Source organism: Rhinopithecus roxellana, chromosome 6, assembly GCF_007565055.1.
Source record: "Rhinopithecus roxellana isolate Shanxi Qingling chromosome 6, ASM756505v1, whole genome shotgun sequence".
Lineage (NCBI taxonomy): Eukaryota > Metazoa > Chordata > Mammalia > Primates > Cercopithecidae > Rhinopithecus > Rhinopithecus roxellana.
Genome location: NC_044554.1, coordinates 124217664 through 124280844, shown reverse-complemented (window position 1 = coordinate 124280844; position 63181 = coordinate 124217664). Strand labels below are relative to the sequence as shown.

Sequence of the window (63181 nt, the reverse complement as noted above, 5' to 3'; positions counted from 1 at the left end):
ATAGATATTTTAACAATATATCAGGGAAGCACAGAAAGATTAGGAATGTACGAACACTCAGAAAGGACTGCCTAGGGCAATTTTCTATAGATTTTTGTATGTATATTTATATAATCCACATCTAGACAGAACCTTTTTTTCTTGACAAGTGTATTTTAACATTCAGTTCAATATAAGGAGGCTGTCTCCGTGTTCTGTTCAATAGTCCCTAATAACAACTGCTTTACCAAGGGAGATGAATAAAATTTTGTTGATTGAAGCATCCTGCGTCATAATGTGTTCTCATGTTTCTGTAATGTTTAGCGGTAATTTAACCAAATGCTTGTTCTTTTGAATGAGGAATTGTACATCAAAACTATATATTGTTCTACATGTAGCCTGCATTTGTAACACAATAAAGCTTAGTTTTAAATATACCATCTATGTTTTGTGAATGCTAATTAAAAATAATCCTACTTTCTTCTGATAATGAAAGTAATATATGGTTTTCTTTTGAAAAATGCAGAGAGATTAAAGAAAAAAACAGGGCAATATGCATCACATCACTAGAGATAATGGCTATTAATATTTTTACATCCTTTCTGCATTTTTATGCATATCTATAAAAAATAACAATTTTAAAGCAAACTTGAACTTATATTGTATGTAATGATTTACATGGATAATCACTACACAGATTAACTTAGATGAATTTTACTCTGTGTGTATGTGAGAGAAACAGTTACTTAATTAAATTTTTTAAATTCCTCTTCATTTAGCTCATGAATATATGCTTTGGAATAAGCATGAGATGAGGGATAGGAATTTGCTTTTTTCTTAGTCAATTTCAGTTTCTGTGTGTCTCACATGGTGTGTGAAACTCGCTACAGTGACTATGATTCTGATGGTAAAAATACATATTTTTCTTATAACATGGGCTATACTCAAGCCAACAACTTTGATGCGCAATCACAAAAACAGCCATTACTATTCTAATACTAAAAGGAAAACTGTGTGGAAGTTATGGTATTTGATCTCCAACCTAGAGATTTTCAAGGGTAATGTTGATTATGCAGAACTTTTTCTCCATTATGTGCTGGTTTCAAAACCTAACTTCCTGCATGGGATGCAACTACCCTGTAATCTACTTCTTTATTTTAGCAATAGTTATTAATTTTTTTCTATAAGTATATTTTGAGAACATTTAAAATACTGGATTGCAATCCATCAAATGGATGCACCATATCTACTTAAACCAATCCACTATTCTTAGACATTTGGTTAATTTCCAATGTTTTGTTATAAATAAAGCCATGACAACTGTTGTGCCTGAGATATGATATGAGGGTCAGTCATTATATTTGCACATGGACTTAATGCTGTTGTAGTGTCTTTCTTTCAGGCACTTTTACCACTCCCATGGTAAGATACAGGAAGAAGGGGGATGTGACTTCCCAATAACCAGCTAGGGGTTGCTTTCATTGGAAGAGAAGGCAATAAAACATGATTTTAGAAATAAAATCTTTTGTGTTTTTTGCAGACTCCTTTCCATGACACCTGTTTAGAGGGTTGGATTTGCACATAGTCATGTGAACCAGTTCAAAGAGTGTATTTGCGTGGCTTTTTGAGAGCTGCAGTGTTCTAGTTCCTTCTGTCAGCTTTGCACTGCAAATAGCCATGGCATTTCCCAAAGTTAGAAGACTTCTGTGATTCACGTGCTTGTTCTTCAGACCCACACAGCGCTCCCTCCAAGTTTAGGTTGCCCCGGACAGCTGCATTGGGGGACAGCTATGTGCTGTTCTGATTTGTGCAGTGGAGAGAAAACTTGAGTCTCACAGCTTTATGAGAACCCTTCATACGGACTCTACTGGGTCAAAGTCTTTAGAAAAATCTAATATTAATTTATTAGCATTATTCCTTGTCCAAAATATAAACATTTTAAAGGCTTTTGATACATACTGATAAATTTCTCTCCAGAAATTTTGTACGAATTTATACCACATCGACTGTAGATGAGAGTGATCTTCTGTCTAAACCCTTATCAACCTATTATTTTTAAAAGAAACATAGCCAGAGATGAAGTGAACTTTTTAACTTCGTGTTTCTTTAATTTCTAAAGGAATTGAACATCCTTTGTGCATTTTAATGACCTTTTGTTTTTTGTTATTCATGTTCTTTGTCACCCCCACCCCCTCTTTTTTTCTGTACAAGCATTAAAAAAATGGATATCTAAGAACTCTTTATATTTTAAGTCTTTATCTAAAAGCAAAATGCTCAAATTGTATGAAGAAGCATATATATATATATATATTTTTCCCTTTCTTTTCTTTTCTTTTCTTTTTTTGAGATGGAGTCTCACTCTGTCACCCTGGCTGAGATGCAGTGGCATGATCACTGCAGCCTCTACCTCCTGAGCTCAAGCAATCCTCCTGCCTCATCCTCTGTAGTATCTGTGAGTACAGGTGCACACCTGGTTAATTTTTTAATTTGTGTAGAGGCAGGGTCTCACTATGTTGCCCAGGCTGGTCTCAAGCTCCTGGGCTTAAGTGATCCTTCTGCTTCGGCCTCCCAAAGTGCTGGGATTATATGTGTGAGCCACCAGGCCTGATCAACATATATATTTTCAAGGAGAAAGTAGTGCTAGGAAGAGTGTGAGATGGGTAGATAGGAAGCAGGCATTCAAATACAAAGTATTTGAATTAAATTAAGTTTCTGTTTTATCTAGAACATTACAACTTTTGTGATGCAGTTTGTAATAGAGATGTTATTTATGGTCTTTCATGCCCTTGCCTCCTTTAAAAATTGCCCACACAGAGCTTCTGATGTCTAGGTGGCTATGTTTTATATCACATGACTCTCATTATGGGATACCTACCCAAACGTCAGTACTTACTAGGCTGTCTAGAGATTTATGAACAATATCAGAATCTCTCTCTTAGAAATCAGAATGACAAATAATAATAATAATAATGAAAGCCAATTAATAGCAGATATGAAGAAGACATGCAGAATGTGAATGAACCAGATTAGTGGTGAAGCTGTAGAAGACAGAGTTGAAAAAGTCAACAAACTCCTGCTCCTGAGATCTCTGAAGCCGCCTGAAATAGAGAGCCATGCCTGTCATGGTGGTGTGAGCCTATAGTCTCAGCCACTTGGGAGGCTGAGGCAGTAGGATTGTTTGAGCCCAGGAATTTGAGACCACAGTGTGCTATGATGGCACCATGAACAACCACTGTATTCCAGCCTGGGCAACATAGCAAGACCCTGTCTCTAAAAAAATAAATAAATAGAGAGGCAGCCATGTTGCAGCTCCAATTTCAGTAGGCTGTTACCTTTCTTGCTCTTATTTCTCTATGTACGTCCCTGTCACTTGAGCTTCCTTGAGTGGATCTCTGTTAGTTTTGCTTAAATAAACCTGAAGATACAAGATGCTCATAAGGTAAAGTACCTATGATACAGATTTTGGACTATCTTAGTTACTACAACTCTATACATATTCCAGCAATCTTTTTTATAGTTTCCTTTTTTGTTTAACAATTGTTCAACATAATGAGATAGCCAGGTGGGAGGGGGTCCCTGGAAAAACTCCAACCAGCCTGCACACTAGGAGGAATGCACATTGGGGTGGAGACACAGAAGTTCGTGCTGTTTGCATGGGGGAGTAGCCTGGCCCCTCCTCTTCCTATGTGGAAACTGGAATTCAAATGGCCAGGCGAGAAGCACTCTAGCAGGGATTCTGGCCTAGGAAAGAGTCCCTGTTTCCCCTTTTCTTCTTTTTTCACCCAATAAATCCCTGTCTTACTAACTATTCAAACTGTCTACAAGCCTGAATTTTTGTGGCCATGGAACAAAGAACCCTGTCATTAGCTAAACTAAAGAAAAATCCTGCAACAATAAAATCACTAAGTCTAGAGTCTGTATTGTTGGACTAGGTGATAGAGATACAGAGATGACTCAGACAATCTGCCATCTAGAAGCATGTAGTTCAATTACACTTTTCTATATAGCGTGGTCGTTCATTACTTCAGGTTGTCAGATCAATGGTGACCAACTAGTTGCTAGGCAACTTGAAAGACAAGAACACAGAACGGATGCAGCTTCATTCTGTTATAAATTCTTCTTTGAAATGTTTGTCAAGAACTCTGAAGGATCTGGAATTTTCTCTACTTTAAAGCTAAGATGTTAGCCGGCCGCAGTTTGATAGATGCTGGCAGAAGGCATGCAGCTTCTGGGTCACAGAGACAAAAGACTTTGTTCCAGCAAGGCAAAGAACTAAAAGCTTTATATTTGCTTCAGGCCCCCTTTCCCCAAGTCCCTTGGGGAAAATGCTGAGCAATCCAAATGGATGTGTTGCAATTGAGAAACACCAGCATATGGAACCCAAAACTACAATGGGCTGGGAGCAAACCTGCCTGACATTTGCCCTGCAGGGAGCTATTATCTTGATTATAGTGGACAGCAACCTCTCCTCTGAAGGAGACATTAACTCTCTCTTCCAAGGTTGCACACTATCATTATACAAACATCCTTGAACAGATATTTCAGAACGAAGGTCATCAGCGTCTCTGCTTGCAAAACATGCAGAAATGCCAAACATCCATGAACTGTGTTCCAACAATGTTCTTTCTCTGGGTACTTTTTAAGACCATTCAAAATTGTGACTCTTGTTTCTACTTTAAGTTGGTCCTGTATTCCTCCATTTTTGCCATATCCTGTTTACTAGGTATATTAGTTAAAACTGTTTTTGTTTTATATAACAGAAATTAACTTTCTCTAACTTAAGCAGGAAGGAAAGTTAGTAGAAGGATACTGGATTATTTCATAATTGAAAGAACAACCAAAAATCTAGTACTGTTTTGTGACCTCGTCTGCAAAAGTTCACAGTCATCTGTAGAGTGCTGTCATTATCATGCCTCCATTATTCTTTGCCATTCTCCCCTGCAACTTTTAAATTTTCAAAAGAGAGTAGTTGAGTGGCTCAGCTTGGCTAAGGCTCTTCCTTTAGCTTTTCAGTTAATTCCCAGAGGGGAAGGGCCATAAAAGCACCTAGTAAATCTTGGCTGTTCCTATAGAAAGAGAGATGATTTCTTTGGAACTTTGGCATCCTTCCCGATTGCTTTCTATTATATCTGGATTCATTTTGATTGATAGTCCATTGGTCATAAGAGAAATGCTGTTATTGTTTGGAGTATTATTTCATTTCACTTTTTAAATCAATTCAGTACAGTTTTGCTTTGTGTGTCATTTTCTTGGCCATCTTTTACCATTTTCTCATTTTTTTTTTGAGCCATCTTTTGAAGTGATCTGAACTAATTTAGTAATTCAAGAGTTTTTGGTAAATATAAGTAGTCTGTGGTGATTGAAGATAGATAGGACTGTATGTCTTTCCCCATCAATCTTGCTACCAAGTGGTATGTCACAAATAGAGCAAGATTTAGCCTAAGTTTCATTATGTCAAATATTTATTAGTTCTCCATATATCTTCAAGACCATATTTCAACTATGAAAAATTATTATTGACATCTTTTATGCTAATTAACACACCCTCTGGTGTAGATTTTAATAATGGTGTTTGAAATGCCAGAGCAGCCAATTCTAAAGCTATGGATTTTCCTAATTAGGATATGTCCAAGATTACTCAATCAGTCCTGGAGTATGGATTAATGTTACTTTATAGCCCTCATGCACATATATGCATAAAACCTCCTGTGGAAGTATTTTTAAAGTAAATTACCTGACAGACAAAATAATAGGTCAGATTTTAGGCATTTAGTCATGCACTCATGCTAATTTCCACACTCCTTTGTAATTAACATTCTTCCTGACTGGATTAATTGGGTTAGCAATAAGTAATCACATTTGTAATATTGCAACTGTTCCCAAATTAATTGCTCACATGTTCAATGAGCCATTACATGTTCTTTTCAAAACAGCTTAAAGAGCCCACTATTTGAGAGCTGTAGTCCTCAACATTTTGCAGAGAGGGATATAGAATCACCTAAAAATATGATGATGTTAATAAACCAGTGGTTCTCAAACTCTGAGAGTATATGAGAACTACCTTGGTGTACTAATTAAATATAGAAATATCTTGGGTCCACCCCTAGCAATTCTGGTTTGGTAAATATTGTGTGGGGTCTGGAAAAACTTAGAGAAGTACAATATACTCTGTCTTCCTAGAAAAAGGCACATAGGCACAGACTTCCCACTTTGCCAGGACTTTAAGGGAGGGTTTCAGAACCTTGTGGCTTTAGTTTCATACAGTTTTTCTCAAGACTTCCTGCAAATTACAATCAACAAGAGAGTTTTAAATAATATTTCAGACCAATTAGACAAAAACATGAGTGGTATAAGATGACTAAACAGTCTGCATGATTTTCTTCCCAACCCAGAATGCAGACTAGAGATTTTTCCTCAATGTATCAATCTATTTTACTGAATTAGACTTACTTGGCAGATACCTCACAAAAGTGATAACAAAAAGACCAATAACCCTATACATCTTACAAAATACACAGTTGAATTTGTGTATTGGTGAGAAGGTACATCATTTTTGTCATTGATTTGTCTTTCTCTCTTCAAAGGTTCAAAGGATTTAGTGGACTTTGTTCTGTTTTTGATACACAGCCCTCCCAAGTTTGAGAGAAGGAAAGCAAAGCTCTTTTTATAATTTATGGTGTCAAGGTGACCATTTATTGTGATATTTTAGTGGAAGAAAGTCTAAGAAAACATGTGGAGGTTAAAAATGACCATAAATTCACTATATTTTTAAAAGCATGCCCAGTTATAAATAAAAGCACATATTTGTTGTGAATAACTCAGAGAAATGGTTAAATGGGCAATTTTCCAGATGTTATCTAAGGAAGCTTTTTTTTAAAAAACATTATTTTGATAAGGCACAAACCTTACCATGATGAACAAAGTAGCAGTTAGAAACTCCAGTTATATTGATAAAGTTTTAGAAATGATTTCAAACTTCTGTATTATAAGGGAAAGTAGATCTATAATCAGTGTTAGAAAAACCATTTTGAAAATATCTATAATCAAAGCTTCTTCCATGTTTCTTTGAAGTGGATCCATTTATAATATGACTCACATAAACATTCAAAGCACTGGTGATAATAGGTGATTTAATATGTTTAAAGCTCTTTAGTAAATTCATGTAGGGCAAGAAATTTCTCTGAGGACATTAATAATTATGATTATTTCTTATGCTGGTAAACTCTTGAGTTAGAATTTTTACAGCACAAAGTTTTAGAAAATCAAATTGTAAAAATTAAGCGTCAGAGGTTTGCAAATTTAACATGTATGAGTTATTGTCGATTTGTGTAGAAGAACTGACTTCCAAGTAAGCAAAGGAGCCATTTCTAAGCTTAGAAATCTTTTTTTTTCCTCCAAAATTGGACACCTAAGGCATAGGGCAGAGACCAGTTAAATATTAAATGCAAATTTGTTCTTTTTGTCAGCAATTTTATTTTATGACTGTGAAGGTGGAATTGTGAGATTACTTTTGCAAAAAATTGGAGAGATTTTTATACTCTAAATAAAAACTGGATGCTTTTCTATTGGGTTGTGGAGAAGGACTCACCAAAATTGTGAGTATTTGAGACTTTGCTGGAAGCTATCTGTGGTAAGGGAAATTGCAGGATAATTGAATTGTAGATGCACTAGCATCTTAGGCTACTGTTGTTAGAGAAGATAGTACTTCTGAAAAAGTGGTTACTTTTCTTGGCGATGGAATTAAAGGCTTTTAGGGAGGATTCAGGCTTGAGGGGATAATGGTAGTGATGGTTCTAATGCTCCTGAGTGCTTACCTCCCGCCAACCTTGCAAGCTGCTATGCATTCATATCTCTGATCCTGACAGTCCCGTGGATAGTGTTTTTATTAACCCCATTTAACAGATTAGGAAATGGTTGACAGCATACAAATCCAGATAGCTCTGGATTCCTAAACACTGGTTCTTTGCTACCACACCCTCTTGTCTCTGTTCCATATAGTCGACCCACCCTTTGCTTAAATCCTCAAAGGTGCCTCACTTTATCTTGGGGCAATATTTGTAGCATTGGACAGCTCTACTCATCCAAAAGTTCATTCTTTGTTTGAGCTTATGTTTGTCTCTTTGTGGCTTCCATTTATTGGCTCCATGGGAGTGATTATTAAAGATAGATCAAAGAGGGAAAGTAAAATAGGGAGTATTGAGAACATGAAGGTAGACCCCTATGGAAGTTGAGGAGAAGTCTGTGTGTCTGGATTTAACAGGATATAAACACAGGAAGCTATTCTATTTTCTCCTCCTAAATTGGAATTTTCATTCTCCAATGGTATGCCCGTGGTACTGTTAAAAGGACTGAGGTGTTCTGTTATCCAGCCAGCAGGGGGAGCATTGAACTCGAATTGACATTCCGTAGAGATAGAAAGGTCCATCCACTTGGCAGTAGGTGTTCTTACTCTGCCTAGCATTAATAGATTCCATTTTTAAGATATTGTTTATCTTTTCTTTCATCATTATTGTGGTTAATTAAGCCATGGGACACCAAGAGCAATGCCGCACTACAAAAATACGTTCACTTTGATGGTAAAATGCATTGTGTGCTTTGCTTATAAATTTCTTTAAATTTATGGTGAATCTCAATTTTAAGGATACCTTTCTAGATTCTAGTAGGATTGTTAATTTTGGCCAAAATCACTCCTGTGTCTGGAGCTCAGAATAAGAGGTTTGCTTTGGAGTAATCAGATGAAAAAATTTGGTTCTACGAGGTGACTTGAGGATCCCTGGAAAACAATTGCAGTATTGTCCTCAAGACACTTTACAGTGCCAGGAATTGCAATAAATTTTAGGTTAAACTCTGTCACTTTTAAAAATTAAAAAACAAATACATGCACTTTTACCTAAAAGACATAGTTCAATTAATTGTCCCCCATTACTGAGTTTGTTTGCTCTTCTTTAAAAAGGTTCTGAAGATTGGTGCATTTTTATGTTGCAAAGTACAAGAACAGGTCATAAGGTATATGTCAAGCTTTGTTAAAGCATAGGACAGAGGACTCATATCAGAAAAGTGGAAGAATAAAAGACAAACCGTTATTTAAATTTGGACTGGTTCTGGCTGGTTCTCTCAGGTCTTAGGATACTCCTATCCTAAGTAGCATGTTCTGAGTAAGACACCTAAGATGAGATATGAAAGTCATAGTTCAGGCCGGGTGTGGTGGCTCACACCTGTAATCCCAGCACTTTGGGAGGCCGAGATGGGCGGATCACCTGAGGTCAGGAGTTCGAGACCAGCCTGACCAACATGGCACAATCTGTCTCTACTAAAAATATCAAATCGGTTAGGTGTGGTGCATGCCTGTAATCCCAGCTACTAGGGAGGAAGAGGTAGTAGAATAGCTTGAATCTGGGAGGCGGAGGCTGTAGTGAACCAAGATCGCACCACTGCTCTCTAGCCTGTGCAACAGGAGTGTAACTTCGTCTCAAAAAAAAAAAAAAAAAAAAAAAAAAATAGTCATAGTTCAGAAAAGTCCAGGGTTTAATGATGTGGATAAAGCTTCTTTTTTTTTTTTTTGAGACGGAGTCTCGCTCTGTCGCCCAGGCTGGAGTGCAGTGGCCGGATCTCAGCTCACTGCAAGCTCCGCCTCCCGGGTTTACGCTGTTCTCCTGCCTCAGCCTCCCGAGTAGCTGGGACTACAGGCGCCCGCCACCTCGCCCGGCTAGTTTTTTGTATTTTTTAGTAGAGACGGGGTTTCACCGTGTTAGCCAGGATGGTCTCGATTTCCTGACCTCGTGATCCGCCCGTCTCGGCCTCCCAAAGTGCTGGGAACGGGATTACAGGCTTGAGCCACCGCGCCCGGCCGGATAAAGCTTCTTTTGTGCAGTGGCTTATAGCATCTTATTGGGACATGAACCCTTAGGAGTATCAGATGAAATTTGTGTACTTTTCTTCCAAGAAAAATGCACATACCCACCGAATGTATGTGACATGTGATTTCAGGAGTTCATTGATGCTCCTCCTCCCCTGAAGACCATCCTTGTTTAGTGCAATACTCTCTAAAATGGAAGGAGGGTGGTGCATGCATCCCAGGGGCATGTAGAATGATCCACTGGACTATGGACCCTTCTATGCATATTTATTTTCTGTCTTTACAAATTTTTTTTCTGTAGAGGTTTTATATTGCATATACTAGCATCATAATATGTGCATAACATTTATATATACGTAAGTAAATTTGTTGTAAGAACTCAAATTTTTACTAATAAGGAGGCATAATTCAAAATTGATAGACTACCACTTTAGAGAGTGGTGCTAATTAAGTGTAAATTCTACACTCTCTTCCTCTTAAATTAGAGGGCCAGTGATCAGAAAATAAATCAAGAGGTTACCATCGGTGGCCTGGAAATTTTGGACCTAGTGATGACAAGTCTATTTGCCCATACTTTACTCAGCACTTTCACACATGCCTGGTTTGGTCCGCCGAGCAGTTCTGTGAGATGATGGGTACGGTAATAGAAATCTCTAAGAGCAGGCACGTTAACTAAATTCTCAAAAAACTTAAGAGACTTTCCCAAGGGCCCTGGGCTAGTCAATGGTAGAGCTAGTACTCCTAACCTTGGCTGCTGACCACAAATTATGTGCTCATTTCACTGAACAACAGGAATAAGTCAATCATTATGGGTTGTCTATGGCCCCATTGCTGCAGTTACTAGTGCTCCCTGAGGAAACGGAGTTGTCCAATCCACGGCTGATCCAGGCACAAGGATAGAAAACATATTTTAGCTACTTGATCAGAGAGTTAGGAAGCTGAGCTAACAATTCAGCATTAGCTCTCTCCTGTTGGTACTATAATACCAACATATTTCAAAACAGATAGAGGACTCTGGAAGGGTTTAGATACATCTATGTACAAAAAAGATTTACAATGGGTTATTAAATGGGAGTTCTGAGGCTGGCTTCATGAGAAGTGCCAACCGCTCTTTCTCCCAAATTTCCCCTGGTGCCACTGTCAAAGACAAAGTACTCATCTAGATGGATTGTTGTTCTGACCCAGAATGACATTTCCAACTTTTCTTATATATAATCCAATTTCTGAACTTCCTTTTCAGTGATATTAAGTGGAATAGCATAAAAAAGTCTTTTGGCATTAAAGATAATAAATGTGTTCAGCATTGCTCAGGTATCTTTGCTCTTTGCCAGTGCATTAGCTGTATTGATTTTAGAATTTTAAATGACCCTTTTTACTAGACTTGATTAATGTCCCCTCCCCAGATCTTGACTACTTGCTTCTTCTCTCTTTCACGTGCAATTTTCTTCCTTTTCACACTCCTACAAGTTAGAGGTGGCTAACCTTCACTCGACCAAGGGTCAAGAAATGTTGTGAGGAGTGTGCTTTGGGCCTGGTGATCAGCCTGTGAAGAGTGGGCTGGTCGTGGAAGGGCCAAGTCTTCAGTCCATTGTTCTATGTCCACATTTGAGCCCAGGCCCTGGGAACACTCACAGTGGACCTCCTGACTTGGTAAGTACCAGCCTGTTCTAATATGTGACTTCCAGAGAAGAAGCATTGAGCCAGACAGAGAGCTTGAAGGTGAAATGAGATCTCTATCAAGAGAGGCTAGTTCAATCCAAATATCAGTTACTGTGTGAGACAAAGGTTAATTTCCCAAGACTTCCTCTAATTAATTAATAGTGTCTTCTGTTATCCTCAGAGGATATATCATTTAAAATTCTGTTCACACATTATTTTATTCTGCCTCTGGAACTGAACTATAAGCTCCCTGAGCTCCCTGAGGATGCTGTGGCCTGATAGAGCTTTGTACACCCTCCCAAGCTTCTCTCAGGGTGGCTGGTCCATGGTGGATGATGACCCTTAGGCCAGACTTGTCCTTCTCTTTAGGAAACAGGTGGATGGGAGGTTGACCACTCCTTCCCTGGAGATGGCTACTCCTGAACCAGATTATTTTCACTTTTGACTGCTTATCTTCTTTCATAATATTTTAAGAGTAAATTTGTTGTAAATAATAATGTAATATAGCTACATTGTTACAAATTTGAAAATTTTAGGCCTAAAAATCATCCTTAAACTTCTACACAAATGCGCCTACTCTCAGTATTTTTTTACATATATGTTTAACATATCTAATTATAATGACAGCGTTCTTGAATATTAGATTTTCAAGATTGAAAATTCTATTCTAGGCCGGGCGCGGTGGCTCAAGCCTGTAATCCCAGCACTTTGGGAGGCCGAGACGGGCGGATCACGAGGTCAGGAGATTGAGACCATCCTGGCTAACACGGTGAAACCCCGTCTCTACTAAAAAATACAAAAAACTAGCCGGGCGAGGTGGCGGGCACCTATAGTCCCAGCTACTCGGGAGGCTGAGGCAGGAGAATGGCGTAAACCCGGGAGGCGGAGCTTGCAGTGAGCTGAGATCCGGCCACTGCACTCCAGCCCGGGGGACAGAGGGAGACTCCGTCTCAAAAAAAAAAAAAAGAAAATTCTATTCTAGGAAGTTTCTCTTTTGTTCAGTCATCATCATAAATGTTATTGGGACACCAACATTTATTTCACTCTTCAGCCTATCATTATCTATTAGATATACTGTAAGTTATTTCCTCATTGTTGTTTACTGGATATACCATGTTTTGTTTCCTCATTGTAATCCATTAGGTGTACGATTATTTATTTGACTATTTTCAGTTGTCTCACACTGATGATGATTAAGTGATTATTAAGTGAGCATTGGCTTAGGAAATCTGCTAATTCAGATTCAGTTTGACAAAGGTCATTATTATTATTTAGCATGGTTTTTGCCTCTAGCTGGTACTCAATAAATGCTATTTTATTTCTTTTGCTATACGCCGGAGGGCATAGTTCATATTTGATCCAGAGATTTCTAACTGTTTTATCACATAAGTTTGCATGGTCATTTTAATTACTAATTTACAGGGAATACCAGCATTCTGATCCCAGGAGTTTTCTTTATATGGTTTGGTCAGGTATATATATTCCTTCTTGTCAGACACAGAATATTAGAACTACAAAGGACTATGGCAGTAACCTCATCAGGTGGTTCTCCAATTGGTGCACAACAGAATTTCACAGGATGCATAAGAATACCAATTTCTTACTAAATCTGAATTTGGCAGATGAGGACCAGGAATCTGCATTTTGGTTAGGAGACTTTGCTAACTTTTTAGGGTTAATATTACATTTTTACCATGTTCAGTCTTTTACCTGTAAAACTAACTGAGTCTTGAGATGACTTATAACACGAGGCAAATATTACAATCACAATTATATTCTGCAACAGGAAATAAGCTCTAAATGAATCTTAACATTTTACTTGACACATTACTATGTTTAAGTGTATTAAAGATGTCATTGAAAGGTGCAGGGGAGGAAAATGAACTTGATTTGGCAGGTAGGTGTTCATGGTACTATTATCCACAACTGTCTATCCTGATTGACAGCACACACATTACCTCTTAACAGGCATTGTATTCAGTTGCCTCAGATTTAAGTGTATGGCATTTTTACTGAATATTTGAAACTGTTTTAGTTAATAGTATTAATTGCTCATAGACCAACTTTCAGCCACTGTTACAAAGTGTTTAATACATAATAAACCAAAAGTTTCTATGGACCTTTTGTTATAGTAAAATTAGGTCAAAAATGCCATGTTGCTTAAGTATTACATATTTTGAGTAGGGCAAATGCTTAATAGTGCTGAAAAGGAATTTTTTCATATTATAGCTATGGAAACTGAAATGCAGAGGCTCAGAGTTTCAGGTCACTCAGCCACAAGGAACAGAGCCAGAATTGGAGTTCAGCTCTCCTGGGTCCTCGTTCTCTGCTCTTTCTACCACACCAAACTGTCCTTTTTGCATAATTTCTATCTCATCAGAGGCACTTGGTCTAATGGCTGGTAGAGATGCATATTTATATTGCAAAGAGCATTGAAGCAAGGAATTTTACTCAATATGTTCTTTTGGAAAACCAAACATGCTTTATTTCATTTTTTTCACAATTTATTTAAACATCTCACATATACAAAATAGGTACAATTTAATTTTTCTGCTTGCCCAAGAAACAAAGCTTCCATGGAACCATGGAAGATGAAAATGAGACTGGCAAAGAACAAACGCTGAATTTGAAGAAGAGGACAACTTTGGGCAAATAATCTGTATACTTTTAATTGGGAATAAGATGGAAAATATGAATGCTAAATCAAATTTTTAAAAAAATACACCACACGATACAACTCAATACAGGAGTATTTCTTCTGAAATTCTTCGAGCACCATCAACATTCTTCAAGTATCTGAAATACTATTAATTAGCACCTTTGTATCATGAACGAAACAAAACAAGGACCTCAGTTCATCTCTGCCTAGGTCAGCACCTAACAATGTGGATCACACTCACGGGAAAGTGTTTTGAGGTAGTTTAAACCTTTGGAAGTTTGGGTTTTAAACTTCCCTCTGTGGAAGATATTCAAAAGCCACAAGTGGTGCAAATGTTCATGGTTTTTATTTTTCAATTTTTATTTTGGTTTTCTTACAAAGGTTGACATTTTCCATAACAGGTGTAAGAGTGTTGAAAAAAAATTTCGAATTTTGGGGGGAGCGGGGGAGGGAGTTAATGAAATCGTATTGCACAATGCTCTGATCAATCCTTCTTTTTCTCTTTTGCCCACAATTTAAGCAAGTAGATGTGCAGAAGAAATGGAAGGATTCAGCTTTCAGCTAAAAAAAGAAGAAGAAGAAATGGCAAAGAGAAAGTTTTTTTCAAATTTCTTTCTTTTTTAATTTAGGTTGAGTTCATTTATTTGAAACAGACTGGGCCAATGTCCACAAAGAATTCCTGGTTGGCACCACCGATGTCCAAAGGTGCAATATCAAGGAAGGGCAGGCGAGATGGCTTATTTGTTTTGTATTCAATGATTGTCTTTCCCCATTCATTTGTCTTTTTCTGTTTAAAGAGAAGAAAATAGATACACAAAGCATCACTATTTCTGAATCTGGTAACATCTGAACCTTTGATTTCATAAGAAAAACTGTTTGGCATGTGTCCTTCTGAAGATGTCTGTCCCAGATCAACTAGTTCATCTTTGAAATAACAGTATCAAGGGTGTCTTCAGTGGGAGGGGCTCTCTATCAGTCTAACAAAAAACAAACAAACAAACAAACCAAAAAACCCACAACATTTCAACACACGTTCCAAGTGACTTATCTCTACAAAGTCATTTTTAGGATTGTTGTGTGTATGTCCGTCTATGTGTGTCTTTGAGAGCAGGACCTGGGTGGGTATGTAGTATTGCTGTTAGTGAATTTTAATTTTTCTTATATTTATAGCATATTGTAGAGAAAGCATTAAAAGTTAAATGTAGGCCATACTAATAAGTAAAATAAAATACACATAACTATAAATTATAGTTTAGGCCACTGGAGTCTCAAGAAATTTTAAGTTCTGGGCATACATTACCATTTAAAAAACTTATGCTAAAGGAAAAACAATGCATGAACATAGCATACATTTCAGTATTTCAGAAGGCACTATCTGATTAGAATACTCTCAATTTATCATCTGAATTTAAATATGAAATTAATATGTATAAATAAATAAATACAAAATACATACAAAAACTGAATTTACTTATGAAATAAGATAGTTCTCTCATTCTTCTGTTAATTTAACCCCCCCTTTAGACCCCTCCTTGGTGGGGGTTTAAGTTAGAACCCCCCCATCCCCCTTCCCAAAGCTATTCCCATATTTCACTATTACTTACAGAGCAGCCATCTACGAGAACAGTGTAAGTGAACCTGCTGTTGCCCTCAGCAACAAGTTCAACATCATTAGAGCCCTGTAGAATGACAGCCTTTTTCAGGTTGCCAGTCTCCTCATCCATGTATGCAATGCTGTTCTTGCAGTGGTAGGTGATGTTCTGAGAGGCATAGTTGGCCAGCAAGCGCATGAAGGCAAGTTGGGTAGCCATTTCCTTGGAAGTCACTCCTTCTACATTATATTCAAACTACAGAAAATAAGATGAAATTCCAGTTAATTGGAGAAGGACTCAGATACTAAGAGTCAAACTGAAAAAAAAAAAAAAGATCTCAGGAAGAGTGGACTCAGAACCAAACTTAGGAAAAGGGTACTTTCAAAGAAAACTCAATTAACTTGTCTTTGAAATATCAGTTACCTAGATGAACATAAGACCTAGTAGGCTGAGGCAAGGTCATCTAAAAACGTTATCTGTTCCAATTAATCTTTTTTGCATATGCTTCTTCTTTAGAATAAGAGAATGAGGAGGTAGAAATTCTGACATTTTTCTTTTTCTGTAATTTTGTAATTTATGGAATTCCAGTAGGCATTCAGTAAAGTTGGTGCAAAGGTTTGATTAAAAATTCAGAAAAGCTGCTCACATTCTGAAAATGCATATGCATGAGTGTGGGGTATATGCTGGCCAGTGCTCCTTCACATTAAATGACATTAGTCAGTTTTTTCAATGACTACCAATTAAGTCAAATTTGAATAATAACTTTGAATTACATGGATGTGTCCAATCAATCCATCTTCTAATGTGCAATTTAGCACAAAATTGGAACCCAGAAAGGAACAGGTTTTTTTTTTTTTAATAAGCCCATTTTTGTCAGAGATTAAAATGCAGATAATTAACAAACAGTTCTACCAAAATATTATTTAGCAGAAGGAGAGGTGTTTGTGGGGATTCCTCACCTGGCTGCCAGCATTGATAGTTTCTCCTAGCCAGACGTGTTTCTTGTCCTTAGAGCTCCTATACCAGTTCTTGGCTGGGATGTTTTCAGGTTGGGCCCGGATACAGGTTTCGCCAGTAGAGAAATCGCAGTATACTTTGATAGCATCCATAGTGCATCCTTGGTTAGGGTCAATCCAGTAGTAACCTTTTAAGAAAATAACATTCAGATCATGAAGCTTCTCATTGAGCAGAACATAGATTCTAATAATAACTAATGAAAGATAGTGACTCTCGTAAGTAACATTTTTTATTGTCTACCCCACATTTAAGAAGAAGAGAGTGGCTATTTTTAAGATTAGACAGTTCCTTCCCTCCCCTCCTCCATGAAAAATCAAATCAGGGTACTTATTACTATGAAAAGTGCAAAAATACATTTTAAGAGAAATGAGGTCGGGTGCTGGTTGGGAGAAGATGACGCTTCATTAATTGTGTGTGATTTCACATAATGTAATGTTTACCCAAATGCATTTTCACTCTAAATGTCAATGGAAACTAATTTTGAAAAGCTCAACTTGTGAGAAGGGTCAGTCTGGTCTGGACATCTTGACCTACCGCTGCTCCACTCTGGGTGGCTGAGTCTCAAGTCACGGCATGTGCGAGCTGGGTTCTTTCTAGAGCCTTCAGGAGTAAGAAGGGTCTCAATCTGGTTGTTGAGAGACTTCAGAGTAGCATCAACTTCATAATCCTTGGGTCTGAGAGAAGGTGCTGAGCGAGGCTGGTCAGCCCTGTAGAAGTCTCCATCGTAACCAAAGTCATAACCACCACCGCTTACGCCTGGAGGTCCAGGTGGGCCAGGGGGACCAGGGGGGCCCTGCAAAGGTGAAAGTGAGAGAGGAGAGGCTTTATATTTTGTTACAGTGAGAGACATCCATGGCAGATTTTCGTTGAGCTTCACACGGAAGCATGTTCTAATAAGTAAAAAATAATCAAATTCAAGTAAATAAATAACGTGCTCCCAGGCACATTTGCAGGGATGGGCTTAACGAGCCCATTGCATATAGACAATTTCCAAATATTTTAGAGGATATATTGAAATGGGGCTAACTTTAATGGGTTGTCATAGTTGTCTTGGTTTAGTCTGAAGAAAATATTTCTTAGGTCAGTGATCTTCTTTATTATTTCCCCAGATCACACTTACAGCAGGACCTTGGTGACCCTGAGGGCCTCGAATGCCAGCAGGTCCAACTGTACCAGGATGTCCAGTGCGACCATCTTTTCCAGCAGGGCCAGAAGGACCGGCAGGGCCCTAAGGAAGACAGACACCAAGTGCATGTGAGCTGGTGAATCCCACCAAGGGAGCAGCAGCCTGGGGCTCACTGCTCGCTTTAGCCTCTATTTCAGAGATGAACTGTCTTCTCTTGAGTCTACCTACCCTAGGACCAGCAGGACCCACGGAGCCAGGAGCACCTTGATCACCATGGTGACCCTTTAAAGAGAGAATAGGAAAATCACATTTTCAGAGCACATTTCAAGAGACAGATTTTTTTTTTTTTTTTTTCCCAAATTGAATGGGAAACTTGAGTTTAAATGGACTCCGGATTGAGAAAATTGAAAATGTAAAGTGGGGCTCTTTTCTCCCATTATGTCTATTATATTCAATTATTTTTTTCACAACCCATTTCAGCAGTGCAATATTAGTCATTCCTCCAATTATGTTTATTTTAAGTGGGGTTGAAGGACATTGTTGCCAGGAGATTTTAATGTATGTATATTTCTATCTCCCTTAATCCTCACCTTTCATGTTGGGATGAAATAGCATTATCTCCAAGAGTGAGATGGAGTTAGCCAGAGAATGGGAAATGGATATTACATAGGCTATATTGGAACAATAGCAGTGAAAATATGAAAATCCTTCTGAGCTGAAGGCCTTCAGGGTCAGTTTATGTGCGAGATGGTTACAGTTTACTTACAGCGAGACCGGGCAGACCTTGCAATCCATTGTGTCCCTTTAAGCCAGGAAGACCTCTGGGCCCCTTATCACCGGGCTCTCCCTTATCACCACGAATGCCTTGTGGGCCCTATAAAAAAAAGAGAAGCGTGGATAAGACTTACCGTTTTAAAAAAATGATACTCACTTCACCACAAATACTACTTAATTCGTTTACAGAGGTAACTCAGGACATGTAAAGGTCTAGCTAAGCTCTCACCTCTGCTAGTAATCTGCTTTAGTTGTGCTATCTGTAAAGTGGCTAGATCCTTGTAATCGTTGAATACAAACAAGCAGAAGAAATTTAAAACAGCTCAAGTTATTTGTATCAATTCTCAGCATGGACTGAAATGTTTTAAAAATATTAAGTCTAGCTGAAATATTGTTTATTTTCTTAATGAATGTTTTGGACTGATTCTCTCTAAATGTTAATTTTGTAAAGAAATCTTCAGCATGTACATACACTAGGACCTCTTGGACCAACAGCACCAGCAGGACCAATAGGACCAGAAGGACCCTGTGAAATGGAAAAGAAAAACACAACTTAGCCAGGCCCAAGATTCCTCTCCCCACTCTCCCACCATCCCCAGGTGTGAGGAAGTCAGAAGTGAAGCCCACGAGAATGCTGCACTGAGGGACTGATATTCACAAACTTACAGTTTCACCACGGTTTCCATGTTTGCCAGCAGGACCCACGGGGCCATGAGGACCAGGTGCACCTGCAGCACCAACGGGACCATTGTTGCCAGGGTAACCACGCTCTCCCTATCAAAGACAAAATGAAGCTTAGCATCAATCTGGGTTGTATTTTAATCACTATAGAATTAAAGAAAGATGAAAAGTGTACTGACCTTGTGTCCGGGTTGACCGTCGCGACCTGGGGGACCATCGTTCCCAGGGTTCCCCTGTGAAGACACCACACAAATTAAGGTTGTTGGCGAGGCTCTGCTGCCTACCAGCCCCTATGTTGTGGCTACTCTGTCTTCATCACTTCCAGTGCTCAGTAGTAATGAACCCTCTTTCAGACTGTTAAAACTAGGGATAAAAACCTGCCAACCTAGATATAAGGTTTCGCACAATGAAATCCTGCTCGGTTTTATTTTACAAACCAAGTATTGGACTCACATCACGACCAGCTTCACCAGGAGCACCATTGACTCCAGGACTACCCACAGCACCAGGAGGACCACGGGCCCCAGGAGGGCCGGCAATGCCAAGAGGACCAGGTTCACCCTAAATAGGCAGAGAAGATAAAATGACATTCCTCTCATTTGACAGAATGCTAACCTTCCCCTCCAAAACAACCCTATTCAGGAGATTCTAGTTGAAGAAAGAAGGTAAATTGAATGTGAATGGGTCACACAGTGGTAAAAAGTATCATTAGTATCATCCCTGCCCTCCTTCTCCACGTGTAGATGGCCAGCTTTATGTAATCACGGGATGTTGCTCTGTAAAAAGTGAGCCTCATGTCATTTAGTATCCCAAATGAAATGAATTCATAAAGTTGATAGAGTTTATGGAGATGAGATGGTTTCTAGTTGTTGTCATGTATAAGGTTTAATGGAATGATTCAGAACTTCCAGAGTTTCATTCTTCCTACAGGATAAATGATGCCAGCATTTCATATTGCAGAGGAGTAAATGAAATTAGAGATTGTATCATTCTTAAGCGTGTCGAAAGAACAAAAATCATTCTGCATAATTTTAAGCTGTGTCTTTATAGTGTGTGTCTAAGTAAGGTAGTATTAAAGCTTCTTAGACAAGTGACATGTGATCTGCATAAAGAAAATGCCATGAATAAAAATCTTAAGTGAAGTTATTCAGTGATCAATCTGTCACATTTGAAGTGGTAGCTTTTAAAATCTTTTCTTATGTTAATGGAGTCAGAATATTGTCAAGTACTCACCACAGCACCAGCAACACCTGGTAGACCACGTTCACCTCTTGAGCCAGGGAGACCCAGAATACCAGGAGCACCAAGAAGACCCTGAGGACCTGGAGTGCCAGGAGGTCCCTAAATGGAGAAAAAATATTGAGTATTATGGGTAAGAGCCTAGGTGATAACACAGGTTGGCTTGAAGATTGTGAGAATAAACTGTCTTCAGCTTAGAAAAAGGCTAATGACCTCATATTACTAGGACATATCCTTGGATATCTTTTCTCTAGTGATGACAGTGAGTTTACATCTTGGCATGTATAATTCTGTATTTGATTCATCCTTGAGACCAGTGGCACAACATTTAAAAATATGTGGTTGAGATTTATAAAGACACTTGGGGTGGTGAAATAGAGTTTTTATGGCCTCGAGGCAGGGAAACAAATAAAAAATTTATTTTAAATTATTATGGATACATTATAGTTGTGCATAATAAGAGGGGTTTCTCAAAAAACTAAAAATAGAACTACATAAGATCCAGCAATCCCACTGCTGGGTATATACACAAAAGGAAGGAAATCAGGCTGGGTGGGGTGGCTCACGTGTATAATCCCAGCACTTTGGGAGGTCAAGGTGGGTGGATCACCTGAGGTCAGGAGATCGAGACCAGCCTGACTATGGTGAAACCCCGTCTTTACTAAAAATACAAAAATTAGCTAGGCATGGTGGCATGTGCCTGTAGTCCCAACTACTTGGGAGGCGAGAATTGCTTGAATTGGGGAGGTAGAAGTTGCAGTGAGCTGAGATCGTGCCACCACACTCCAGCCTGGGCAACACAGGGGAGCTCCATCCCAAAACAAACAAGCAAACAAAAAACCAAAAAGGAAATCAGTAAAATCAGTATCTCAAAAGGAAGCAAATTTTGACTTTGGCATCTAAGGTCTACTAGGGGCACCTTTCAGAGTAGCACTAATACTGGACAGTGTATGTTTAAGACATTGGTAACTTACTGAGATTGATTAATTTGTAGTAGAATGGCCACAGCAATGGGACTCTGTTCTAATCCTGGTACCAGTAAGGTGCCCTCGATATCTTAAAGGGCCGCTGTGATAAAACTGAGTTCCCTCATTTATTGTCTTCCCGATTTTGTGCTTTGTGAGCATCTGTGGAAGCCACAGCCCCTCAGTGTGTGCTGGACAGATTTCCTGGCTCAGTTGAGCTCTACTTGAGAGTCTATAATACTCATCAACAAATTGATGCCACTTGAAGATTTGTGTAGGGGCTTTATTTTAATTCAACATAAAGTATTAAGAAAGAGGAGTTGGAAATCACTTACAGCAGTACCGGCCTCTCCAGAGGGACCCTTCTCACCAGCAAAGCCAGGGGGACCAACTGCACCTACTTCTCCAGTTCGGCCAACTGGACCTTGGTCACCACGGGGACCACGAAGCCCTTCTTTCCCAGCAGGACCAGGGGGACCAGGAGGGCCAGAAATACCCTATGAGCAAATGTACAAGGTCATTTTCTTTCTGTTAATCACCAAGGGCCTGGAAGAGAGAGGCAAAGATTCTAGATCTTAAGATGCAAACAATGTGATGCAATAAAATAATACCCTGGCCATTTGGGGGAAATATTTATAGTTTTTAACATTCTTTCTTGCAGAAAGAAGCAACTCCTGTCTTCCTTCATGAGGCTGTAACAAACCAAATAATGGAGGAGAGACTATGGCAAATTTCTATGAGGAAAAACAATGTCATGCCACTGGTACCCTGGCATATTGGAATCAGAACTATGTAGAATGACAGGAGTTAATGATAAATGAATGGGACTCTGAGTTTTGAAGGACTCTGCCTTTTCTTTTTTCTTTTTCTTTCTTTCTTTCTTTTTTTTTTTTTAAAGAAAGCTAATATAGGCATTTTGTTCATAATTGAGGAATCACACACGCTCTCAACTAGGTTTAATTAAATGCCTACAGGGAATGAATATTTTTCTGTTATGAACCTGTAAAAGGATTCCAAGAAATCAACATCTTTGCTATTTTTTTCCCCTGAAACCTTAACCAGAAGACTTAATCCTTGGTAATTAATTAAATTTTCTTGAGTCCTGACAGGAGAGTCTGAATCAGAATTAAATTAGAGGCCAAACCACCTTTAAATTCAGGAACAATTATACCTTAACAATGGTGGCAGAATGTTAGCCATAAAGGGTAATTAAATATAGAAATATCTGATATGTGGCTAAAACTGTTGGTTTTTTTTTTTTTTTTTTTTTTTTTCAAAGAGACCATGCCCCTGAAAGGGGACTGGGGTTCACATGAGTAAAAGCCTCTCAAACTGATATTATAAAATATAATGTGTGATAGTAACATCTTAATGGTTCAGAAAAACTGATTTCAGACCAGGAGAGTAATAGTCAATATTAGTGATGTGTTTTCATGAAGAGTTTCTTACCAGTTTTCTACCAGAAGCCAGATCTTTTGGCTAGAGTAAATGAAGACACATGTTTGGAGTGATCTACTTACAGAGGGTCCTGGGGGACCAGTCCGTCCAGCAGCACCAGGGAAACCAGTCATACCCTAAGAACCAAGCACATTAGAATTCCACAGTCAACATCAACTCCAAGAATTTGGGTAAGATGGGAATTTCTTTTTCTTTTTTTTGGAAAATCAGTACATGTCACCAGGGATAGACCAAGGAGTAGGAGGTAGGCAGATTTATATAGGGTATTATTTAGCCAGGACCCTGAAGGCCCTCCTTCTCCACACATTTTCCTTACTGGCATGCCACCAGTTGCAATGCCCATATTTTGCATTAAGGTTTGGATGGTCCTTTCTGAAATGGTGACATATTATCTTATGGTTGTAAAGGTATGATGCTAAGATACTATGTCATTATTACACATTAATGTGCATACATTAATAACTATCTTTACCACCTGGCTGAGTGGTAAGGAAATGGACACTTAATAAGTAATGGTATTCATGAACAGAAGAATTAACAAATGATCTAGAACATTCAGCACTGTCCAGTGAGAGAAGAAGTCAGTAAAGTTCATTTTTGGGTCTCTAGAGAATTGTTGTCATAGCATTGCCTGCAAAGGGGAAGGACATGGTCAGGCAGAAGAAGGGGCATATTCATAAACAGATGAAAGACACCAAAGAAATATTTTTTCCTACTTTACAATGAAACTGTCTAGGGCCCACCTTCGTTATTACCTCAAGTGAGGTGATAGCAACATACACTGAGTTCCAGCTGAGTTCAAGTTAACATCGATATCAGAATTGCTCTGAATAGAATGAACTTGAATCTCAAAAGTTTCCTCATGGTAGTCCAAATTTACCAAAAATGTCAAAACCTTCAAGTGTCCTTAATAGATTCTGAAGAAAGAAAAGTGGTGAGAGTCCATTGTAAATACTCACAGGGGGGCCTCCATCACCACGACTTCCAGCAGGACCAGGGGGACCATTTGGACCCTAAATACAAAGAAAAAAGTGGGGTCAAATCACTAACAAACCCTTATAAATGCTACTCTTTTCTTCAAGGGGATCATTCTCACATCTCTTAGAAGAAAATGTAGAAATGAAAAATGACTATATGTGTCAGAATGTTCTTCAATATTACCACCCTTATGAAGTTATCAGAGAATTAAAATAAAACAATATTTATGAAACTTTTATACATTGTAAAACAGCGTGCAAATGTTAATCCTTCTGTTATTTTCCATCTTCTATCTGGTGTATTACCTGTTGCATAGTAGGCACTTGACGAATATATGTTTAATTGTAAGATCTAATGGGTAGCTGCTGTGTGGACCACCAGTGAATTCAACTTACAGATGGGCCAGCAGCTCCAACAGGGCCTGTGGGACCAACGACACCGTTTTCACCTTTAGGCCCTTTGGCTCCTCTTTCTCCTTTAGCACCAGGTTGACCAGCAGCACCCTGTTGGAAAGAAACAGTTAGAGCTCTGGTACTCCGACCCACTCTACTCCCCAACTTAGGATATTTTCAGATTAATCTTCATTATGTGATACTCACAGCAGGACCAGCAAATCCATTGGGGCCAGCAGGACCGACCTCACCACGTTCACCCTAGGTAGGAGAAAGGATTTAAAAATGTCTTACCAATCCTAGGTTCATCAATGTCTAAACATCGTGAGGTGTGAGTATCCAAAATGACCCAGGTTCATTCTTACAGGGCTTCCCCGAGGACCAGCAGGACCAGCAGGACCAGCAGCACCAGCTTCACCCTATAATGGGACCAAAGATGAGTCTGTTAATGTGCCTGACATAGATGCTCAAAAACTGGGAGGCGGAGACAACAGTGGTGGACAGTGGGCTATTATCAGAGTCTGTAGTTGCCGTGGAGGAGATAACTCATGCATATTTCACAGAGTAAAATGAAGTGGATTTTTACTTAATGCTATATTCATTTTGGGGGTTAAGTGGTATGGCTTGTACACTTGAGAAAACACTATAAATCAGTGCCCGCAATACCAGGAGGAGGACATTTTAATTTTTAGATGGACATGGGGCTGATCTATTTGCGGCAATCTTCGCAATACAATAAATAAGATCTATTTTAAATGGACTGTTCAATGTGAAATGGGCACACTATGTATTATATTGATTTTTTTTTTTTATAATTGAAGGCTTTGAGAAGCCTCAGTACATTAGGATATTGTTAATGCACAACATGGAAAGACTTTAAAACAAATGCTAGGGATTAGAGTATAGATCAGATAGCTGGCACATCTATAGGAAGGGAAAAGTAATTTTAAACACACAGCATTTGTTTCCTGCTGCCCTATCACAATAGCTAGGTTTTTAAATAAGTAGGTTTTATACCAAGCCATAAAAATGAATTGCTGGGGCTCTTTGGGACTAGGGAAGGCAGGAAATTTTAGATACTGCTGCTGGCTCAGTGAAAATGCATGCTTACCCGGTCACCTGTGGCTCCAGCAGGACCAGGGGCACCTACAGCACCAGGAGCACCCTAGTACCAAAAAGGAAACATGTCTTATTAATAACACCCTGTATCTTCAAGAGTGAACCTTGTCATTCTTTTTGACTGTGCTTATACAGTGACTGAACACTTTTACTGCACTCTGGTTGGACATCAAGAAGGCCTCTGATGCATTTTGGTTCTAATTATCAAGACTATTAGAAGCCACTCTCAGAAGGAGGGTACTCGAGTAATAAAGGTTATGGAAATGTGTAAGTCAATAGCAGGTCAGAAATTTGGGAGATCTGAACTTTCTGCCATTATAAAATTCCCTGGAGAGCAGCAAATGAGCAGCCTTGTTTGAAACTGTTAGAACTATGTTATTCAAAAGAAAGACTATTAGAGTGCTATAGTCAGTTTTCAGCTCTGAAGGAGAGGTGAATAAAGGAATCCAGGCCAACTGTGGCCTGGAAGACCCATGAGGCTGACCCCCTAGATAAGGTAATTAGACTGTCACGGGACTATCTTCGGCATCTTCATGGCATTAACAGCTAATCTTTGGGGCTGCTCTTTGGGTGATAAATTTCTAGGCAGTAGATTTGAATCACTATAGAACCTTGTTAGAGGTTCTGGCTTCCTGAAATATAAGAGAGTTATTTTTTTTTATTTATTTAAATCTCTGGTAGCCCTTGAAGCAATCGTTTAATGTTCTATTAAACCTAAAGCTTTTGGTCTATAGTTTGTACTTGGTATCATTGACGCTAGGGAAGTTAGAAAATTCAGGATATTATTTTTAAAGAGATTAAATCCCATTGAATTTTTCCTTTGAAACATGTAAAATGATATTATTAGTCATAGACTCAGGAGAGAAAGGAATATTATTTTATTAAACTTGATAAAGAAAGTGTGTGTAGTTCTAATTTGGAAAACTTCTCAAGTCAAACGTTAAAAAAAAAATCTAAGTACAAACAAACATACAAACAAAATTCTACTCACACGAGCACCATCTCTGCCGGTGTTACCAATTTCACCTCTGAGACCAGGTTCACCCTGAAAGCATAAAGCAAGAGCAACTTTTTGTTTTCTGACCAAAATTTTGAATCAAAATTAATATAAATTTTTTTCTTTTTTGCAGAAGAGGCTATGATACCTTTAGTCATTTAAGATTTTTAGCAATGACTCGATTCCTTACCATTCTGTAGAATGTTAATCGAGAAAAATAATGAGGAAAAATAATTCAAGGCCATTTCCAGATTATTGTTAAAAAATCTTTTCTAATTTCCGTACACTCTCCTGAAGCATAATCAAGCAAGGTACAGATTCATGTGGACAGAATTGTAAGGCAACATCACAATGGGCTGCAGCACCTGATCACTCTTATGGCATAACTAATGCAGCAGCACGGTTGACAGCTGTTCAATATAGCTTCTTCCCATTAATTAGGGCAGGATGAGGCATTATTGTTAGTGGCATTAAAATGAGCCTCATGTATTACTCAACACCATCTGTTTGTGTGAAATTCCATGGTAGCAAGGAATTTTGCCAGATTAGTGAGTTTAGAAATGTTTAGGTGCTAGGTGGCAGAGAGAAATGTATATAGATAGATATCAAAATGCTACCAGACCACCTGCCAAGAATTGTGAAAACTTGGGCATCCTTGTGCAGCCTTCTTCGCTAGAGTTCATCAACAATATGTAATAGAGTTCAGCACTGGGAGGGTACCTTTTCTCCCTTGCCTCCAGGTATGCCAGCAGCACCCCTCTCTCCTGGGAGTCCACTAGGACCAGATGGACCAGCAGTGCCTGCAGCACCAACCACACCAGGTTCACCCTTGAGTCAAACACATGTGAAATCAATTTTAGTGGAGAAAGAAGAAAATGAAGAAACAAACTCTTGAAGAATTCCAATTTAAATAGTTATCTAGACCTGCTTTGAAACACAAAGAAGGTCTGGACTATTGAAAGGAGGGAGAATATAGCAGAGAGAGATGCTGTTAATGATACGGTGACTGAAGAGATGAGGGTAGCGGGAGTGCACAGCTGCGATTCTTCTATAACCTGCTTCAATACTCTTAAGGATGGCAGGCACAGAGAAGAAGAGGATAGGACAATGGGAAGCAGAGAGTAAAAAATGTTTACCCACAGACATTTTTCAAGGATAAGTCTCTTAGCCCGGATAGAAAACATGGAAAGAGACCCTGTCAGTTGAGGAGATGTTTATGTTTTAATCTCCTTCAGAGTAAAGACTGTATCTTCCATTTTCATATAAAACCCTACAATTCCACATACTTAAAACCTGTTGACTAGCTTCTGAGATAAATAGATCCCTTTGAAAGTACTACCTCACAAAACCAAAGTTTCTTTATTTCCTCTCTCCCTCTTATGTTTTTATTTTTTTCCCAAGAACATCCTTCCATACACTAAAATAGCTTTTTGCAACTGATGTTTACGCTTTTTCCCTAGAGTTAAGAATTAAAATAATATGAGTTCTCTTCTTTTTGTTGTGGTTAAGGTAACCTCTTTTTCAGGAATGTATATTAAATCTATTTTAAAATCAAAACCACAGATTCTATTTTTGGAACACAAATTTCCAGACAAATTTTTGATGTGAATGTATTGCACAATGAATTTTCATCATCATAAACTCTTATTATTAAAATTCAGACTACTTTTTGAAATTTTACTCTGTGGGATGAGATGTTAAGAAGATAAAAAGTTTTTTTCTCTGAAAATAATGTCCAATGTATACAATATTTCTAGATTAAAAGTATAAACAGTGTGATGAGAAAAGAGTGACAACCCATACTAATTCATTTATGTTTGGGGAACACAGAATTTCCCCCACAGTTCTCCCTATTGTTTGCTTGCTTAGAATAATTCAGGTCCCTGGAATCAGATTGCTTTTTACTGAGAGGGAAGTCATCACAGAACAGGAAATAAATAAAAATCTGAAAAGCAATTATCTTTCTATTTAAAGGGTCTACTTATTCTAGGCAGACTGGGCCAAACAAGCAATATATAAGACATAAGATTTTACCTTGTTTCCATCAGGCCCTGGGGGTCCAGAAGGACCTCGGCTTCCAATAGGACCAGTAGGACCGGCAGCACCACTCTCACCTGGGGGACCGCGTTCCCCCTGGAGAAAAGCGATTAGAAGAAGTGTTGCACCATTCATCACTTTCAGTGATACTATTTTACATATGAGAGTTTACAGTTGTGTAGCTTCTGAGCCTTGCTTCTGCATTTGTTAGCAAATTAAAATTTCTTTTGTTCCTAATTTCTCCACTAGTAAAATGAAGAGATTGATGAGATATTCTCTGAAGTGTCATTTAGCTCTAATGTCCCATGACTACAACTCCAGAATTTGTTGCTTCTAGAGTATAATATCCAACTTTTGCAATTCATTCCCCTTTTTGGGGGAGTCTTTTCTGTGATAAATCCATAGGTAAAAACAGATGCCAGTTATGCGTATTATTCAAAGGAAAAGATTGTGTCATTTTAGTTGAATAGCAATGGCAGATGTAGATAAGATCAGATATTCTCCTATCTGTGCCCCCTTTTTATAACCTTGTGTAATAATGATGTAACAGTTATAATATTCATATATATTATATTTGATACATGTATTTGTATATATAATCTATGTCTATCTAAGTATCTCCCAATTTACATCTAAATATCACTAGAACATAGCATTCTGTAGCCCAAAATATTTATCACATAGGTCCACATTGTATCTGTTTCAAAGGACCTTGTTATAAGTTGGTTCTTTGAGCTTTCTACACATGTGTTAACTAGTGACATGATGGAATCCTTTCAGGGCAGATTAATTGTTTCAGTGATGCTAATACCCACAGAGAAACTAAGTATTTTTTTCTTTATATGACTACTCATAATTTCGGCTTTAGGCTTTGAACATCAACACACATTGCCAAAATTAACTTTAGATCTTAGTAAGATTATTTTTCCTTAGCTCAAGTTGAGCCACTGTCACAAATGTAGCATAGTTGTCTATATAAATCACTGATGATAACATATATATATTGATTTATGTATGTTTCTTATAACTATGTAATTATTGGATAGGAAATATGAGCAATGAAACAAAAAATTCCACTACCAACTTAGAAATCTAATTCTCTCTACAGATTACATCTGACTGTAGAAGAGCATCAGAGACTTGTTGCAGGGTCATCAGTGGCTTTAAGGAGAAAGCACTACTACTTTTTATAACACATTGCTAGAGTTTATGAAAGTAATGAAGTAACACTTACTCTTGCACCAGCAGGACCAGGGAGACCAAACTCACCATGGAGACCCTAAACAAAGGATGAGAATAAAGCATGAAATTTGTGTGTGATCTCTAAATTCACTTATGATTAAGATATTTGAAAAATTTTGAAAGAGTGAAATAAAGCTGGCACTATTTACGTGAGTGCATAAGTACACAGGCTAATAAGAACAACTTTTAGTATGGAAAGATACAGAAAGAGAGAATTTTATTGGTGACAAAAATGTATCCATCCCAGAACTTGGTATCAAAAAAATTGTTTCCCATTACTTAGTTTATTGCTTTTTTAAAAAGTGACAAAACAGACTGTTTCATTCAATAAAAAGATAAATAATAATGAATAATATTAGACGTTGCCTATTTTTAGCTATATGACAGACCGTCTTCTTAAGAGAAATTATCATATTCTGTACATTACCTAGTTAATTGTATACCCAAGTGTATCTCTTTTATCACTGACCAGCTGTCTCCTTAATGTGCCCCACTCTTGATAAAGGAGACCAGGCCACAGAATGTAACTAAATTGAGGCACATTCATCACAATTAGAGAGAAAATGACTCAGAACTCATGCCCTGATTGTGGATAGCAGTGTCATGTCTGAATGCCAAGAAAAATATAAAAGCAATTTTTCAGGATCTAGTTTGATTGAAAATTGTGCATTTACTTTTTCACTATGGGGAAGGAAATAATCTGTATCTTAATGTTATCAAGAATAATACAAAAAGTAAGGCTATTAAATAAAATATTCATTGATAGATTTTACTTTCATAAGGTGATGTTTCATTAAATCTGTAAAACAAAGTAATCAGAACTAAAGTAATTTGGCTCTTTCTCTCCATCAGCACCAACATATGTAAAACACTATCATTAACATATGAAATATGAAATTTTCTTTTACATATTATAATTGCATAGCAGTGGGGTATTAAACAGGGGGAAATTCTCAAGTTTAGTAGTTACCACTTACTATTACTTGTTTTACTCACCCTTTCTCCTGGTTTGCCAGCTTCACCAGCTGGCCCTGAGGGGCCAGGCAGACCCTAAAAATGAAAAGAAATACAAATCTCAATCCTATGGCTATGTTCAGGAGATGTGCTAATAATTGAGTTTCAGGGTGGTGACTACCAAATATCAATATGAGCATGACTGTATGTTATTAAAGCATTACACAGAAGTTAGTTTGAAAAAAATGCACCTTTCTTTGCTTTGGTCCTGAAATCATGTTTATTGTGGTGGAGGAGAGAGGTATGGTATGGTGATTTACAGCTGAATAGGCTGACCAAAGGCAGTATTGTGTATGTTTGAGTTGACTTACCTGGAAACCTGGAGGACCAGCGGGACCCTGTTCACCTTTTCCACCTTGGACACCCTGAAAGTGACAGGAAAGAGAGCATAAATAGCAACGTATGTCACCACTGTTGTCTAGCTATATAACTTTTGGATTGAAAAATGGAGATGGTCAGTTTGAGAGACTATACACATTCTAGTGCAGAAGAGCACAAGAGTGGGAGAAATACTCACCTGTGGTCCGGGAGGTCCCTGAGCACCATTGTTTCCATCGGGACCTGGAGCACCCTAAAAATGTTTAACAGAAAGGCCGATGGTTACCTTTAAGCCAGGTAGTTTAAGATGTCTCAAAGCCTCATGTATTACTTCCTTAAAACAAGTTTGTCATTTCAGCATGAATTAAACTCATTGTGGGTTCCTACCAAAGCCCAAATACTGCCTACAAACATTTAAAATTTTTAATTTGTGTGGGTACATAGTAGGTATATATGTTTATGGGTTTGCCTACTAACTTTTGATATGAATCAAGCAAAATATGCAGATACAAGGCAATTTATAAAGGCCAGAGAATGCTACTACATATTCATACCCTTTTAATTACAAAATGAATAAAACAAAAGCCAAGGGCTTCTGTATTTTTGACCTAATGTATATTCTGATTTGTTTTTGCTCACTGTTTTATAAATTTGGTTTTTAAAAAAGGCATTTTATGATGGTAAAAGGACCCCTGGGGATGCCATCTTGAAAAGAAAGTGACAAAATGATATCAGATGATGTAAAAAAAAAAAAAAAAAAAGTGTAGTTCTTAGATGAATGCTATGTGAATAGATGTGTACACAAGGTAGCACCTACCCGAGCACCAGCAAGACCAGCATGACCTTTATCACCGTTTTTGCCAGGATCACCCTATAGAAAAAATGAAAAACAAAACAAAACAAAAAACAGCCTTATACATTTAATGTCAAATTAACCATGATGATTTTGGAATGTTGATTTCCTGCTTGTTTTTGTGTTCTTTTGAGATCTCTAGTCTGTGGATTCTGTTATCTAAGGATGATCCATCACCATGCAGCTCCATGTACAGTAAGATGTCCCTGTGTCTGTGGAAGCATGGGGCTCAGGAGATGGATTTTCAGCAGGGATATAAGAATACACTGGAGGTAAACTTTTAATGTGATAGTGGCCTGCAGTTTTCCTGTGTTGAAAGGAAACTCCCTGAGACTGGACTGATTCACAGGAGAGAAATACTAGAGTTTGGTAAAATGTGGCCACAAAAAGTGCTGAGGGTAAGAAAGTTGTGATGATTCTTACAGTGGGGCCTTTGGGTCCAGGGAATCCAATGTTGCCAGGCTCTCCTCTTGCTCCAGCTGGGCCAATTGGGCCAGGCCTGCCATCGATGCCAGGGAGGCCCTGAAAGCAGAGTTATTTGAAGTTTACTCAGCATCAACATATTCTTACAACCTCAAGCTTATGATGCTGCCATGGATGAAACAGAATAGTTTTCTGAATGCATAGAGCTTCTTGTATAAAGCGTCAATAAATTATGAATCCATTTTCCTTTTCTAACGAGGATGTCGGTACACACATAGCCAATTCAATCTCGTATGTACGCAATTTCCCTCGTTTCCTTCTCTTGTCATCCCCTTGTCACCTGTTTCAATTTTCCCTGCCATGTTTTTCTCTGCCCTGCTCTGCTTTCAGTCCTGCATTCATTTGGACTCCATAATTACAATCTATTACTCTGCATTCCCAGATGATATATGTGTCTGATATTTATTTTCAATGTGTTCATGTATAAATAAGCCACAAAATAGACTTGTAAGGGTGCAATAAGTGTCCTTGAAAATATAATGGAAAAGGAGCTATACTTACGACAGGACCTTCTTTTCCAGCGGGGCCGATATTTCCAGGGGAACCAGGAAGACCCTATAAAATAAATGAGGATGCTTCTATATTGGCACTTTAACTTACATACTCAAGCCTCAGATTAACTGAAGTCTAACAAAGGCACTTTTTCCCTCCACTTTTTGTTTGTCGCCTAGAGTAAATCATTAGGAATATTAGCCACTAGCTGGGAAGTGTGAAGAGTTCTGAAATTTTTCATCTATTTTTTTTTTGGCTTTCCTTTGACAGAAATTTAGTGCAACTCACCCATTTATAGATATCTCAAGAAACTGTTAAGCAACATGCTATATGGGCAAAATGTATCACGTTATTTACCTCAGAATAGAAAAACTAATACTTTTAGCAAGCAATTTCCAAAGTGGATTCCTTATTGCTATATTTGGTGTTCCTATTGCTTGTTTATGATACAATTACAGTTGATATTCACCCATAAGAGATAATGGAGGCAAAAAATTACTCTATTGCTATGGATTAGTGTGTCTATGGACCTAGAGGTTATTTCTTCAGAGCCAGTGTGATGCTGAATACATTATAGCACTTTGTGATTGCTGGGAAAATGACTTCACTTATGAATCTAATAAACGAATAATGTATAGTCCTAATACATTTCATGAACACCTTATATAGAACTCACAAATTAAGATAAAAGATTCATGCTGATAGGAGAACCAACCTAATTTGGATATATTAAAATAGATCTGTTCTTCCAAAAACCTCATAGCCATTGTATCAAGTAATAAATAGAAAATGTATGAACTAATTAAATACATGAAAATATCTACTGAGCTTTGATAAAGTTAAAAATGCAACTGTCAGTAAGACTACTAACAAATTTACTTTTGATGTTTTTATTGTTATCTTCAATATTAACCAACCCCTTAAAGAAGGAAGTAATGCCAGGTGTGATTTGCTCAGAATCAGTCTGAAACTTACTCTGGGTCCCATGAGACCAGGCTCCCCAGGGCGACCAGCATCTCCATTGGGGCCTCGGACTCCAGCAGGGCCACTTGCACCACGACTACCAGGAGGGCCCTATTCAAAAGAAAAAAGAAAAAAGAAGAGATAGAGGAGGATGCTAAAGCTGATGACACACCCACCACGAGAAGCATCAAGTTCCTTTCTGGGAAGTAAGTGATGGACAGCTTACCATGACGCCAGCTCTGCCATCAGCTCCAGGAAGACCACGAGAACCAGGACCACCCTGCAAGAAAGTACATGAGGGAATTAAAGAAATCTCTGGACTTTGATAAGGTAGAGTTTGTTAAAATAGCATGATCTCCTTACAGGGGAGATACAGACACAAACCAAGCCAAAACACTTCACCCAACCCCTAGAGGAATTCTTAGATGAGCATCCTGCAAAAGTAGGTCAACATTGTTTCCAGGCCATTTTATAACATATTAAATTGAGAGTCACTGATTTAATAAGGCAGACGGAAAGCAGATGCTTTTTTTTTTTTCTTTTTTTTTTTTTTTGCCTAAGAAAACACAGTCAGTAATTTTGACCAATTCCCAATGAAGGGGTGTCATAATCTGCCTTCGGTGTGTTTGGATGTTGGGAGCATTTGAAACCTACTCTCAGCCCAGGAGGTCCTGGAGGGCCAGCAGATCCAGCTTCCCCATTAGGGCCTCTCTTTCCTTCTTCACCACTGGGACCAGGAGGACCTTGGGGCCCAGCAGAGCCCTGTTTAATGAAAAGAACAAAAGAAGAGGGAGTAAAAAAATAATTTTTATACTATGTCCAGCTGGAGAAACTGGAATTAAAAAAAAACAATTAACTTTATAAAATTGTGATGATAGAGCTACTTACGGGCTCACCCTTGTTACCGCTCTCTCCTTTGGAGCCAGCTGGACCAGGCTCACCCTAGGGTTCAATAGAGAACAGTGGTCAAATGACAAACATGTTGAAACTCTCTTGCAGACAAATCTCTTAGAATATTTGTGGGTCAAGGTAAAGAGAAGCTCAAGTTATCTAAGAAATGTACCCAGTTCATATTTAAGTTGCCTACAGGGGAATGGTATTGGTCAAAGGGACAAAACTGATATTGTAGGACTTTGCCTCATTTACCTTGAGGTAATGATCGAAGATAACAGGAGGGGGGTGTCTGTGTGCAAATAGCAGACGGGAGTGTGCATACATGCACTTACATAAGAAATATAAACTAAAAACGCTAAGGAAGAGAAAAATAGGAATAATAAAACTACAAGTGGAAGTCTAGATAGTAATGAAATGATGGCAGAGTTGGTATTTCAGGATGATGAGAACCACAGTCATGACCACTTACAACAAGTCCTCTGGCACCAGTAGCACCAGCAGCACCAACAGGGCCAGGAATACCGCGGGGTCCAGGGAGGCCAGGAGCCCCAGCAACACCGGGAAGGCCCTATGAAGGAAAATGCAGTGTGGTCCATTAGGGAGGTGATGGGCTGTAGAGGCAGTACACATTAAATGCCTTTAAAATCATAGCAGCACATTTTAGCTACACAGATATACTCACTGCAGCACCCTTGGCACCAGTGAGGCCGTTTGCTCCAGGATTACCCTATGAGGAAAAGGGAAAGAGAAGGATATCAGTTAATTGGAATATTTCTGTTCTTCTTTGACCCCACCTTGATTCTTCTTCTTCTCCCTACTCCACCTTCGTTTTCTTCTACTCAATAAAGGTTAAAGACAACGGTTACTTACAGGAGGTCCAACCGGGCCGGAGAGGCCTGGAAGACCCACTTCACCGCGGGGACCGGCGGGACCAGCAGGACCAGCGTTACCAACAGCTCCAATTTCACCCTAAAAGAGGAAATTAAACCAAGGATTTAACCAGCAAATAATGAAACCGCGTATCTGTTTTTTTTTTTTTTTTTTTGAGACGGAGTCTAGCTTTGTTGCCCAGGCTGGAGTACAGTGGCGTGATCTCGGCTCACTGCAAGCTCCGCCTCCCGGGTTCGCGCCATTCTCCTGCCTCAGCCTCCCAAGTAGCTGGGACTACAGGCGCCCACCACCGCGCCCGGCTAATATTTTGTATTTTTAGTAGAGACGGGGTTTCACTGTGGTCTGGATCTCCTGACCTCGTGATCTGCCCGCCTCGGCCTCCCAAAGTGCTGGGATTACAGGCGTGAGCCACCGTGCCCGGCCCATATCTGTTTTTAAGATGCCAAGTTTTATGAAAATTGCAATTACTTTTCTTATCTGTTTTATTACAACAAGATTTTGAGTTTGGTTTCCTATTTTCCTTGCCTGGTTCTGCCATCTTGGCTACTGTTACTACCTTCCCTCTCCTTTTGTCCCTCTGTGATTGACTCCGGTTTTCAGTCAGTCCTAACTAACTTGGGAGAATCAATTTCCATGTTGCCATCTATATCGATGGGCACAGTGTACAGTGTACAGTGCAGAGAAACGATCTACTTCAAATGTAGAGTGAGAAAACAGGTCATTCTATGTCCATTTTGAAGGGAAGCAATAATTAAGGTAATTGTTTTGTAATTATCTCTCTATCTGCAAACACAGTTCCAATCTTTCACATCACAGTAAAAAGTTTATAAAGTAGTGACAATGATCACCAGTGTTTTTACCTTGGGACCAGGGGCACCTGGGAAGCCTGGAGGGCCAGCAGACCCAATGGGACCCTGAAATCAAAGCAGAAGGTGGTAAGAAATTTCCTCCAAGTAAATTAAGAAAACAATAAAAATGGCAGAAGATCGAAGTTGCTTACAGTGGCATGACACTATTTATATTAGTAAAGAAAAAAAACTGACAGCCAGTCTGTTGTCATTAGGATCTCATCAAAGGCAAGACATTCATGGTATCCAGGGTGGGGAGATTTTGCTTTATACATCAATCAAAAGTTCAGGTACTTATAAATGGCTTACACTACGTATAAATGGAGCCTTCAAAAGACCTCACAGAAGGTTTGGTAAAGTGTCTGAAATGATGCTATTTCATAAGAGATTAATGAAGAAGACAGCTCCCACCCCACATTCTCAACTCCTTTCAAATTCCCCAGTGTCAAAACTTACAGCAGGACCCACGGGACCCACACTTCCATCACTGCCACGGGCACCCTAGGAAGAAAATAAAGAGGAAGATCAGGTGGAAACTTAAATGACAGCCATTAGAAGATTTTTTAAAAGGATGAAACTGAACAGAAATGGAAGCACTTACAGCAGGGCCAGGGGCACCAACACGTCCTCTCTCACCAGGAAGCCCACGGGCTCCCTAGAAGCAGAAATATTTTCAATAAAATCCAGAATGCTAATTTAAAAAAAGTCACAGGCATCATTTGCTTTGTTCAATTTCCAACCTGTACAAGAATAACACTAAAAATAAATAAGTTGCCTTCTAATTCCAACTAAACAGTAATGGATTTCTTTTAAGTATCAGAAGGCTATTAGAAAAATATCAAAGAATACAATGCTGAAGAATACAGTGATTAGCAAGAACATTAAAGAAGTTCCATCTCACAAAGAGTGTACACATTTAAATTTACAATGAGGTAGTCAATACTTACTGTTTGACCTGGAGTTCCATTTTCACCAGGGGCACCAGGTTCACCCTACATGGAGAAGAAGAATTAAGTTTTTGTTCATTAAATGTAACAATTATTTTTCCTGATAGTTCAATTTTACCCTATTTTTTCACTTTGAACCATTCATATATTTCGTAACATTTCTTACACATATAGATTGTTTTTCAATTATGCCAGACACACAGATTTTAAAATGTGCTAACATGAGTTTTTATTCAGATAGTACCACATGTCCAGGTTCTAAGGAAATGTGGTTATTTGGGTGTACCTCCTCCCCAATTTCTCCCTTAGATTCTGGATATCAATTATATATTAGAAACAATGTCATAAAAAGAGACGGTGAAGGATAAATTTACTTTCAGTGTAACCATATTTATCCTCTTTAAAGTTGTTTTGAACACTCAGTGTTACCACTTTCATAAAATGTGCATGAAAAATTGAAGCTTCATAATATTTTTTAGAGCTATCATGTTTATTTCCAATCTATATTCTTATCCTGAGTAAAAACCAGGGTACTAGTAGTAGTAGTGGGATTTAATACTATGGCACATGTAAAAGAAGTTTTCTTAAAAATAATCTGATGTAGATATAGGGGAAATATGGTTTAAGAGACCTCATAAGGACCCTTCATTTCCAGGATTCTATGTGAAGTCTATTATTTGGGAATAAGCATTGAAATGGCAGGGGGTGATCATTTCTAGCCTATGACTTTCTAACCTCTAGATGTGTGACTTCGGGCAGGTCAATGGCTCTCACTAAGCCTCAGTTTCCCACCTCTGCAAAATGAGGGGGTCTCCAAAGCTCCTTGCAGCTCTAACATTTTATGATACAGTGATTAGTAGTCTGAGCTGTTATATCGGGCTCTTGGGAGAATGAGTTTGACCTTATCCATTTGTGTGGCAGCTGGAAAGTTAGAACAGATTCTCCATATTCATGTTCATTTCTGGTCCCGCTAGTATTCGTTACTCATTAATTTGTAATTACGTTGGTATTCACTTTAATATCACATTATCTCCTTAATAGGAAAGAGAACATTTTATAGTTGAAAACGCTGTCAGAGGAGAGCCTAGCCAAGAGATAACACACTTCTGAGACTTTAATTACCTAATTAAAAATTTTTTGAGTGTGCACAGAGAAATCACAGGAAGGAGGTTGAAAAGTGTATAGTGACATGAATGTACCTATCTAATTAGTGTGTGGCAAAGGAGAATTTACAGTTTAAAATAATAGAGTGTTCTAATCTCTAATAACATGTTTATTTACTTTTATTTTGGCTGCAGAGAGACACTGAAATTACAGAGGGAGGAAAGAAAATGGAAGAAGAAACTATTAATATTATTTTTGTCTCAATTGTTTAATAGACATTGAATTAAATAAATATTAATAATTGACCTTTTGTCACAGACTCTCATGGTCCCCATCATTGAGGGATTTGAAGTACAGAAAAGAAAAAAAACTTTTTAGAATATGGGTAATCTTCAGTATAATATACTTTTTTGGAGGTCATGGGGAATTTCAATCAAGTGCTTAAAAACAGTGCTTCTAATTTAATATTTACCTTCACACCAGGAGCACCGGGCTGTCCCTTCAATCCATCTAGACCATTGTGTCCCTGAAAGGCAAGCCTTATTATAGAATACTGTTCCATGATAGTGTTTGGTCAAATAACAATTGTATATCTTTGCCGTTAATCTCTCCTGGGTGAATCTTGTCTGCTGCAGTAGAAAGAAGTCCAGTGTTCTAGGTCCCAGCAAACTTAGTCTATTGCCCTAGATAGGTCACTTAACTTTCCTGCCATTGAGAGAGAAGGATGGAGGACTAGGTGCTCTCTCACCTCTTTTCCATCCTTAATAATTTTATGATTTTCAGATGGTTGTAAATAATAAATAATATGTGTTCCATATGATTTTCTCTGTAGTGAGCCTGTTTTTTGGTCACTACGAACAGACTGAAAAAATTGCACCCCACTTTACTTTCAAGAAATCTGACTCGTTAACTCTTTCTTCCCTTTGGCAAACTCCAGGAATTTGAAAGTGAATATATGTCACCCAAGATTTTAAACATACTTGAGTTTTTTCCAAAAATTAATAGGCATTTTCTCTCATCTGAGTAAAGAATGTGCTTACCCTAATGCCTTTGAAGCCAGGAAGTCCAGGAGTTCCAGGGAAACCACGAGCACCCTTAGAAAGAAATGGAGAAGATGGTGAATAATGTTTTACCATAAATAAAAACACAGTTACTTCTTCCCTCCAAAGTATTTATTCTCATCAAAGTTCAAGCTTTGAATCAAAGTATAGTATACCTTTAAGCATGGAATGACAAATTAACTTACTCTAATGTAACTAAGAATATGGTGTTTGTAGAAAACACAATTTAGTTGCTTATAGTATGCTTGCTGTCATTAGTATTCCATTATTTGCATGAATAAAATGTATATGCATTTTTTTTTTTTTTTTACTAGGCTCTTTTCTTTGTTAGATGCCTCTGATTCGTGTCATAAGTTTGGGTGACACCTATGTTGTCATTTAGATTGATGCTAGTTTTAGCAACTATCTTATAGGCCTATGATGTTTGTGCTATCTACCAATGTAAAAAGTCTCACCTGTGGTCCAACAACTCCTCTCTCACCAGGTCGTCCGGGTTTTCCAGGGTGACCCTAAACATGAAAACATCGTACAGTCAACTTCTTCTTGGTAAACTATCAGACAAAACGGGGGAAATCTTGGTTTTTACAAAAGGGGAGAAAGTTATCACATAAAAATATAGATCCATATACATATTTAATATTTCCCTTAACATAAGCAGGTTAGTTAATGTTTCATTAAAATATCATTTCCCATATGTTAAGAGTTATTTCAGGCATATTCAGCTTTTGGCAGAACACTTAATTTGAATCTAGAAAATCTTTTTGAGGCAAGAGTATTTAAATAGCATTTTGAAAGTGCTTAAGAGTAAATACTTACATCTTCACCAGCCTTGCCAGGAGGGCCAGCTGGACCACGAGCGCCTGCAGGACCCTAAGAAAATGAGAGACCCATCGTTTCATTAAGGTTACATTCATAAACTCCCAGGAAAGAAACTGATCACAAAGGTGGAAAAATGTACTCACAGTTTGACCAGGTTCACCAGGCTCACCAGCAGGTCCTTGGAAACCTTGAGGGCCCTAAAAGAAGAAAAGAATGTCATACTCTAAGCCTTTATTTCTTAATACTCTGTCTTTTTGGATAAGAGGCATTATAAACTTTCACTACTTACCGGGGCTCCAGCTGCACCAGGAGGGCCTCTAGGTCCCATTAAACCCTGTAAAGAAAAGAGATATATAAATAGTTAGCACTGATAAGTGGTCATGGTGTTGGCTGGCATCAGATATGACCAACTTAGCAGTGCCATAGACATTTTGTGATGGACAAACAGAATTGTTGTGGTTTTATTCCATAGTTTTTATTTCTCGCGAGGAAGAATTTAAGGACTCAAGCTTCTTGCACTAGTTCTGTCCTTTTGCTTTTCCTTTTCTCCCAATCCAAATCAATAGAAATCAGTAAAAATTAGATGGGACAGTCATAGGTTCCTTAAACTTGTGCACGATTGGGCGTATTGAGATTGTTCTGATGCAATGAAGTGAATCAGTCTTTACACAAGTGCAGAATATACAATTGTCTTATATGCAGCAGATGAAGCGTTTCCATTTGGATTTTTTTGATCATATGTCATCTTCCTATGTCATATTTAGCTAAGAAATTGGTATTTTTATTGCCACAATGGACACAAATTGAAAAGAATCAAAAGTCCTTCTTAACGATTAAAGGGAAGTTTGTTATAACCTTATCGCTCCTCTAAGGGTTATTGGTGACTGATGAAAATGTCAAACAAAAGTGGATGTAATAAGGGGTGAAGGAAAAATAAAATATTATTGAAACAGCCTTCTGGAAAAGTCTATTATATTATATTATTGTTGAAAATATGGCCCAAATGATGGAAGATTGTTTTTCCCTTTGTTCTTTCTGTAGCACAAAAGTAGGGTAAAAGAGACTGTTACTAGTTCATACGCCGAAAACACTTTCTTGACTCCTCTTTGCAGTAATCAATGTCTGTGTAAGCTCATCCGTAGGGTCTGTTCCTCGTAATGCTGAAAATATTTCATGTACCAGTCTCAAGTAATTTGTTCATGGTATCAGCCGTGGAGACTCTGCAGTCAAATCTACCCTACTGTATTAATGCCTAGAGTGAAATAATATGGATTTTATTTAAAATGTATGTCATTTTAATTATAAGAATCATTCATTTGGTTTTAGAAATTGCTCCAACATTAAAAGAAACTGTCACTTTTCAATCACAATAGCTTTTTAGGCATACGTTAAAAAATAATTTTCTTTGACACCATGAATTTCTAATTATATTCGTTTATTTTTTCATGTATTTGCAACAATTTCATTTACATAAAATGTAGTGTATTTCGTGGAGGCTGTGAGACAGTATGATTACTCATTAATTCAGAGAAGAACCCTGTGGGGTTTTATAGTTATTGATTTTCCAACATGGAGAATTATTTTAATACTTTATATTTAATACTAATACTTTATTGCTGCCTATCTTCCCTATTTGTGAAACGCATATCTGTTGATTACATATGTCTGTGCATGTGTGTGGATGTGCAAGTTTAAATTACATTTCACCGATATTTCAAAGTAAAATACTCTGCTTTATGCCCCCAAGACAGATGTTCCAAAAACAGGGGAATCTGAAATCCATGTTAATTTTCCCAGCTTAGTGGGCTTTTTAAAAATGACAGTTAGTGGCTCTTTACTTTCCACCCTTTTGCTTCTTCTTGAGATATATGTACTGCTTTAAAATTGACTAATGTCCAGCATTAGGTGAAACAACTAATTTCAAATATCCAATATAAACAAAGCCAAAAGAAATGCTCTACTTTTTCATTTCAGATATGAACATTTTAAATTACCAGAAAAAATTAGGGAATTAGAAGTCATCAATTAAAGGTACATTATTTCTCAAGTGAGAGTTCTAATTTACAGAAAATATTATCTCACCCTTAGAGTATATTAGCTTACTGTGGGCCATTAGCTCCAGCAGAACATCTTCTTTTGAAGCTAGAGCACTAGCTTCAAAAGTGCACTGCCCAGGTAAAATTTACATTTTAAAGACCATGTTGACTTTGGGCAGATAAATACCTTAGTTTTGAAACAATTAATTCAAATCACTAAATTGCATGTGTGTGTGTATCCATTAAATTTTGTAGTGCCTAATCAACCTAACACTTTGACTTCCGGCAATTTTTCCCTCTATTTCATATATGCTAGTACACATTTCGCATGCTCATATTAGCATTTTTCCCTTCCAACATCTCTAATGCTTGTTAGAAGCTTCATTTGTTAATAGTCATCATCATCATCATCATCATATTGGGAATGTTTCTAAGCGGTGCTCCACTGATAGGGTATGGTGCTGAATATTTGTACTCAGTGACATAAATGCTAGATTTTTACTCACACTCTATTCTATATTGATTTACAATCAATAGACTAAAAAAGAATTTATTTTTGTCAAAATATAGAAAAAGAAATGTTTCCTATATTGTTAATGCCTTGAGGAAGGATCAGAATCTGTCATATTCCTTGTAATTTCCCCAGTTCCTAATACAGTTTAGGGCCCATTGAAGGTACCTGATTAATATTCATTGACTAAATGAGTGGTTTATTCAAGGACTAGGTGCATAAACCATGATGTCATCAAATATTAGACATCTTGTCTGGCAGCTAGTTCTAATTATGTCATTAGTTACCTGGACGACCTTGAGAAAAGGGCTTAAACTCTCCCAATTTAAAATGAATTAGCTGGACTAGAACTTGTTGATCCTTTCCAACAAGTTCAGAGAACTTAATAAATAGTTCTATGTCTCTAAGTGTTGCTTGAAATTCTAACCAATGCTAAAGAATATTTAAAAAATTAATCACAGTGATTACTGTTTTAAATTAAATTTATTTGCTCAAATTATGATTACTATATACAAAGATTATTTCTTGAGCATAAGTATATGACTTATCTTAATGAGGCACTTTTGTAAAGAAAAGTGAACTCCTTAACTTATGTTTTCATAAATTTGAAGACAAAAAGTTGTTTTTATATGATCTAAGTATGAGTATTAACTTAGGTAGCTAAATAAATGGCATTGTAAAATGTGACATATAATGAATTCTTTATTTAGTAAATTTTTCGGCTAAGATAAACAAATAAGCATACCATTGGTCCAGGGCCAAGTCCAACTCCTTTTCCATCATACTGAGCAGCAAAGTTCTAGAGGAGTAAAAACAAATATATATATATATATTATATATATATAAAATCTTTTTAGTTACTAGCCATGTAGTTCATTTTCTCATTTTACTTGTCAATATTTTTCTGTTGTTATTTAAAAGAGGGGGATGTTTTTGATATAATTATTAGTTTAAAATTCTATATTGAACTAAATTCCTAAAAAGTCAGGAGAGCTGCACATTTAAAACTTGGCCCACATCTCTTTGAAATGGAGAACTTCCCTACTTTATTTTTTGATCCCTTCTTCTGCCTTAACTCAGTGTCTTCACTCCCACCTTTTACTTCTGCACTGAGGAAGGGAAACTTTCTAACCTTTTAATGTTACTAATTTATCTGTCCTGATAAATTAGACAGAGCTCAAGAGGACATCTTCGCATTTTCACCTGTTGCCCTTCCCCACTGGAGCTACACAAAATGACTAAGGGATCTTTTTCTTGCCTGAGTTTCAGGAAGGATATAAAGAGTTTTCAAGTTTAGAGGAAAATTAAAATTAAAATGCCCCTTGGAAGATAAAACTTTTAAAAACTAGTTCACAGTAATAACTTTACTGTTAAAGATCTCTCTTATAGTGGTAGCTCTATTAAAGAAGTTGCCTTTTAATGCCCTTCATAGATAAGCAATCATAATAAGATCTTTGGGGGAGAAAGGTCTTATTTTACTGGCATACAGTTGGGTATTAGAATCAGGCTTCTGATTCATAGTGCTAACCAATTAAGCAAAATGTTTTCCTTCCTGCAGTGAGGCCATTTGGCACTCATACCATTGTTAAAGACATAAAGCTAAAAGAAGATATTAATGAAAAAGGGAAATGTACTTTTCTCAAATTAGTTTCAAGCAAATTAAACCTAAAACCACTTTGAATGTTGGTTCAGCAGACTTCAAATCAAGGAGAATAAAAAGCGTACGATGTTTGTGAAATTGCTGAAGATCAGAGATTTCACTTATGTAGTTCAATCTAATCAAACTCTTTAATTATGTAACACCTCTTATTTGTGCCTTACTGATAAAAGATATTAAATCTCCAAATTAAATAATGGTAATGATGGCCACAGCTAACTTCACCGCACACAAAGACCAGTCCTGTAATTGACAAGGGCTCACAAAGAGAATAGGTAAAGCAGAATCTTGAGTGAAGAAACTAAATAAATGAAATAAAATATACTAATTTTCAAATAGAACAATTATCCCTTAACTGCTAAAAATAAATTCCACAATAAGCCTTCTTTCAACAGAGAGAAACTAAAGTTAGCTAAAAGTTAGCAATACTTAAGACACCTTACCCCACCAAGACCAGGGGGGCCAGGAGGACCAGGTGGACCAGGAGGGCCTGTGGGACCATCTTCACCATCTCTGCCTGGGGGGCCTGGTGGACCCTGTTATGTAAAAAGTGAATAAGGCCAGGTTAGACAGGCCCCATAGAAACCTAAAAATTATATGTGGTAAGATCAGTTGTTCAGACCTTTCTATGTGCAAGTAGGGTGGAAATTTAATATACTATATTTGTCATTGGTTGACATTCACTTATGAGTCTATTTTAGAAAGAGGGTTAATAACTCTCAAGATATCACAGGGTAGCTTTCCTAAAGAAGTATCTCAGCCATTGAATATTAATTCGTACTGAAGCTCCAGTATTCAAATATAAAAATTATAGCCAAAATGTATAGTTCTGTATGCTTCACATGTTTAACAGTGCACAAGGACTTACATTGTATTTTTATTTGCCGATCTCTGACTGTGACAAACTTATTCAATAGTTTTGGTATGTTACATGTGAATAAATTAATTGATATGGCAGTTAATAAGGTTGCTTTATCATAGGATAGAAAATCCTGCAGATTTACTATCATTAACTACTTGTGTTATTAAAATAATTAACTGATATAATTCTATTTCTAATAAATTGTTTGAGTGGAATACATGTAAGTCTCCACTTCCTAACAGATACAAGATGTAGGTATTCACATATTGGCAAAAGTGTTATATAATGCAAAACCATATAGTTATAAACGTCAAATAAGCATTGCAGGGAGATGTAATAATGCCACAAATAAAATGTAAGCCTGACTTGTACATGTATGAATTTGAGCGGAGAAACATGTTACTGACTACTAATTCACTATTATTTCCAAGCTACCTAAGGGATCTTACTTCAAAAGCAAACCAAATATGTTAAAGAGAGGACTGTGGTAGTAGGTAGATACATTTTCATTATGCATATGTTGGATGGGTAAATTACAAAGAAAGTAGGCCATGCAAATAATATGACTGTAACAGTTTTTCTTTTTTAACAGTAATTCGGACCTAAAACAAATATTGATTATATGTAATAATGTTCATTCACTTCTTCTGCAGTGCATTACCTGTTTAAAGGGGTGTACAATTATCTGGATACATAATATTCTTATAAATTGCCAGTTGCCAGTTCCTATAGTTTCTAATATATAGCTATTCAAATATGGGGTAAAGCCCTTTATAGTTCAAAAATTACACACCCTTTCTCCACGTGGTCCTCTATCTCCAGCTGGGCCCTACAGAAAAGATACAAACAGTACAATAATAAATGCCTAAAAAAATAATAATAATGATAATAATAAATGCCTAAGAAGTAATTTCCAGTAAATAAGCAAATCATTCTTGATAATAATTAGTTGGCAAGACTGATCTAACTACAATGTTATTAGATACTACATAAAAAATTGACACAATGCAATAGATAAAAGTATATTTTTTAATTGTAATTATACGTAATTTTTTTCACCTGGGGGATTGGAAGCTGCTATAGTCTTCAACTATTAGGTTAATAGTATGCATAGCATTTGAATAAGATGATAACTGTAGATGAAATGACCATTTTGTTACATTTTTAACAGCACATTTATATAGTCAAAGCCCTTTAAAATAAACTTTTTTACTACCTATAATTGACATAATATGCCTTCCATCTCCAGAATAAAAACAAGTCTCTTTTTTCCTTTTGTATGTAAATCACCAGTTTGTATCACATAAATGTAATTACAGATGATTCTGGAAGATAATTAAACTTTGTTATCTTAAACATCAAAGCTACTTTATTTTATGCTTTAGCTAATGCATATTCATGTGAGCAAAATTTTGATATTTTCCTTCCATAGTCTACTATAAATTTAGTTAAATTATAAGTTATCCCTGATAATTTTAGATATTTATGGAGAAGTATTATACTCTTACCTTTCTTACAGTTTCCTAGAAAAGAATAAATCAAAGATTATTATGAAGAAAATTGTATATATATTTTAAAACAGCTTCCATTTTGGCGTAGTAAACAAATATACCTTCACAATTCATTACCTTATGCATTTACTATTATCTTAGTTTAATATTTCAAACTACAATTTAAAATTTTACCAATACATCAAATAAAAATATGTACCTACAGAGCAAAAAGTACATATCAATACTTACCTGTAATTATGCCTCAAATTCAATTCACGAGCTAAGAATGTGTTAACAATAAACACTTTTGCAAATGATTCCAAAGGAGTGAAAAGATTCTCTAGCTCAGTGAAATCTTCTGCTTCATAGTAGCAGATCCTAAAACTCAAACTTCTATTGGATTATTTACTCTATATTTCTTAAGAGTATTTTATAAACTTAGTCTTATTCAGTAGCCCCGCCTATTTTGGAAAATTGGGTGGGTACTTTCTAAGGCTGCCAGAAAGGTTTTGACTATCAAAATTCTTCACAATTTTCTTGGGAATCTAGGATGGTCAATATTAATGTAACTTCTTCCCTTCCAAGAGAAGACATCACTGTAGCCAAGGGAATCAAAGTATTTTAAAAAATTCTAAAAATAATTTTACTCACCTCTTGTAAAGCTGTACATAAAAAAGAAAAGATAGGAAATAATTATTAGTATCACCTCATGGATCAATAGCAATAATTAACAAATAGAGAGACAAGTTTATAAAACTGAGCTACCTAATTAAAGGACCAATTATATATTTTATTAAGAATATTTTAATGACTTGGAAATTATGCAGGCCAAAAGTATGGCAGAGATCAGCAGGGTGATTTGTTTGCCATATTGATATGTAAATATATTTTGAATTAAATTGTTAATTATTTATTATTGTATAAATGCTGTGAAATATTAATGTGTCTGAAGGATATTTCAAATACTTAGCAATTAAGCTGGTAAAGTGCACAGATGAATCGCTGAATGTAAGACAAGATTAGTAGATGGATGAGGAAGTAATTTATAGTTTAATTCATATTTAATACCTAAATATCTAAAAAAGGTAAAATGTAGGAAAGTATGCTACCTTAAAATTCTATATTGAAGTTTGTTTTTTATGAAACATTGAAGTCGACTTACTTTTTTGCAAAACATTGAAGTTACCTAGTACTTCATTGAGTTTGTACTATTCTTAATATCCTTTTTCAAAAGGTATAATTTGCACATTATTAACTGTGAAGATGGATTAATTCAGACATCTGAATTTTGCTTTAAATTAGTTCACTTAAATTAGGTAAGGTCATTTTACCAATATGTATCATTTTTGTCCCTGAGAAAGAGCTTTGTATAAATGGAAAAACTGTGGATTAAAGATCTTGAAAAATAATGGAAAAAACAAACAAAAGTACTATCCCCCCTTCTGCCATAATTGTTATAAGTCCTTAAAGAGTGAATTCCTCTCCTACGGTATAAAAATTATAGGTTAATACAGGATACAAGTGTGGCCAAGCTTGCAATAGGATGAATCACCCCTAAAATTGCTTTAATGAGGTGGCCAAGAAGTGCGTTATTTGAAGTGAGAACATCTGTTGCAACAGTCACAATTCAGGAGGGTGGACCACATCCAGCACTGACATTTAAGGGCAATTTATGAGAATTGCTGTTAAATTACAAGAATGATATGTTTACTTCATTGTGTCCATCAGTAGGAAGAATAATTATGCCTGACTTGATTAACGGAAGCCTTTATGATTTAGGAAATTTGCCTTCTAATTACTCAGACATGGACCATTTTGAAGAATGTGTGTTTGATAACATTTATTCCAGACTGTGGTTGGTTGTTGATCAGAAGGTAAGTTGCCTTTGTACCTTCAAATTTCCCTAAGTCTGCCTTCATTTTATTCTCTAGGAGCCGACTCTTTCTTCCCATTCTCAGATCTCATTAAAAATATGAACTCGGTAATGTGAATTTGTTCACTGCAATTACTCCCTGGTATCCACAGTATGTACACTAAAAGTGAATGAAGGGGGAACAGATAGACAGACACACACACACAGACACGCGCGGGCACACACACATACACACACACTCATTAGTAATTATGCGGTAGTAGACACCGTGCTATGTGGTCGGAACAACTTTTTGGAGTACTGGGTGTGGTCAGACAATACCATCCCCCATCTAGTCAATATCTTTGTCTAGTACGTTGGCAGCCATTTTCAAGATGAAAACGGACTGATCTTTTTCATTCTATCTTGACATGAAAGTCTGGTCATAAAACCTAGAGCTGGAAAGTGGCCTTGGGGTCCCCATAATCTCTGTGTCACAGTTTAGAAAAGGCCGTTTGACTTGCCCAAGGTCACGCAGCAAATTGGTGTCAGAGTCATGGAAAACACCCTGGTCTCTTGAGTCTCATGTCAGTGTTGATATTTCTCAACTTGCTGCATTCATAACCTTTGATTATCACTGGGAACATGTCAAAGGGGTAATTCTCGGCTCAACAAAATTTAGAGCAGATTTGAGTTAAAAAATGTTACCATTTCCATGACTAGAAAGTGAATTGAGACACTTATATTACTTTTCAGAAAGTACCCATTCCAAGTAGCATCCATTCTTCTTTCCAGGGTTCACTGACTAGCCACTGGGAAAGGCTCCAACCAGAAATGCTGATCATTAATCTGTATAAACCCGTAGAAGCTTTAATTGGGATTCCATTTGCTTAAGGCCCTGTCCCCTGTACTTTCATTTTCCTTCCTCCAGAGGGCGCCTTATAACCACCATCATCATCGACATCCTCCTCCTCCAGACAAGCCTTACAATGCCCAGAAGATAAAAGCTCTTGGGAGGTGAGTTTTATGTTACTCAATTGAAGGACTTTCTAACGCAGGCCTCAAGTTTTACAAGGTGGACATCAGTGCGGTTATGGGGCCTGTGGGGTGGAGGACCTTGACTTCCTCCACCACATTGGTCGTTAATATCTCATCCTTAGGGAAAAACCTTCCGCTCCCTTTGGGGGTTACCAAGCTGAGGATCCAGATCGAGTTAACTGTCTCACTCTGAACTTAGAAGAAAAGTTCCCTAACTTTTGGCGAGACTTTTATGTTTTCATTTTTTAAAGTAATTTCCATGTTTCTTATCAAATCCGGCGTTTTCCCACATGCCTAAGAGTCTGCCCTCCAAGTGTACCCGGAATTCAGGTTACACGTTTTCCTTTTCAGGACAGGATGCCCTCCCATCTAACCTCTCTCCCCAGTCTCCCGCAAACAAGCTGAAGGCACTTACATTGGCATGTTGCTAGGCATGAGGTTACTGCAAGCAGCAACAAAGTCCGCGTATCCACAAAGCTGAGCATGTCTAGCACTTAGACATGCAGACTCCTTGTGTCGCAGAGCCCCTGGGTCACCGGCGGAGGTATCACCTGGCGGGCGCGGGCATGCAGTCGTGGCCAGTACCTCCAACTTAGCCGAAACCTCCTGCTGCAGTGGTGCTAAAATAATAAAGCCCGGATCTGCCCTATTTATACGGCAAAAGTTTCCCTGGCCCGAGGGTGCCTCCAAAAGGGCCTCCACCAATGGGAGGGCTGGGACTGGGGGCCCGGGCAGCCACAGCTGGGAGGAGCCTGCGGGGGCGCAGAGGAGGGAGCGAATGGGGGAAGGGACGTGGCCACGGGGCTGGCTTCTTAAATTGGTTCCATTCTTTTTGAGGACGTGGACACTTTTGAGGCTTTCAAGGGAAACTCTGACTCGCTGTCTGCATACCTCCGCCCTCCCCATCCTCCCGCCCCCCCCCCCCCCCCGCCCTTTCCAAGTTTGGAAACGTTATGGGACACGTCGGAGTGCTCTGCAGCCCCGACATGGGCAGAATTTGCAGACCTCCGGGCAGCCGAGCAGCTAGAGAGGGATCGGGAGCCCAGCGATCAAAGCAGGAGCTGTCCAGTCCTGCCTCACCTGTGCCCTGTAGGCCACCTGTAGGGTGGAGGGCTCCGGCCGGAGCGGAGGGGGCAGGGAAGGAGGGAGGGAAGACTCGACAGCGTGGCGCAGCCGGAGCCGACTCCCCGCCCCTCCACCCCCGCACCCCACCCCCAGCCCAGTCCAGCTTTTCTCTAGCTCTGGGGCTCGTGTGCGCACACTGTTTCAGCAGTGATGCACTCTCTTTCTCTTATGACTTCTTGAAAGGGGGGTCCTGTCTGTGGAAGGCTGGGTTGCAGTCGGAGGACGCCTTTTGTTGGCAGGTGGGCTGGGGAGGAGGCTCGAGGCTGTTTGGTACCCGGCTACAGGGAGGATAGGCTTTGCGAACTCTAGACTAGACCAAGTCACCTGGGAAGTCCTTCGACCTCCTACCTTGCCTTTGCTGAGGCTCATTCCAAACAGGGTCTTTTGCGGGGTGATCTGGCACTCCAAAACAACTGCAACCGACCTGGAGACCGAGAACGTATTTCTCAGTCTCTCCTTTCTAAGGCTGTGGTGGGGGATCTTTCATGGTTTACAGTCTCTCCTCTGCTTCTCCATGGGCTCCTTGTCCGAGTTTACCAGCTCTATCCTGAGCCTGGACCCTTCAACCCTCCCGTGAGCCCCCGGTCCCTCTTGACCTTGCTGCCTATTCTCTGTCCCATCTCTTACAGCTACACCCAAGCACCTCCCCTAGCACATCCAGAGGGCCTTCTGATTCGAGCTTGGGGTCTTCGTAGTCTTCGCTGGTAACACCCCAAGCAGTGCGCCCACCAACGTAGATGTTAACTCTCTCCCCAACACCCAAAATCACTCTTCTCTGGCCGCCTCTATCCAACCCTCCGCTCCCTACTAGGGAGAGGAGGAGCTGGTACCTTGACCCTGAGGTGGGAGGCCAAAGGTCCTGTGCCCTTTTCTAAAGCTTCTTGGGATGGCATTCCAGGTCCTAGGTTTGAAAGGCTGTGTGTCTGTGTGTGTGTGTGTGTGTGTGTGTGTGTGTGTGTGTGTGTGTCAGGCCTCTCCTCTGCTTGCCTAAGGCCCCCATGAGTCAGCAGGGGGCCTAGTCAGAGTGCTGCTCTATCCCAGAAGTCATCGCAAACGGGCCATCTTTAGGTCAGTTCTGTCTCTAAGAAACAGAAACGAGTGGGCTGTAGTTCCTTGAGAATCTTTTTCCCTTCCTTCCTCCCACCCCTTCCCCCCTTTTTTTGCTTTGCCTCAAGGAAGAATTTCTGCAGAAGTTAACTCCATCAGCAGCTTCTGTAAATAAAAGGGACTATTCTAAAACAGGTTACTCTTTCAAAATGTAAAAGAAAAAAAAAAGGTTAGTGCAAGTAAAAGTGCATAACCAAAAACAATAAAGCCTTGTTTTATTCTAATTAAAGGCACTGACTTGGGAGACAACTTTGGATGATTTTTTAAAGTAACTGGGAGTGAAAGAATTTGAAAGGGTGTCTGGTCATTCCTAGAAGGGGGTTTACAAGGAGCAATCCACATTCAAATTTTTTTCTAACTAGGTAACAATGTTTGAAGTTTTCTAGGTTCTAGGAACAATACAGCAACAAAAGACCTGAGGTTGAATTGTATATTCCAAGAACATTTTTACCCTTTCCCTGAAATATCGCAGTTACAGAACTAACAAAAAATCTTTTAAAGTGGAAATCATTTTTATCAGGAAAGAAAAACTTTAATACTACATCGTAACAATTTTTTTTTCTGCATATCAGAAGAGTGAGCAATGATTTCTAAGAATCATTGTTACCACTCTGCTGAATTGCCTTTGCAGGGCATATGTGTGCATTTGTCCTGTGTTGCTGAGAGTCAGAAACTAATACTGAGCAAAATGACTCAGGGGCGTAATGCAACAGATTTGTGAAAGAAACCCTCCAAATACGCTTCAGTGAGGTTATCTGATAATGCTTCTGGGGTCAAGTTGGTTCAATCATTGGATTTGCAATAGATACCCCAAATTTTAAATGCTTCATTGTAGGTTTTGTTGTTGTTGTCAAAATAGTTTAAAGTGTAGAAGTGTGATTATTATTTCTCTTTTAGCCAAAAAAGAAAAATCCTAGGCAAGTTTTTGAGAATTAAAGGACTATAAGTTCAAGCATACATCTATTAACTTAGAGGAAAAATGTCTCTGCTAAAGGCAGCAGAGTGAACTGATAACTTGAAAAGCATTCCTGGAAACTGATGCAAATACCAAATGCCGCTGGGCTCCCTCCCTGCTGATGTGGCAGGGTTTGAAGCAGGCAGCCGTCAGCATTTGGTGGGAGGCCCTGGACCTAGAAAGAAACAATGAAAGTAGAGAAAACTAAACAGGCATCTTTCTTTCTTAAAGTGAGAATCAGGTTCTAATTGCAGCTGTTTTTACATATAATTTGGAGGGAAATAGTTGATTAGGTGTTTGTTCTAAAGGAGGAATTTTTTAATGGTCAGTTAGATCTCTGTTAAATATTTTTATGACTCCAAATAAGGAGCATCTTTTCCTAGGATGGGGGTGGGACTGGTAGAGCTGCGAGAGCTGAACCAGAACGTGAACTGAGTGCCCTGGTGAGGGCCCTGATGGTTCTAGTGTGGGGAAGAAGGGAGAGGGAGGGAGGAGAAAATGAGTAGAAGGAAAAACAAGTAAGCCAGTGGGGTGGGGTCAAGATTGAGAGTAGAGGGATGGAAGAAGGGAGGCAGAGGAGACTGAAGATTCCTACAACTTTGGTGCTAGACGGTTAATGCTTGGGTCCCTATTCCCAAATTATTTTCAATGAAAGAAAAGATAATTTCTTTAGCTTCCTTATAACCCACTGATTACAAACTGGGCCACATGTTTACATATGGCAAGAAAATGGTTGAGAGTCTGGTTAATACAAAAGTGCAGAACAGCCTGACAAGGCCCTGATGTCTTAATTTTATATTTCTTTCTTTGGTCAAAGTTAAACATCGGACTGACATCTCCTTTCAAACATTCATTGAGGATCCAGTCTGTGAGAAGCAGCAACACCACATTATCTCTTTCTAGTTCCAGTTCTAGTTAACTTGGTTGTCAAACAACTGCTAAGAAGGTATTTGCTGAAAATTAACGTGGTAGCTGAAGAGTTAAGTGCTGGTTTTTTATTTTGTATTTATTTATTCATTGAGAAGGTCTCACTTTATCACCCAGGCTGGAGTGCAGTGGCACCGTCTGGGTTCACTGCAGCCTCGACTTCCTGGGTTCACGTGATCCTCTTGCCCCAGCCTCCCTAGTGGCTGGGACTATAGGTGCATGCCACCATGCCAGGCAAATTTTTTTGTATATTTTGTAGAGATGGGGTTTTGTCATGTTGCCCAGGCTGGTCTCTAACTCCTGAGCTCAAGCAATCCACCTGCCTCTGCCTCTTAAACTGCGAGGATTACAGATGTGAGCCCCTGTGCCCAGCAAGGGCTGATTTCTTTCTGTGGTATTTGTTTGAAAGTTATAGAGACTCCTGCTCTGTGTCATATCAATTAGGATATTCAGTTCCCATTGATTATTTAAATGAGTCAAGATGTATGTTTTGTTTTTGTTTTTGTTTTTTTTTTTTTCTTTTGAGACAGAGTTTTTCCTCTGTTGCTCAGGCTGGAGTGCAATGACATGATCTTGACTCACTGCAACCCCCGTCTCCCGGATTCAAGCGATTCTCCTGCCTAGCCTCCCAAGTAGATGGGATTACAGGCGTCCACCACCACACCTGGCTAATTTTTCTATTTTTCAGTAGAGACAAGGCTTCACCATGTTTGCCAGACTGGTCTTGAACTCTTGACCCCAGGTAATCCACCCACCTCGGTTTCCTGAAGTGCTAGGATTACAGGCATAAGCCACCATGTCAGGCTGGTAAGATATATGTTTACTCAAGTAATATTTAGTGTTATGCCGGGCACTTACTGGGTTGGTGGGTATATAATTATGAAACAGAATGCCAAGGTCATTGCCCTCAGGGGGCTTATAGTCTATTGGAGGATAGAGAAGAGTGTGATGAATACTGCAATAGAGGAATAGAATGCTTACATGTTTAGGGGAGGATTTAGGATGGACATCTCATCTAGATCAGGTAAATGGAGTCAAGGAGGGCTTCTTGGAGGATGCAGCATCCTTGTTAAACCCTTAAATACAAACAGAATTTTAAAAAGAGGTGTGAGAGTGGTGTGGGCACAGAAGCACTGAAAAATTTGGCAATCTGAGGAATGGAGCATTTCAGTATGATGGGATTGTGGTGGAAAAGAGGGAGGATAGAGGAAGGAGCTAGAGATAAGATTGGTCGGTTTGGCAGAGACCAGATCCAAAACGACCTTTTAGGCTGTATTCTGGTGTTTGTGTTTTCTCAAGTGTGCTATGGGAGTGTTTAGATTATTTTAAACAGAGAAGGTAGGAAACCAGAGAGTGTTTTGAACAAGATAACTGGGGCTGCAGTGTGGAGTAAAGATTGGAAGGGGAGCACAGTAGAGATAGGGAGAACAGTTAGGAGGCTGCAGCAGGAATTCTGAGGGGAAATAATGGTAGCCTGAACTAGGATAGAAGTGGGGGAACTCAAGAGAAGTTGATGAGCTTTAGAAATGTTTCAGAAGTAGAAGAAAAGCACTCTGATGTTTGGTAATGGGGAGAAAGAGAGAGAGAGGAAGGACTCAAGGGGATGACTCAAGGAGCACTGCCAGTTTCTGGCTTTGGCAACTGACTGGCTGGAGGTGCCATCCAGTGACTTGGGGAACATTTGAGGAGGAGACAGCTTGGGGTGGGGAGGGGAGGATAAAGAGGCCAATTCCTGTTCAATATTGGGTGATTTTGGGCCATCTAAGAGGAGAAGTCTCATAGATAATTAGATACTTAGGCCTCAAGTCCACAATCTCTATTTGGCCTTGACTTAAGGATAAAGGAGTCATCAGATGACTAATGTCATGGGAGTGATGAAATCCCCCAGATTATATGTGCGTGTGAAAGTAGAAAATAATCAAACATGGGACAAAACTCTGAAGAACTCCAGCATTAAAGAATGAACAGAAGAGGAAAAATCTTCGAGGCAACTGAGAAGGAGCAGTCACTTTGGATGGGGAAAAAACATAATGTCCCCATCACAGAAGGAAAGAAAACAGGCTTTGCAGGAGGAAAGAATAGTTTTTTAGGGTGTTGAAAAGTTTTATATTTTTCTGAGAGGTCCAGAGAAGGCTAAAAAGATTACATAAATTAGCACCTTGAAGGTCACTGATGATCTTGGTAACTGGTTTCAGTGGAACAAAATCCAGGTGAGCGAAAGTGGAAGAGGGAAAGGTGAGGTAATAAACACATGTGGTGTGGAATTTTAGCTATTACAGGAGTCCATAGGGAGCTGAATAGAGTTTAAGGATGATGTTAGGATTACTATGCAAGAGGATTATGCATGTTCAGAATAAGACCATTTGAAGCAGCTGTTGAATTTTAACCCTCATCCCCATTTCAAAGCCTTCCACTAAAATATTCTTTAGGTTTTCTATGTTATGCCCCTCTTCCTTTGGTTTTTAGTATTGAAGCAAGGAACAGTTAAGTGTGTATGGATTTTTTTCCTAACTTGTTAGTGAATCATCAGTTTTTCTCATGAGGTCCCTTTAAAATGTATAGACAGAGTCGATTTATCTCATATTTCGAGAATCCCAGTTTAATCTCCAGTGCCCCATTTTTCAAGTTTAGAAATATGAAATAGGTAATCACTTCTTTACTTACACATTATTCTGAGTATTCTTTTATACAGATTGTATGGAGATAGTTGTTTTGTGGTATCTTGTTATTGACTATTCCAAGCCCCATAATTCAGAGGGATGTATTTGGGCACACAAATTTCAACTTTTAGTTAAGTTCACCTTTTTCTTTGAGAAGATGCTGATAACATTTCTGCAACCAGTTCCAAATCCATCCCTAAGTTGAAAAACACCAGACTGTTGATGCATTCCAAAAGTCCACTCTGGTTTATTAGAACTTTGGTTGGCTTGGCTTCCAGACTCATATTTTTCAATTCAAGTAGCTGAAAACACTAAGGAGACATTTACTTCCAGTTGCAAGAAAGAGTCTGGGTGTTGATAGTTGATTAATTCATCCATGATCTCTCTTTGGTTCATATATTACATATAGAAAAAGAACTGTAAAGACTTACCTCTATGTGATACTATATGTGCAATTAATACAGTTTATATTTTATTTTCAAAAACTGGCAAATTAAGTTATTGGTATAGCTTTTTTTTTTTTTTTTTTTTTTTTTTTTTCTGAGATGGAGTCCCGCTCTGTTGCCCAGGCTGGAGTGCAGTGGCACAAACCTGGCTCACTGTAACTTCTGTCCCCAGGATCCAAGCAATTCTTGTGTCTCAGCCTACTGAGTAGCTGGGATTGCAGGCAGCCGCCACCACGCCCAGCTAATTTTTTTTGTGTGTGTGTGTTTTTAGTAGAGACGGGGTTGTGCCATGTTGACCAGGCTGGTTTCAAACTCCTGACCTCAAGAGATCCGCCTTGCCTCGGCCTCCCAAAGTACTGGGATCACAGGTGTGAGCCACTGTGCCTGGCCCTGATAAACTCTTTAAAATTTGATTTTGACCATTGGAATTCTTCGTGTGAATAATCTTCAGTTAGTTAATGTGATGTCATAACTACCTGTTATATAGTGTGCTAAGTACTGTGGTGGGAATTTTAAATAAATTATCTCAAAGTGCCAACAATCATTATCTACATCTTAGGGGGTGTGTTTTATGACTTTTTCCAGTTTTACAAGACAACTGAGGCTCAGAAAGCTGAAGTGACTTGTCTAAGGCTTCCTAGATATCCTAGAATGAGTCAAGTCCTTTTGTTGTACATTTTCAAGATGGCTTGTACTTCTAACACCTAATATCTACCACAAGACTGTTGGTTAATTAATTAAAAGTGCTAATTGTTCATTGACTAGCTTCACTTGAATGTGAGATCTTTTATAGCAGACACAATGCCAATTTCATTTACCCTTCTATCGCTAGATCCTGGCCTAGTGTCTGCTGACTTGTAGATGCTCAACAAATATTTACCCAATAAACGACTGATTTGGCATGACATAGCTGGAAAATAAGGAACTTAAATATAAATACTGGTTATTTACTTCACTGATGATTTACTACTTAACCCACACATTAGAAACTTTCTTTTATTGATATAGTGACAATCAACACATGAAATTTACTTAACACATGAATGTATTTTAGGCAGTTCACCCAATAGTCATACCTAATTCTTATCTAATAGCGCATAAATATTTAAGTCAAATTTATGAGGAATAAAATACCATAAGAATAGGAAAAAGCTGATTTTATTAATTATAAAGTCATGAAATAACTGAGAGTTGGAAGACAATTTAAATGTCATCCAAATCATAATCATAATTATAAATGTGTGGAAGCAAGATTTGTTTTTCTACTGTATTTCTATTGTCTGACAAGTGTCTGGTATACAACAGGTATTCAATAAGTGCTAATTGCATGAATTAATTCCTTTTATAAAGGAGAAAACATGCCTAGAGAGGTTATTTGACTAGTCAGCTTATGGTAGACCTGTAACTAGGAGGCTGGCCTCTTGACTGCAAGCCTCTTACTCCTTCCTTTAAATTAAAATAACATCTAGCATTTGTCTGGAATATTTTTCAATATTTAACACTCACAACAATCTGAAGAGTTTTACAAGGAGAAAATTATTTTACAAGGGGAAAATTGAAGCTCAAAGTTAAAGGCTTTCTCCAGATCACTGGTTCTCAAAGTGTGGTCCCTGGACAGTAACATTAGTATCACCTTAGAACTTGTTAGAAACACAAATTCTCATGCCTTATCTCAGACCCACTGAATCAGAAACTCTGGGTGTGGCTTCTCAGCAATCTGTGGTTTAGCAAGCCCTCTAGGTGATTCTGATCATGCTGCAGTTAGGGAACTACTAGTGTTGAGGAATATGACTGTTATGATTAAACTTGGACTTAGATAAATTACTTTGATAGCCTCAAGCAGAATAGAGTAGGGCAAAATGGAAATCTGGAAGCCCAGTTACGAAGATAACTTCTTTTCTCTCTTCTCCTTCACTCCAAAAAGCCTCCTTCACATTTTTTTGCTCTCTCCTTAATATGTCTGTTGACATACTATTTTTATTCTATTTTATTTCTAGTTGACCAATAATAATTGTATATATTTGTGGGATACAATGTGATGTTTCGATACATATATACATTTGGAATAATCAAATCAGGCTAATTAACATATTTATCACCTCAAATATTTATTATTTCTTTCTGGTGAGAACATTAAAAAAATCCTCTCTTTTTAGCTCCTTTGAAGTATATAGTACATTATCATTAACTGTAGTCACCATGCTGTGCAGTAGATCACGAAGACTCATTCCTTCTGTCTAACAGGAACTTTGTACCCATTGCCAGTGTTTCCCTTTGCCTGTCTAGGCCCCTTATTTTCTTGATTCTCCTTGGTACAAGGGGATGGGTAGCTGGATATTCTGAAAAGCTATTAATTACTCTTTATTACAGTATTTGTAGCATGAAAGGAAGAATTTTAATCCTTTTTTTGCTGATCCCAACTCTATTTAAACTTATTTAGTTAACATATTTACAGTGAAAAAATTTGTACTGAAGGGTATACATGAACTCTTCAAGAAAACTGAATGTGATTTGAGTAATGGTTAAAACCTGGTGCTAATGAAGTCTGGGCTGTAGCCTCAGTTCCTCCGTGGACCAATTAACTTCTCCCTGTTGTAGTATTTTGGAATTCACCACTCTGTGGACTTGGGGTGCCATTCCCTTGGTAATTAAGCAGATCTGGTGAGGCAAAAAAGATGCATAGTTTACTGTAAACTCATCACTCCTTCTAGAAAATGCCTTCAGAGGCCCAAGGTGATGTTTTGAAACATTTTATTTACACATTGACATCGGAGACATATGCTTCTATTCCCTGTAGTTTCCGTGGCACGTTTTGACACTTGAATAAAAACGACACTCTGGAGCCTTGAAAAATGGACTTTCCTTCTGAAGTACCCAGGAGATTAGGTAAGAGAATAGATCTTCCTATTCAGACCTTCAGAATGTGCAAGATGCTGGACTAAAACAGTCACATAAGTCATTGTTCATGTCTGTGAGTCCCTACTGGGTTTTCTGACAGGGACCTCATTTTACAACTGTGGCCATTTATGCACACTGGCAGACATACTCCTGCCCAGACTTGGAACAGGACCTGTTGTATAGGATAAATTGAAGAAGCTCAGTTCTAGCCTTTTCTAAGCATTGTATATTGTATTTCACTCTGGGGCTCTGTTCTTTCGTCTGGGCTTCATGTTTCTGAAACCAGACTAAATTGTATGTCCATTCTTATATCATCCATCTTGTTTTCTTGCACTTGAGTTTCTCTTTTGATAATGTGCCCGGTTCCTCTATTATCGGTAAAAATCAATCACTCTATTCACTCCTTCCTTCCTCCATTCATTCCACAAAACTACTGTCTGTGTAAGACACAATGTTAGAAATTCGGCCTGATGGGAGGGATTGCTTGAGCTTGAGTTTGAGGTCAGCCTGGACAACATAGAAAGACCTTGTCTCTACCAAAAATAAAAACATAAACATTGGTCAGGCCCAGTGGTGTGTGCCTGTGGTCTCAGCTACTCAGGTGGCTGAGGTGGGAGGATCAGTTGAGTCAGGAGGTCAGGCTGCAGTGAGCTGAGATTGAGCCACTGCACTCCAGTCTGGGTGACAGAGCAAGATCTTGTCTCAAGAAAAGAAAAAAGGGAGAGAGAAAAAAAAAAAGAAAGAAAAAAATTGGGCCTGAGCTATGGTCTTGGCAACCAGTCATTTATTACCCCTTCCTTACACACTGGAGGCTGGAGTTCTGCTCCTAAACTTCGGTGTCATGTCTATATATTCATGTCAGTTACTGTTGTAGACCTAACTGCCTGGATCTCCAATATTGCTTCCCTAGGACTCTACAGTCCTACACTTGTTGTAGCACCTGCACTCCTTCGAGCAGGACCTCTCTGATGGCCGTTCTGGCTTATTGCCTCCATGCTTTCTCTGATTCTGACTTCTGTCTATTGTCTGCAGCTGAGTGCATTTCTGCTCTGCCTGCTCCCAATCTCAACTTTGCTCTCAGAATCTCCATCTGAGAGAGTAGGATAGGTTTTGTTAATTCCTCCTGCCACATCTTGTTTTGAGTTACATGTTCAACAAATAATAATTAAGTTCTTATTATGTGCCCAATGTAGATGTGGGAATAGAAAAAGGAATAAGATAGAAATTCCACTCTCAGAAGACTGTTACAAATAGAGTAGATTCTCCCCAATTGTGAAGATAACAAGATATTGCAGTTTGAGGTACTTAAGATTTTAGAGGGACAATACAGTTATAGATGGATTAAAAGCAAACACGCATAAATCTTCTTTGTATTATCTCTAAAATAGAACCATCAGGACAGCATGCAAACAAAGAATATCGGTAGTATTTTTCACATCTTAAATTACTAATAATGGTTATGGTACAATTGCTTTCCATTTATCGTCTCTTGCTCAGTTGAAATTTCTCAGGGTCTTTCTCCTCTGCCATTTCAATAAAATGCCCATAAATTTGCTTTGCTTTGCCAAAATAATATACATATGAAAGATCTTTCCCCTGAATTTGGTTCTCCATCCAAATGTGCAGTGCCTTTCTGATTTCATGATTTGGAATTATTGACTTCTGCATCCTCAACCCCAGAGATGATTCCCCAAAGTACATGCCATTAGGCCCCTCTTACACAAATACTACTTCCCTCCTTCCTTGCATTTGAGGGAGTTCCATTTTAAGGTCCTTGTTGACGTCTCCTCAGATTCCCTAATTTCCTAAAACCTCAAGGCAAAAACCTCTGTTACTGTCATGCCATCTGCCTTCCTTTATTTTTTTATTCCCATCACCCAATTTCCACTTTTTCTAATTATCCCCAAAAGGAGTAACTCATAATTCTTATATACTGGAACTAAAATTCTTGTGGTTGAGAAAAAGTATACAAAACTAAACTGCATATACTGAATACCTTGTTTATTAAAATTTGATGTAGGGCCAATTCATGCATGGGCAGAGGTTACCATAACTTACCTGAGAAAATAATGCATTAGCTCTTTAAAACAAAGATATTTTTCCTTAATGCAGTGAACAATGTATTAACAAGGTCTAAGGGAGTTAAAAAGTAACTGGTTCTGCTTGGGGAAGTTGAGGAGGCTTCAAGAAGAAGGTAACATTGGAAGTGAATCCTGGAGAAATTCACTGAAGCAGAAAGGAAAGGAAAACCCTTTCTAGGAAAGATGATATAATATTTGTAGTGGGAGGTGACATCATAATTTGTACTTATATAATTAATGTTATAATCTCCCTCTAGAACAGTGATTCTCAATCCAAGGTGATTTTGTCCCCCAGAGGATGTTTGGGAGTGTCTGGAGACATTTTTGACTGTCATTAACTGGGGGCAGGGGTGTATGCTACTAGCATTTAGTGGATAGAGGCCAGGGGTGCTGCTAAACATTTTATTATACATGGGACAGCGCCATAACAAAAACTTACTCACCTCAAATGTCAATATTGCCACTGCTCTATAAGGTAAATCCCACAAGGGCTGGGATCTTGCCTGTCTTATTCACTACTGTGTCATAAAACCTAGCACGGTTACAGTCAGTGTTGGTACTCATTTAACTTTTGCTAAGTGAAGAGAGGCATGAAAGAGAAGTCATGTTTGAGAAAGAGCAATATGTATGTTGGTACTTGGGGTATAATTAACAGTGCAGGCCAGTGGATGGTGAGGGCCTAACCTAAAGCTGAAGCCGTGAAGACAGAGAGAAGCAGAGAGATATTTAGGACCTAGAATTCATAGGACTTGCTGATCAATTAAATATGGAAAGTAGAGGTTAGAATTCTGGCTTGGGCTACTAAGTGGGCATTGGTATCGTTACTTGGGATGAGGAAGACAGGAGGAGAAGCAGGATTTGTATATGTGCATGTATGTGGTACTTGCCTTTGAATATTTATTAAAACCTTAGTTTGTATCATTATCAACAAGACTTTTCATGTAACCATTACCCAGGTATAGAAGTCATCAAGATATATAACTCCAGTTTTTAAGAAGCTGACATGTTCATAGCAGTACTACCTACAGTAGCCAAAAAGGTGAATACAACCCAAATTCCATCAACAGATGAATGAA

The 63181-nt window shown here is 38.3% G+C and overlaps 1 protein-coding gene across 1 annotated transcript; it reads right to left on the bottom strand.

Annotated features, from left to right (window-relative positions):
* Positions 1-13953: 13953 nt before the first annotated feature.
* On the bottom strand, positions 13954-50868 carry COL1A2 (collagen type I alpha 2 chain). The gene is made up of 52 exons (XM_010389521.2): positions 50322-50868; positions 47668-47678; positions 47032-47046; positions 46317-46352; positions 45105-45197; positions 43750-43803; positions 40747-40791; positions 40601-40654; positions 40455-40508; positions 40094-40147; positions 39618-39671; positions 39050-39103; positions 37474-37518; positions 37128-37181; positions 36983-37027; positions 36539-36592; positions 35658-35756; positions 35470-35514; positions 35257-35355; positions 34782-34835; positions 34548-34655; positions 34120-34173; positions 33906-34004; positions 32940-32993; positions 32379-32477; positions 31920-31973; positions 31302-31355; positions 31096-31149; positions 30767-30820; positions 29763-29807; positions 28526-28624; positions 27212-27319; positions 26486-26539; positions 25487-25540; positions 24741-24794; positions 24583-24636; positions 24379-24486; positions 23965-24018; positions 23068-23121; positions 21883-22044; positions 20577-20684; positions 19797-19904; positions 19523-19576; positions 19329-19436; positions 19135-19188; positions 18655-18762; positions 18117-18170; positions 17883-17990; positions 17297-17555; positions 16705-16889; positions 15758-16000; positions 13954-14940 (listed from the first exon to the last, which is right to left on the bottom strand). The coding sequence occupies exons 1-52, from the start codon at positions 50389-50391 to the stop codon at positions 14794-14796; spliced, it is 4101 nt and encodes a 1366-aa protein (XP_010387823.1). The 5' UTR covers positions 50392-50868; the 3' UTR covers positions 13954-14793.
* Between the last annotated feature and the right edge of the window lie 12313 nt (positions 50869-63181).

Excerpts from the sequence above, each read along its gene's own strand:
- COL1A2 (XM_010389521.2), bottom strand. The coding sequence starts at position 50,391 with ATGCTCAGCTTTGTGGATACGCGGACTTTGTTGCTGCTTGCAGTAACC. Across the intron at positions 39,672-40,093 it reads GAGGAGTTGTTGGACCACAG|GGTGCTCGTGGTTTCCCTGG; the intron begins GTGAGACTTTTT and ends TTTCTTTCTAAG. Across the intron at positions 25,541-26,485 it reads CCGGCAGAGATGGTGCTCGT|GGTGCTCCTGGTGCTGTAGG; the intron begins GTGAGTAGAATT and ends TTTTGGTACTAG.